We start from the raw sequence: 72,089 nt of genomic DNA on the forward strand, positions 1-72,089 counted from the left end.
ACTAAAGGGTGAGTCGTACCCTTTTGTTATGACTCAAGGGTTCCCACTCATACCCATAAAAGTAAGGTTGACCTTTAAGAATCCTAGGGCACGATTACTAAAGGAATCATATAAGGGAGTCGTACCCCAGGACGAGTTCACTTTTCATCTCTTAACTATGGGCTTTGTGGTTATTTCCCTTTCCTAAAACATTATGTCACTTCACTATATAAGCAAATGTGGCCTCCCAAGCTATAATTTACAAGAATCAAACACTCTAAAACATTCTAAAAGCTTGTTGAAGCAAGAGTGGAGGCTAGGGTTTAGAGCTTGCTACTCTAGTGGCAAGAAGGAGTCAAGATTGTTGATGTATCATGTAGTTTGAGACATGTATCTTTTCCCCTCTTTATATATTTCTAAACCCATAAATTTCACACTTGGATTAGTAAGTGTACATGGCAGTTTACAAATTAAATGAAAAGGGTTTTGTTGTCTAATGATATGTAATATTAAATCTTTCTTAGACTTATGTTTATATGTGATATTGATGATGATTTTCATGTATGGGTGCTTTTTGTATGTGGTTTAACATGAGGGTCTTGAGTAACCCTAATCTTGATAATACTTACCATATAAATAGCCTTGTTGAAGGTATGCACCCAACGTTTTTATGAAAATATCTAAGTGAATTATTTAGTCATATGTTGGTGATATATTGAACTTGGGAAATAACTCCATGAATATGATTATTGGTAATTTATATGTTAAATGAATTATGAACCATGTGTTGTGAAATTGATAACCTTGTTAATTGATAGCTATTGAGAGGTTAAAGTCCCTAGATATAAAGATAAACTTAAATTGTGTGTTGAACCCAAATGTTATGGGAATACGATATTGTTATTGAAATATGAATAGTTGTAAGGGTATTGATGATTGTAAATTGAGTTATATATTGAATTAAATAAAGTCATTGAACTACTGAAATAGTTGATCAATGAAGGCTCCCATAAGGACCATGTGGTCATGTATAGTGTTGAATTGGATGAAATGATTAAAGTCCTAAAATGTTGTATTGAATGTATGTTGATGAATGGAAAAAGGGTTAAAGCACTAAATGCCAACTAATGATAGTTGTGATGGCTTGAGGTCAAAGTCCCTTGCCTTATATGGTGTCTTGATGTTGAAGTCCCTTGCCTTATGAATTGCTTAAGGTTGAAGTCCCTTACCTAATGATATTGCATAAGATTAAAGCCTTTGCTTAAAGAGATTTGTTAAGGTTAGAGAACCTCACTGAATGGAATGACTTATGGATAGAGTCCAAGTATAGCATCAGGTTAGAGTCACTTTCCTAATGTGTAAGCATGAGGTAAAATTCCTATGTCAATTTGAATGTGTGGACATGTGGTTAAGTTCTTATATTTAATCAAATGTATGTATGGCTAGAGACCCTTGTTTTGTGATTGCGTATGTGGTTAAAGTCCTTAGCTAATAAATGAGCAAGCATGGTTGAAAACCCTTGTCTAACTGCATGTGAATGTGGTTAAAGTCCTATGCTTAATGTGATTTTTTGAACCTATAAGTGTGGAGGGTCAGAGTATGCTACTTCATCTCTAATGAATGAATGGTTGAGAATAATGATGAGCCTTGATATCTTGATTAGGATGTGATACGTCTATATGAATTTATATGTTAGTGAATGAGATAAAATTTGATATATTGTCTTGATGTTAATTGATGATGATATTTTATCACTTATCTTGTGTTACATGCTAGCATTCCAATAGCTAACCGAATCTAGATGCTATGTCGTTATGCGACATATGGGCTGGAGCATCTTCTTCTCTTCCTGCGCAGTGATTAGGCGATTGAAGCGGTTTGTGCATTGACTTGAAGTGGTTAGCTTCCTTATTCTGAAAGATCTCCATTTCTTGGTCTCTTATGTTTATACTTAGTCTTTTTTAGATATGGTTTGGCTATCGTTATGGGCTTGTTCTAACATATACATTTATTGACTTCATTTTGTATAGAGGTGTTGTGAATAATGTGAACACAGGTGTGAGTTAGATGTTATGAATTTAATGTAGATTTATGATATTATTTTTGCAATCTTGACTTGTAAGTTGTAGTTTGCTTACCTACTATTTTTTGATGAGATATTTAGGATGGGTTATCGGGGTGACCTCTGATTTATCTAAGCTTGGGGTACCTAAATAATATGGCTCAGGGTTCGGGTCATGTTAGTGATTTCATAAATGTTTCCCTATGAATTTGCCTAGTATGCCTCCAACATGTTATATACTTTGTTATCGATGTTGAGTTGGGCTCCAAGCCCATCCCTAATTTTTTTATGGACCCAGTATAGTTGAATGAATTTAAGGATTAGTTGTAGAAGTTTTTGGATATGGGATTTATTTTACCTTGGAGTAAGACTGTAATATTTGTAAGAAAAAAGGGTGCATCTACGTATATGGGTATTGATTATTAGTAGTTGAACAAGGTGACAATATACAATAAGTATCCTTTTCTAGTATTGATGAATTGTTCAATAAAATTCAGGGTGCTTCGGTATTTTCTAAGATTGATTTGAGGTTTGGGTATCAACAATTGAGGATTAGAGCATCGAATATTCCAAAGACAGTTTTTGGGTCACTATGAGGTTCTTGGTCATTATCTTCAGGTTGACAAATGCCCCAGCCACATTTATTGAGTAAATTAAATTGGTATTTCAATCGTATCTTGACATTTTTGTCATTGTATTTATCGATGATTGGTTGGTTTATTCCAAGATTGAGGCCGACCATCAGGAGAATTTACGAATTATGAGGCTAGCTTTCAAAAGCAGAAGGATTTATAGACCTTGGCTCCTATTTTTTACTTTGTACAAGAAAGGCATGGGTTTTACAATCTTCTATGATGCTACATATTTTGTGTTAAGTGTCTTATTGATGAAAGATAGTAAGGTGATTTCATAAGATTCCCATCAATTAAAGCCCCATGAGAAGGATTATCCTACCTATGATTTGGAGTTGTGCGTAATTATTTATTCCTTAAAGTTGTGGAGAAACTATTTGTATATAGTCCATTGTGAGATCTTCTTGGATTACGTAGACTTAAATATTTGTTCACATAACCAGATATTAATATGAGGTAACTCAGTTGGCTTATGTGTTTTAAGGACTATAACCTTACTATTCTTTATAATCTGTGCAAGGCAAATGTGGTTACGGATGCCTTAAGCAAGAAGTCAACAAATATGGGTAGCTTGGTGCATCTTTTGACAAGGAGAGGCCTTTTTTGTTAGTGGTCCTATTTTTCGCTCACCAGATGGTTAGGCTTGATATTTTAATACATGGGCATATTTTGGCATTTATGGAGGCTAGGTCTTTCGTGATTGAGCAGATCCGATCTCATTATTTTGATGATGTTGGGTTAAGAGTGATTTGAGATAAGGTGTTGAGTGGTAAAGCTAAGGAAGTCTCACTCAATGCAGATGTTATTTTGAGGATTGCTGGCTGAGCCTTTCTATCAAAATTGGGTATTTAGGTGAGACTGATTTTGGAAGAGGCTTATTGTTATTGATATTCCATATAGTCGAGATTGACTAAGATATATCAGTATCTAAGAAAAAACTATAGGTGGGGTGGTATGATAATGATAAAGGATATAGTGGATTTAGTAGCTCATTGCCTATGTTGGCAGCAGGTGAAGGTCAAACATTTGAGGCCTAGTGGTTTGCTTCCCATTCCTAAGTGGGAATAAGAATGGATCACTACAGACTTTGTGACTGGCCTGCCTTATACTTTCTCGTGGTTATGATATTCTTTTGTTCATTATGGATCGATTGACCAAATCATCTTAATTCATTCCTATTTAGGTTTCTTTAAGTGTTAAGAGGTTGGCCCGTATCCATATCCGTGAGATAGTTTAACTTTATCTTATGCCAATGTCTATCATCTCAAATAGGGATTCAGTTTTCATATCTAACTTTTGGAAGGTTTTTTAGTCGAGGTTGTGTACGTAGGTTGACCTTACTAGAACATTTCACCCTCCAACCAATTCTTAGTCTAAGTAAACTATTTAGATTTCAGAGGATATGCTCCACGCTAGTGTTATGGACACTGGAGGTCAGTGGGAGAAGCACTTAGATTTGATAGATTTTGCATATAATAATAGCTACAATTCAAGTATTGAGATGGCTCCCTTCAAGGTTTTGTATGGCATATGTTGTCATACTCTAGTCCTTTGACAGAGTTTGGGTCATTCATGATTGATTTTCAATGGCTCAACTTAGGCAGAAGTTCTATGCATATTATAGACTTTTTACCTTGAGATTTAGGGTTGCTGACTAAGTCTTCCTTCATGTTTCACCTATGAAGGGAATGATAAAGCTTGGAAAGAGGGGCAAGCTTAGATCTATAGATATTGGATCATTTGACACTCTTTTAACTATTAGGGATATACCTTATAAGTTAGCATTGCTCGCAGATTTATCAGTTGTTAATCTAATTTATCATGTTTCCATGCTTTGGCATTACATTTTGAATGAGACTCATGTCATTCGTTTGGATTTAGTGCATTGAGATGAGAGGTTGTCTTTTATGGAGGAGCCCATCTCCATTCTAGCCAGGGATAGTAGACATTTGTAATTTAGATATATTCTGGTAGTTAAGGTTTACTGGAGGCATCGACATATAAATGAGGTCACTTGGGAGGTCAAGTTCGATACATATAGTAGTTATCCCCAGATTTTCATTGATTCAGGTATTTACCTTACCAATAGTTTTAGGACAAACTAATGTTTTAGTGGTGGATGATTTAATAAAATTATTTTTTTTGAATGATTCATTTCTATATGAGTTGGCCATTTTACCCCTTATCGTGCATGATTTGTGATGTTTCTGGGGTCTTGGGATGATTGGTATAATTCTTAATGCATTATGGTGTGATTTGTGTAAGCTTGTAGTTTTTGGGACATTAGTCAATAATCATTGTTCTGTGAGTCAAATGGAAAAATAGACTGCATCAGCAGATTCGAAATGTCAATTTTAGACTGGTAATATGACAAATGTTATTTTATCCTATTTTGACCCCTGATTTAAAAAATTGTGAAATTAGGTCTCGAGGGTCAATTTTGTGAAAATAACTTTTTTTCAAAAACTCTGATATCGCCATTGTGTCTAGAGCATTAAGTTGGTAGGGTCGCTTAGTTTATTTGCATTCACGAGATTTTGGATGAGTATCAAAGGGTCTATAAAGACTTGGAAATTTTCCAAGTTAGTTACTACAACCGCTAAAGCGCCATTTTGGCTGCTTTAGCAGCTTGCACTAAAGCTCCCCTTGTCCACTTCAGCTACACAATCCTAGTCGGGAAGGGGCACTTCAGACCCTTGTCTACTTTAGCGAATTGTGTTACACACCAAGTACCACTAAAGTGGTACTTGACCACTTTAATGGTCATTTATCTGATTTAGTAGTCAGTGTTGGTATGACATATAAATTTAATTTTCTTGATTGTTCCATTAGTTTTGTTAAGTTGACATTTAGCTTTTAAACTTTTTGGTCAATTTTTTCCATTTTCAAGCTCGGATAAACTCAAAACCCCTATTTAAATTATTTTTCTTTGATTCTTGTCATCTAAAGATTGTTAAAACTTGATTTCAAAGGAAGACTTTAGGGATTTACTCCCTCAAGGCCTAGATTAGTGTTTCTTCAATTTAAACGCAATTTCAATCCATTTGCACATAGATATTTTTCTATGGCTTCCTTTAATCTTGGGTAATGTATTTATGAACTAAAATTATGGTTCTATCATTTTTTGAATAAAAAATTTGTGGTCCATTTTTATCCTGACTCGAAAGTGGGAAATATGTGTATCGTTGGCTTCGTTTTGATTCATAGATTCTATGTTTGTATGTTTTAGTTGATTTCAAGGTCACTCGTGAGGGGAAGGCTTTTACATTGGAGGTTTTTTTAATCCGGTTTTCTTCGTTCGAGATAGGTTATGGATTAAATTTATTTAGATTGGGTAGGGTAATGATTATATAAAACTATGTTATGGTTCAAGTTAGAATCATAAAATGGTGTTATTTAGGTTGTGTGCCTACATGGGGGCCTATGATGTTGTTATTGGTGGTTTGAAATATTATTTGCTACGTATGATCGTGTGGGTTCAAATATAATTTGGTTGGCTTGGTATTTATTTATTTTGTTGTATTCTTCTTAGAGTAATTGCCTAAGTTGGGAATTATATGGTATAAAGGACATACTATTGTATATCGTACTCTACTGGTGGATGGACTATTTTGGATCAGAAATGGTTGATTTATTGAGTGGATTTTTGTATCACATACTTGTGTATTCATTGGATTTTTTAAATCCTCATTCTGGTTTAGTTACAACTATTACATCCTCATATCATATATACAGTCATGAAGAATTGGTACCACTGATGAAGTTCTATTTTTACTTACAAAAATGTGACATCTTTAAAAACCCTCTATCAAACATGATGTGCTGGAGAGGAGTTGTGAATATTACATTGGTATTGTTGTTGGTTATTAGTTTTAATAAGGGTTGTAAGCCCCCCATGGGTTGTACCTCAGGAGCAGAGTTCGATATCTTCAAACGGAGGTTGTGTGATAGCCTTGGATATATCACATCATCATCAACATTATGCCTATACTCATTGCATTTTATATATTAAGCATATTTTGTGTTGTATTTTCGTGCTTCATTTGATGTCTATCTATTTTGTGCTTCTTTCTAGTACTTGTACTTGGTGCATGTGTTATATTTTAGAACTATTATTAGAGACAGTGTGGGATACTATTTGGGACATTTTCTGATTGTACGTAACGTTCCCATAGTATGTATTTATATACTTTATTATGTACTTTTCTCATTCAATCTATGATACATATTAAGTAAAAGTGGACTACAGTCATCCCTACTACTCGCTATAGGTGTAGATCCAGCTAAAAGTACTCATGCAGTAGATGATTTTCAGGTGGCGCTTGGAGTATTTTTGAGGTAGTGGTTGCTCTATGGTTCCGGAGACGATATCCTACCCTATCTTATCTATTTTATGTCTTATTATGTCTCATAGATGAGGTTATATTGTCTTTCATAACTATCAATTGTATATTTTTACTTCAAGATATATTTAGTTGGTTCTTATACTGTGAAACTAGATTTTGTGGTGATTTATGGTATTATTGTTATGTATTTTTCTACTGTTATTTTATATGTGTGGTTTGTTTTTATTCTAGAAATCCTGCCTTAGGATTTGACATTGATTTTCTCATTCCATATCAATTTAGGTGATCGACTTACTTGTCAAGGATTGTCGTGACAAATGTCATCATGACCATTAGTTTTGGATCGTGACAACTGGTATTAGAGTATAGAGTTCAAGTATCTTAGAGAGTCTATGTAGCAATGTTAGTATGATTTTATTTATCGTTATGAGGGCCCAACTTCTATAAATGAGGGACTTAGACATTCAAGTAAAGATTCTAATTCTTTCTTAAGATCACGCAATAAAGTTGTCCCTTACAACTTGTGAAAATCCATGCTTTGCTAAAAGTCCCTCCAACTATGCCTCATCATCGAGGTGGTAGAAGTAGTAAAGGTCAAACTCCTAATAAGGTGGGTGCCTCAAATAGAGCCACCAAAAAATTAAGAGACTGCATAAGGGCTTAAGAGGGGCCCATTAAGGTGCTTACATTCTTTGATTAAAAATATTGAACCCCTGTTCTTATAAATCATGGTTTTATGACAAAATAAGCTAAGTGTCCAAATCATTCTCCAAGCCTAATTTTAAATAGCATCTTATTAGGAAAGAGAGTATGTGTTTGGGTAGGATCATTCTTCCTCAAATGATGAGTTCATACAGGTTTTACACGAGACTGATAACAACACAACAGAATCAAACGAATAAAACCCGGATAAAAACAAAGGGGAATGGAATTCATACCTCAAGCCTTTTCATCCATCATATGGAATAGAAATGCATACTTAGCCTTTATATCCTCTTCCGCCTCCCTAGTGGCTTCTTCTACTTTATGGTTCCTCCAAAGGACCTTTACCAAAGATACATCTTTAGTATGCAATCTATAAACTTTTCTATCCATGATCTCCGCTGGTACCTTTTCGTAAGAAAGGGAATTCGAGACACCAACATTTTCTATGGGCACCACCAAGGAAGGATCACACATGTATTTCCTCAACATAGGCATGTGAAACATAGGCTGAATAGAACCCAAAATAATAGTAAATTATAACTCATATGTAACACTTCCTATTCTCTTAAAAGTCAAATAAGGACCGACGTAACGGGGACTGAGCTTCCCCTTCTTTCCAAAATGCATCACTCACTTAATGGGATAAACCTTCAAGAACACCCCATCACCCATATCGAATACCAACTATCTTTTCCTTACAACCGCATAGGACTTTTGGCGACTTTGGGTAGTCTTACCAATATCCCAAATTACCTTAACTTTCTCCATAGCTTGATGGACTATATTAGGACCGAACAACCTCTCCTTACCAACTCCGTATAACCCAATAAGGGATCTAGACCTCGTACCATACAAAACCTCAAACGGTGTCATACCAATGCTAAAGTGAAAGCTATTATTATATGCAAACACAAAATGAGGTAAGTGGTAAACCCAATTACCAGTAAAGTCAACTACACTAGGACGAAACATATCCTCTTATGTTTGAATAGGCCTTTCCACTTATCCATTCATTTGCGGGTGGAAAGATGTACTAAAGGTCACTTTAGTCCAAAAGCCTTGCTAAAACAACCGAAAAAATTAAGATAAGAACAAAGTACATTGATCCAAAATAATGTAAACAGGAGTACCGTGCAACTTCACGACCTCCTGCATATAAAACCTTGCATAATCTTAAGTAGAATAATTAGTTCTCACTGAGCAGACTTAGTCATCCTATCCATGATGACCCCAATAGAATCAAACTAGTTCTGAGACCATAGAATACCAGTAAAAGAACCAAATTTATCACTTCTTATTTTGCATACAGGGAACTCAATTTCTTGAGACAACCCACCAGGCATTAAGTGTTCCACTTTTACTTGTTGACACACCATGCACTTACCCATAAAATTGTCTACGTCTCTCTTCATATTATTCCATTAATAAATTTTATAAGGTCATATTACATCTTAGTCGAATCAAGATAAACTAAATAACACGACATATGAGCTTTGGCCAAAATTCTACCTCGCAGCTTATCCATATCGGGAACACAACATCGGTTGTTACCTCAAAGTACCATCACCACCAATCTATAAGGCTATCACTTTTTTCCTACCCACATCATCCTTGATTTTTATTAATATAGGGTCCAACACATGTTTCTCCTTCACCTCAGTGCCAAGAGATGAGTTTTCCATCTCTTGCACAAACTAACTACTATTATCAGAATCTAAGAGACAAACTTCAAGATTAACCAAATGGTGAATATCTTTCAACAGATCTCGCTTTACCTCTTCAACATGAGACAATTTCCCCATAGATAAACAACTAAAAGCATCAACAACCATGTTAGATTTACCTAGGTGATAGTGGAGACTCATGTCGTAGTTGTTTAGCTACTCAAGCCATCTTCTCTATCTTAGATTCAACTCTTTCATGGTGAAAAGATACTGCAGGCTTTTATGATCAAAAAATATTTCAACATGGACCCCATATAGATAATGCCGACAAATCCTCAATACGAACACCACAAATAATAATTCCAAATCATGAGTTGGATAATTCTCTAAATCTTTAGACTACCTAGACGCATATGCTACCACTTTACCTAGATTCATCAAAACACATCCAAGGGATGTCTTTATTATTTAGAAAGATCCACCAAGGCTTCCCTACCACCAACAGTTACCACATAACCTCTATAGACCCTTCTAGTAGCCACCGAGTCACCCATTTGGATATAAATAGAAAAAATGTTTGAAATACACACGAGATTGAAACTAAAGTTAAAAACAACAAATACGGTCACATAAGAAGGAGTAGACCATGGTTCAAGTAAATAGTACACATCACAAGAGAGAAGTTTTAACATATAACAACATCTGAGGATGCTTGAGACTCCTGATGAGTAATAAGAGCGTATAGTTAGTTTTGACTTGTGTTGGAGCAAGAACTAGCACCCTTCGGTGTAGGAGTTGATGAAGTAACAATAGAAACCTTTTTGGCCCCAAAAGTAACTTTGGAAGGACAATCCTGATGTAAATAGCCAATTTGACTACAACCAAAACACTATTCTTCCCCTCATCATAGAAGCCATGATACAACTAACCACAAAATTTTCAAGGAAGATATGATGGAGCTGACTAGGCTCTACTAGCCTGAGATAGGGCACCTTGTGCCCTATAACCATCACCACTCCTAAAATAACAATCTTCAAATGGATTCGAATAGGGGTACTAGCCGTCAAATATGAACCTGAGTTGCCCCAACTCTTCTTAGACCATTTCCTACCATCTCTACTACTTTTTTGTTGTTCTGCACCCAATATAAATATCCAAATTTCTTACACTACCTCTCCCCCATATATACTTAGCTTTTTTGCCTCCACAACCTGTAGTATATATACTACCAGATAAGATATGTCTATATCTTTGTTTAACAAGGCATTATTACCCTCCAAAATTAACTCAAGAGACAAACTAGAAGAAAATTTCCATATTATAGTCCTCATATTGGACACTACCTCAGAAGCATACCACAATAGCTGATGAAATTTCAAGGCATACTCATTTACTATTATCCTGCCTTACTTCAAATTCATAAATACCTTATCTTTTACTTTTCTCAACTCCCGAGGAGAGAAGCAATCTAAAAAGAAAATAGAGAAATCATCCCACAGAGCAAACTCAGTATCATCACCCCTTAGCTACTCCCACTCCTCATACCAATGGTACGCTAATAACTTAATTGATAAATAATAAATTCCACACCCTCTACTTCATTATCATGCATAATATTAAAGATATTTTCCATCTCCCTCGTAAAACTTTGAGGATCCTCCACTGCCTTTGTACCAGTGAAATTCAAAAGACTCAATCTCATAAATTGGCCGACACTAGTGGCCTCAGATGAACTACAAGCAATACTAGTAGAACCCTTCTGACGTAAATAAAATATCACAAGCTGATTCAACAAATGCATGGATTTCAAAAACTCAACATTAGTAATATCTCCATGAGGTGGTTGAGTATGAGTGTCACCGACTATAGAAGAATTAGTTGAGATAGGTGGAACTCCATGGGGATAATTAGAAGCAGTGATCCTAGACCGGGTCATTATCCTATATGTTGGAAGAGATCCGTCAACATTATCCTTAAGAGGTACATATGAGTTTCTATGAGCTTCAGATTGTTTGGAAGGCATGATCTGAAAGGAGAATAAATGGGAGTTAGAGGATTCCAAGACCATAGACTCTATAGCACAAAAGTAACATAGAAACAAAAGGGAAATATTCCTAAATTCCACATAATTTGTCCTTTACTAGTGTGACATACTGCATACCCCTAAAAGAGACTCTACTTGATACAACTTTGTGTACAAACCATGACACCAAAACCTAGGCTTTGACATCAAATTTGTCATGACAAAAATGAGGGACTGGCTGTGACGGGCATCCCAAGTCTACTGAGAACTAGAGATCACCACATGCAACTAAGAAAATATAGCAGTACATGAATACTAATTTAAGATAAAATGTAATAAAAATCCAAGAAGGGTCTATATCGGATCAACTTCAAAAAACCATCCACAATACTCAAGTCCACAGTATCCATAAAGCCTCTACAAAATCCAAGTACCAATAAAGTGTTTGGACAGGCCCCTAACCAGAGCCAAAACAAATATAAAATAAAGTTTATGACATAATAAACCAAAAATGAAATGAAGTCTCTCAAAGGATGGAAGCTCACCATTTCAAATTAACTCACAAACCTTACACGAACCCAAAATCATTGTGTAGGAGGACTAAAAGTACTACCAGTTTTTGTATCACTTGGGTACATGTAATCCAAAGATTGATAAAGGAACAAATAATTTCATGGATGATAGTTAAAAATTAGTCAAATTCCACGCTTATCATCAAATGCAAATACATATATATATCATATGCAAAGAAAAGAAACAAGGCTTAGAATGAAGATCTAAAATCTTAAATTGAACTATGTAGCTTAACTGTTATATAATAATACCCACGAGCTATATGGGACCCAACTTTCACCCCTTGGTTGGGCCCTAGTGTCTGTAGGTGCACAAATTAGTAAAAGATCATATATATACGCATGTAAGATTCGAAATTCCTAACATATACTAATGTCACTTAATCATCCAATCATGTAATGTGATATGGGGAACTCAAACCATCCAATCATATTATTATAATAATATTGTGGACTCAAACCACCTGGTCTTAGCAAGGGGACTTAAACCCTCAAGCCATATCTACCCTAGCACTAATTAATGTAGTTTCCAGTTAGGGTTCCCCTGGGACCTCCACCTTTCGTGTTAGCTACCCAACCCTTTTTTACACCCAATTAAGAATTTAACATAAATTCCAATTAATTGAACAAATTATGCACTAGGGTATCTCATCGGTATCGTTATGCAGACATCACTTGCAAGTTCATTATTATGCCATATCAGCTCTTGGCCATGTTGGACTCTAACCCATTAAATATATTTACATTCACATTAGGAATCCAAATAGCCCACTTTCAATAAGATAAAAGCATGGTGCATTGACCTTTTATACTCTAATGCCCCATATTTTGGGCTATAATATAGACCATGATTTTGATGCATTGATAATATCGAAGCCATAAATCCTATACCAATATGGCATGTTCATTATTTGGGTAGTATGTGAATTTATTCAATCTTGAATTTAGACCATAGAGGTCCTTCAACTCAAGGATGTGTTGAAACAAGTTCGATCGATTAAGTTTTAGTGGATATTGTAATTTGTGTCATATTCCATTGACCATAAATCTCTTTATATGTTGAATTAGAGAGCCTAATATGTTTCAAATGATAGGTCTTCGAGTTAGCTATCCAACGATAAAAATTTTGCAAAAATCTAGCACCCGAGCAAGAAGTTATGACCTTTTAAAGTAGTAGGCGGCGCCTATGTAAACATAGGCGTTAACATAGGCGGTGCCTATGTAAACATAGACGATAGCATAGGCGTCGCCTATGTAAACATAGGCGATAGCATAGCCAGCACCTATGTAAAGGTTTTAAGTGACTTAAACACTCTATTTTTTGGGTAAAATTGTCTTTTCCACCCTTATTTAGCCATTAACACAAAATTCAATTCCTAAAGACCCCAAAATACAAATTAATTCATCTAAATTGTTCAAGAACTCTCTCTAGGGTTTCAAAATAAAAATCCAAGTAGTTCAAGATTTAACCATGAGTTTTCAAAACAATTTAAAGATTGGGAATCTCTAAAATGTAGGCTTTAAGAAGAACCTATCATATTTGCATATAGAGGTATGTTGGGTTATCTCAAAAATCTCATGGGCTTAAAAATTCATGTTTTAAAAATCGGGGTTCTGAAATTATGAATATAAACATGTTTCAAGAATCTTTATGATATTGATTTGGTCTTTAGGCCTAATTCCAAAGTGATTTGATATATGATATATATATATGCATATATTTCAAAAAGATGTTAAATTGAGAGCATGAATGATATGGAATCCCTCTCTTGATGTGAATTTATTTTAAATGTTCATATGATGTAAATTGTTTGAAAACATCTTGAAAAGCATGACATGAAATTTTTTGAGAATTGATATAATTTTGACTTGAAAATAAGAGGGCTATTTGTGTTGAAATATATTGAATAAAATCATTGAATGAGAAGAATGATGTGATATTGATGGCTTGCAAGTCGGGTATGAGAATACCCTACAAAATATGATATGTGATTGAATCAGATGAAATTTGAATGCATTGATTTTTTATGAGATAGGTGGATGCTTGAAGAAGGCATTTGATTGTAAGTGCTCATCACTGAAAATCGTGTTTTTCGACATAGGAATTTGGTACCCTGCTTTGTGATCTTGCGTACCTAACTTTATGTCATTCCTAAATTAGGACTATGGTTAGGAACCCTAGTTTGTGATCTTGTGCACTACCATTAGGTCGAGACACCCTACTGTGTTATCTTGTGTTCCTTCCCCTTACTTATACTCTAATCTCAGTGGCAACCAAGGTTTAACAGTTAGTGTAAATGTGATATGTAGGATATTCCACCTAGCTCAGCTGCATTGCATTGTAGTTGAAAATAATTACATTACGTCCATGTATTTTCAAGTGATTTGATATGAAATTTCTTGATAATGGCTCTCAACAATATTTTATAAAAAATATTATGTTTTGTTTTGTTATCTCTGCATACCTGTACTTTTGTATTGACCCCCTTCCCTCCCAGGTTCGAAGACACTGTCTAGAGGTCCAGAAATTTAGTAGATTTCCCTGGACAGATTCGCAGAGTCACTTGGTGAGCCTTCTATATTTTGGATGGCCTGATATCTGGCAGTTTCATTTATCATGTATTAGTTTTGGGTCTACTGGTGACCTTGTCCCATTTTTCATATAAATATTTGTTTTAATTATGTAGTAGAGATTTCGTAGATGTTATAGAGATGTTATGTTGAGATTGTGGGACATTATTCCCCATTATTACTTTCGCATGATTACTTACAATGTTTCCATTATATTGTGTATATTCCGTATTTCTTTTATCATATGAATTGTGAGCATGATTACCTGACAGATAGGGGTGTTTCGGGCCTCATGGTTCAGAATACTCATCATGGCCAGGGCCCAGTGTGGGTCGTGACAGACTTGGTATCAAGCACGATTCCTGGTCCTAGGGTGTCTGGAAAATTGAGTTAGGTAGAGTCATGTTTATGGGTGTGTAGCATGCCGTACTTATAAGTAGGAGGCTACTAGGCGTTTAGGAATGTCTGTTTTTCTTCATGTTCTAGTTCATCCAATAGAGTCAGAATATTTCTTTTTCATACTCAAATTTGTGCTATGGTGTCGCCCATATGAAAGTAACAGTCATCCCAATTCTTTCCTTACTCGGATATTTTTAAATATATCTCATCATTGGTCCGATTCAAGTACAAAAGTTTAAATTCTAAATGGTATGGTTTGTTCTAATCGAATCATTTAAGATTTTTGCAAGAACTTGAGATGCGTTCGTTAGTGCTTTAGAGTAAGGATGATTTACCTCTTTATAGTGATAAACTAATTTTGTAGCTAGCAGCAGGTGTGGACGGTATGGTAGTCCATGGATGAAGTGTTTGACTCTAATTTTATTTCTACAGAGTAAGATGTGTATCCTTAGTTCATTGAATATTGTGAATTAAATCATTATCTCATGAAATATTATCATCAAACTGTTGCTGAAACATACTCTAGTGAAGCCGTATGGGGCTCTTTTGATTCAATAGCATAGTTGACTTGTCATTCATCCTATTTTCTTGTTCAAAATACAATATCAAAGTCTAGTGAAGCCGTGTGAGGCCTATTTCGATTCACTAGAAACTTGTTGTCCAACTTATTGCTCTTGTGTAGGTTTAATGTATGTATAGCTGAATCTGGTTACATGAGATTGGTCTGATAAAGAGATGATTCATCCTTGTGTGTTAGTTTATTAATAGAAGATAGAGAATGAGTTATTAGGCAAGGTGAATTGTCCTTGCTTAAAGTATGAAAATAGCCAAATTGGCTAGTAGGTTATAAGTATAGACTCATGATTGTTGTGGACTTTGAAGGTAGTGTAAATGTACACTTGGGTAAGTAATTGTGATGTGAGAAAGCAGTATAAGTAGATACAATTGTACGGGGTTATAATATAAGGATAAAGTTGACTATGTCTATTATGAGGCTTTAACCCTCTTGACCCTCTTTTCATTGGTATTTGTAAAATAATGCTACTTGTGAGAAGGTGTGTAGTAAATTTTTGAGTTATTTGGGTAGAATGTCCCAATTTGATGGATTAGTATGTTTATATTATGTTGCATTCTTCATTGGTGGTAGATGATTGATACTAAACTATAGGCTTGAATTTAAATGGTGTGGTGGTAAATAGTGGCAAGAGTTTGATGATGCATGTTTTGTGGGATTAAATTAGTAGACTTGAGGTGCTAAAATAGTACACGCTAATGCATTATGATAAGGAAAATTGTTAGGTCATGATCGATTATTATGGTTATGAATTTCTAGTGCACTAGTGTTTCGTGATGTTTATTTATAGTTTTCAAGTGAAAATTTTGTGTAAGGTTGGGTTGTAAATCATGCATAGCACTAGATATTAAGTTTGAATAGTTGATGTCCATGAAGGTGGATGTGATGATTTCTTGGTTAATGATACTAGTTAATGGTAATGGGAGTGATCTAATATGCTTGAACGGTGTATGAAATGGCTTAAGTTTTAGTTGATTTGTAATTAAGTATAATGTTGTAGGTATGGTAGGTAAATATGCCCAAGGCGATATAGATTTATGGCATTTCTCTAAGACTATTACATGTTGCGTGTGACTAGTGGTACCGTTGAGTTGTTAGTTGGAAAAAGACTAGTTAGATTGTATATTGTGTTCTAGATAGCCAAGTTAAGGAGCCTTGATTGATAGTGTTGATCCTTTTGATATGATCTTGATTCTCATAGTAGAGGGATATAAATTTGGAGTTGCAATAGTGGTAGCCTGTGTCGAAAGTGTTATGGATTATCAAAGGCTTGCTGATATCCATGTTAAGTTGTAGAATCTAAGTTTGAGTTTTAAAGGTTGAACCGATAGAAATAAGTGTGAAAATTAATGTATCCCAGAAGGTAGTCATTTGGGTTAAGTTCTATGATATGCATGCATTGTCATTTTCTTCAAATCCTAGGGTGCAGAAAGTGTAGTTCAGTTAGAATCTGGTAAGGGACCTCCAAAACTCTAGATGATGACTTGAAGCTAAGGGGGAGATGATAGAATGAATGACCAAGTAAGGCTCTCAGATTCTAGTAGTGATGTAGTATGATTTAGAACATCGAAAAGTGAGGGTAGATCTCAACCCATTCCTGCCTCAATATTTTTTTGGTTATCCAGATGCTTACTCATGCCTTACGATTCAGTTCTGTGATCATAGTTAATGATTTCGGTATATGATAGAGAGTCACGTACTCTTCCAGTTCCAAGATAATGAGTTTTAGTTCATTCAATTAGTCGGAATCACGTTCCTTATGTTATGAACTCTAGTTGAGGTCATGCAACTCATGATGCATGTACTCACTCTTTATAGTTTGCTCAGTCCTGTATAAAGATCTTTTCATGCTTGAAAGTCTTATGTTTTAACCTTTTAGTGACCCTTCCTATGAAATAATAGTGGTAATGATGTAAATGTTCTTGTTGATAGAAGATTATAGTATGCTTGATTAGATAAAGCCATAAGTATGAAGTGAGATTTGGGACCAAGTCTTTAATACAGTGATGATTAGTGGAAAAGTTGGTGTGTACATGTTTTTAGGATAGCGCGTGGGAGTTATATTGATAATAGTTTAGAAACTATGTGAAATATGTATTTATCGGTGATTGACTTAGAGTTAACATGTGGTTATAAATTAGGCTTGAATGACATTTTAGGATTGTAGTGAAAGGTCGCAATATGCATTCGTGACTTCTTATTAAGAGTTCAAAGTAGTCATTGAAGTGGTAAGGCATGTTATACTTAGGATGTGATCTTTAAAGGAGATATAGAAGATTGCATCATATGGTTTAGAATAATAGCGTGGTCTGGCATGTTGTATTTTTTGTGATTTAGAGTTAGGCTTGATCACGGCGAAGGGATTAAGTTATTTCCGACATTAGTAGAAAGATTTGTCAATGGTCATATGAGAATTTTAAGCTGAGTTGAATGAATATGATATTTATAGGGAATAGTATAGTTAAGGGATATTCAGGAAGTGCGCAAAGCCTGAAAGTAAGAAGTTGTATTGCCAAAGGTCTGAATATTCTATCCTAATTTAGGAGTTATATGTCTATATTCCAGACTGCAGAGTAGTGTCAATGTTGTGATTTCCTCAGTTGGATGTCTTGTGTAATCCATACCCAAGATTCATGGCTCCCTATTACCGCTAGAATTTCTTTAGAGAATTGTGCTGAAGAGATACTCCAGTTAAGTATGAGGGTGTAGTATAATTCAGTCTGTACAGCCAATAAGTCAGTTTAGCAGTCAGATTTGCATGACTTTTTTCCTCGTCTTTGCACTTATTCATGCTACTCAAAATCTCAGACATGCTACTATTCCAAGATAGAGTATCCCATTAATTACGAGTATAGCCCAGTTCATGCATCATGCATTAAATTTAGATTCCAGATGTTCAGTTATGATTCAATTCATAGGTGCCCTGTGCATCATCTCAGTTTTCCGAGTATCTTAGTGAATTGAGTATTCATAGAGGGACATAGGGTCCCAATGGGGAGATACCCCATTCTGCTGGATGCACAGATTCTTATTACAAGCTCTGCACTAGTTATCATTGCATATTCAGTCATGCATTCATACGCCAGTTTAGTCAGATATACATGTATTAGAAATGTATGTCTACTAAAAAAAGTTCAGCTTATAAGTGTATTCAGTTCTGCATTCATGAGAACAACTCAGTAACAAATCCATGCATCAGGTATGCATATTCATTATGAGAATTCAGCTTATGAGTAGCTTCAGTCGTGTATTCCATGCATTAGATATGCATGTTTGGTATAAGAATTCAGAACATCAGTAGTTCTAGCCATATGGTCATGTTTCAGATCAGTGTGTTCTTTAATAGAGGACATGTCATGTCCACGTTATTCAATAACTCTAAGCTTCAATATGTTCCTACCCATCATTCGAGGATGAATGATCCCAAGGGGGAGATAATGTAATGCCCCTCATTTTGGGCTACAATATAGACCATGATTTCGATGCATTGATAATCCCAAAGCCATAAATCCTATGCCAATATGGCATGTTAACTATTGCATAGTATGTGAATCCATTCAAGCTTGAAATTAGACCATAGAGGTCCTTCAACTCAAGGACGAGTTGAAACTATTTCGATCAATTAATTTTAGTGGACGTTGTAATTTGTGTCAGCTTCCATCGACCATAACTTTTTGTATATGTCGAATTAAAGAGCCTACTGTGCTTAAAATTATAGTTCTTCTAGGTGGCTCTCCAACGATATGAATTTCGCTAAAACCCGGCACACGAGCAAGAAGTTATGGCCTTTCAAAGTAGTAGGCGGCGCCTAGGTAAACATAGGCGATAGCATAGGTGGAGCCTATGTAAACATAGGTGATAGCATAGGCAGAGCCTATGTAAAGGTTTCAAGTGACTTAAACACTCTATTTTTGGGGCAAAATTACCTTTTTCCCACCCTTATTTAGCCATAAACACGAAATTCAGTTCCCAAAGACCCCAAAATACACCTTCACTTATAAAAATTGTTCAAGAACTCTATCTAGGGTTTCAAAATAAAAACCCAAGTAGTTCAAGATTCAACCATGGGTTTTCAAAACAAATTAAAGATTTGGAATCTCCACAACATAGGCTTCAAGAAGAACCTATCATATTCGTATATAGAGGTACGTAGGGTTATCTTAAAAATCTCATGGGCTTAAAAATTCATGTTTTAAAAATGGAGGTTTTGAAATTATGAACATAAACATGTTTCAAGCATCTTTATGATATTGATTTGGTGTTTAGGCCTAATTCCAAAGTGATTTGATATATGATATATGTATATGCATATATTCCAAAAAGATGTTAACTTGAGAGCATGAATGATATGGTATCCCTCTCTTGATGTGAATTTGTTTTAAATGTTCATATGATGTAAATTGTTTGGAAACATCTTGAAAAGCATGACATGAAATGTTTTGAGAATCGATATGATTTTGACTTGACGATGAGAGGGTTATTTGTGTTGAAACATGTTGAATACAATAGTTGAATGAGAAGAATGATATGATATTGATGGCTTGCAAGTCAGGTATGATGATACCCTGCAGAATACGATATGTGATTAAATCAAATAAACATTAAATGCATTGATTTTTCATGAGATAGGTGGATGCCCGAAGAAGGCGTTTGAGTGTAAGGGCTCATCACTAGAAACTATGTTTGCCGACATGGGAATTTTGTATCCTGCTCTGTGATCTTGCGTACCAGACTTTATGTCATTCCCAAATTAGGACTATTGTTAGGAGACCTGCTTTGTGATCTTGTGCACTACCATCGGGTTGAGACACCCTGCTTTGTGATCTTGTGTGTCTTCCCTTTACTTATACTCTAATCTAGGTGGAAACCAAGGTTTGACAGTTGGTGTAAATATGATATATAGGGTATTCCACCTAGGTCAGCTGCATTACATTGTTGTTGAAAACAATTACATTACACCCATGTGTTTTAAAGTGATTTGATATGAAATTGCTTTATAATGGCTCTCAACTATATTTTATAAAAATATTATGTTTTTCTTTGATATCTCTACGTACCAGTACTTTTGTATTGACCCCCTTCCCTCCCAAGTTTGGAGGCACAGTCTAGGGGTCCAGAAAATCAGTAGATTTCCTCGGATAGATTCGCAGAGTCGCTTTGTGAGCCTTCTATATTTTGGAAGGCTTGATATTTGGTAGTTTCATTTATCATTTATTAGTTTTGGGTCTACTGGAGGCCTTGTCCCAGTTTTTAGATAGATATTTGTTTTATTAATGTAGTAGAGATTTTGCAAACGTTATAGAGATGTTGTGTTGAGATTGTGGGACATTATTTCCCATTATTACTTTCGTATGATTCTTGACCATGTTTTCGTTATATTGTGTATCTTCCGCATTTATTTTATCATATGAATTGTGTGCATGATTACCAGATAGATAGGGGTGTTTCGGGCCTCATGGTTTGGAATACTCGTCATGGCCAGGGCCCGGTTCGGGCCGTGACATATACCAATGCATTAATTCAAGTGAACAAGCCAAACTTTATGAAAAAATCATATTCATTGTAAATTTCGCAAACAGGTTTAGGGCACATTGTTTTCAATCCATATATTAAGGAAAAATCATCAAATCAGGCTTTACACATGACCCCTCAATTTATTGACCCTTTCTATGCACCTTATAATGTTGAAAATCAATAATAAAACATGAATATTACATAATAAACCATGGAAAAATAAATTCATGACATTAAGAAAATTATTAGTATAAGTAAAAATTATATTCCTTATACACATAAAGATTTGTGAGCAATTAAGAATTTAGAACCCTAATGATGAATGTAAGTTGAAATATTTATGCTTCCTTGGAGTTTGGAGTTTGATAGTGAAATAATAGATTTTGTGTCATGAGAACTTATGGGAATAAGATTATAAAATGTTTAAAGGTTGTCTATTAGTTAAAGGACCTCATTACCCTTAATCCTAATAAAAAAGAGAACCAAACAACCAAAAATTTGCATAGGTTCGTGGCATCGACCTCATTACAGAGGCTATCCTCCAGTCGTAGACCCTATTATCAATAGATAGCCTCCATGACATAGATTTTTCATGGATACTAGACTCCACGACACGAGGAAATCTTTGAGGCTTACTATCTCCATGACACAAAACTACCTCAAACCCACCTAAAAATTTCAAAACTCTTTTAGGTTACCCTTTTGACATCTCCAGACATAATTTGACTCAAAAATTTATATTCCAAGCATTGGAAGTCCAAAAATAAGATACCGAAAATTTCAAGAGTTTTATTGTATATATGTATCAATACCATAATCTATCGATTATACATTTAGTAGTAGATTTAAATATTTATATATATATGTATATAATTGCATAGCTAAAACTATGGCTAAAAGAATGTAAATCCGTAAATCCATTTCTCGGGGTTGTTTGGGACTAAATCATAATAGGAATGTATAAATGGTTGAAATCTATCTCAACAAGAGTTAATGGTAGTTCTAAAGTTGTGGACCAAAATTTACCTTGCCCAAATCTTTAAATCACTATTCTCAATCTTTATACACATAAGTTATCCATTATAATGGTATGATTCTCATAATAAAGTAATCCATTTTTAGGTAAAAAGTAGTCTTTAAACTCTTTTTAGGAAAAACAATTATAAAATAACACTTTAGTTGGAATCGTACCGTTTACCATATTTAGTGATCATGAATGTACTGAATCTAATGCAAGCTATTGCCAGTATTCTGACAAGGAAATCATAAGAATTAATATGTTGATATACTATGATTATTTTCATTAAAAGGATGGAATACATCTCGGAACCAAACCATTCGATATCATAAACACTGCATTGGGCTAAATAATGTTTCCAGAATAACTACAGTATCATAATCATGGCCTAACGCCCCAATGTATATTCGACATAGTCATAAGTTATATTCCCAGTCACACCTATAATCTGTATAAAGAATCAAATCTATAAGCTATAACATTAGGCATATTAATATCCATACCAATAAGTTATCTCATATCTATACGCCAAATCATATCTATGAGGTGTACCGTATCTATGGGACATATATTATAATTAGGGAAGAACCATCATAATTTAATGAGTCACAATGTAATCTAATATTAAAGGATCAGTAGACTCAGGTATGTCTAACAAGTGTAAATAATTCCGCAAGAGCTACCATAAGTCTTTGCCCAACGTAGGCTAGAGGAACAAACTTCTAATCCTCAAAATCCATATTTAGGCAATTTCCACCTACGACTAGGCTAAGGCATCCACATGAACTCTTAGATGGTAAGTAATTCATTATTAGACCTATGATAGAAAATTACTCTTAAATAAGGGCAGCTAAAGAAATTTTTCCTATATAGTAACAAATTAGGCAATTATCTTCCAAACATGAGCCACGACATCAAATTTACCTAAGAAAAGAGTAACTAAGATAATTATTCCTAATTTATGATTTCAAGGTGACCTAAATGGTCCAAATAAGGTCAATTTTACTATCTATGATTCCAATACCTAAATCTCATTTCATATCTAGAAAAACATGCCATGAACTAGCTCTATCTATATGTAAGGTAATAGGATTATAAAAGTATAACAAGTATTTCACCTTATGGGTCAATTCACCCCTTTAATCTTCAACATTAATATACTAGGCTAAGTTATGGTGTCCTACCCATAATCAATCTTAGCATTCTAATTTATATGCAATATATAAAACACATTATCTTGTGAAGAGGAGTAGATAGAAGCCTACCTCAAAGCTGAACTGTAAATCCTTAAATCAACCACAAATGTCCATATTCACTCTACGATCCTAGACATCCACCACGCTATCAAAATCATAATTAATGCTTCATTAAGAGCCAAAAAATACCCATATTTATATATAATAGGTAAGGTTAAATTATGGGTCAAGAACAGGCTTGCGTGGCTCGTAAATGAAATCCAAAATTAATCCTATCATGAGGTCCCTTGAAGGAAAGGAATTTATGCTCAATTGTTAAGCAAAAAGGAAGTACAACTTTTACCTCAAATCATCCCTTAATGTTTAGGAATTTAAATCCCCAATTTTGAAGAATTTCCCATAAATTTGGGTGAGAATCAATGGGAAATAACCAAAAAGGATTAGGCTAGCTAACCTTAACTTATTTGGATGATTTGCAATCCTTTACCTTCTTTGAGCCCTTAAAATTTGTCTGGAAATGGATGAAAAAGTGTTGAAAAATTAAGCTGAAGAAAGGGATTAAATAGAGGGTGTGAAGTCGCAATCGCTACTACAAAATCATGATCGTAACCAGGTGTAACATCTCAGATTTTGGTCTTTGGAAAATTCATTTATTTTGAGCTCACTGACTGACCTATGCCTTACATTACAGGTTGGGAGGTAACCATATAGGTCATAGGACCCCAAATAATTTGGTGACCAGTGAAGTTGCCCAAGATGTCTGTTCTGAGTACGACTAGACTCAATAAGTCATCATCACTCTAAATAAGTTGTATAGTTCTTCTCATAGCGAAATAAGTAAAGGTGATAGATGATTCTTCCTAGACCACGACTAAGGCCCTGGATGTAATAATAACACCTCATGAGTCGTAGTGTCTGACTTATAGAATAAACAGTGAGGGGACCTTGATCTACTGCTCAAACTACGAGTAATGGAGAACTCATATATAGACAACACGAGTCTTAGGGTGACCTGTGATGACTGGCGACCTTTTCTGCACTTTTAAGTATGGGATTTATTGTCGTTTGGCTTCTTCCCCAATTAGGACCCATGTCCATAAAACACCCACGGTGGGTTATTTCCATCAATTTAATAATCAAATTTGTTCTCTCAATGTCTTTAAAATCCATAAGTCAAGAACACTGGGTTTCAAATAAGTTGCTAATTAGAGCTTCCAAGGATTGATTTCTCTCCCTAATTCTTGATATCTCAGGCATGTTACTGATAATTCTCAACTTACATATCAATTTAAGTGTGCAAAGGGATCGTCATTAATATATTTACACAATGTTTGATTCCGGGTCAAATCCACAAGGAACAATGCGAGTGGCTATCAAATTAGTTCAAATCAATGTATACACACTAAATTCAAACTTAAAGTGCAAGAATATAAAAATAAAGCGTTGAATGGCATCTCAACTAGTATCTTTTATTAGGGTTTTCAAGTAATAGTTAAGGGCTATGAATAATTAGATTCTAAAAAATTAGGCACAAATCTTGGGGTTAAGTCTTACTAAGGGAAGCTAACATGAGGGTGTTAACAATTAACTTCACTTTTAGTTGATCAAACATGGGAAGGTTTGGTTAAGGGGTTTTTGTACTAGCCTTTCAACAAAGCACCAAACTATCATCCATTGATTCTTTTAAATACCAAATGGTGTGTTTAATAATTGGTAAACAAACCTCAATTTAGGCATCTCTATTTCTAGGATGATGCCTAAGTCATAGCCATTCCACAATTTATCCTTATTTTATAGATAATAAAAATGGATCAACTAAAATCTAAGTAATTGTTCACAAATGCTCATATCTCCTTCAACCCCTCTTTCAGGGATGGTTGAAGGATCTAGGTTACTCACATCCCTTTGTCAAGGATGATGTAGGGGTTAGGAAATTTAAGTTTGTCACCAATAAATATCATGTTATCATCAAGCATTTGCAATACCCATCAACATAAACTACTACTTAAAGTTAATAATAACAACACACACACACTCTAACCTTATTCATAAATAACCCTAAGCGGAAAAACTAGATACTGATAAGATAGATAAGTAAAGATTTACCAAGAATATCCATTGATTTGATTCATAGGAGGCTAAGTGAAAGTTATTTCAAACCTTTAGACTCAACCAAATCTTTAATGGGAGTTTTCTGGATCCTCACTTAGAAGTTACTCCAATGTATTCTTCACCCAAATTTAATGCAATATTCTCTTCTCCAAGTATGGAGGATAAGGACTATAATAATATTCAATATTTGGTAATTGTATATCTTTATCCAAAGAGATAGGGTTTGAGTCTATATAAGGATATTTGGGATCAGCTACGTGTATTTATGTTCCTTTCCTTGGGCTGCATTTTCTACTAGGCTGCGATTGAACCAGCTTTTCTGTGATTGCTCGTACTTCGACCATGGTTAATACCATGAGATAGAGGTATCTTGACTATCTTGACTAACCGTAATTGTGGTCCTCAAAATGCGATCCTTGTAAATGGGGCTATGTCTACTCTAGGTTTTTAGCTGCACTTCTTTACTTTTTTTTTATCCTTTTTAGCTCCACCCCCATCCTTTTATCACACCAATAATGTGCATGCAAAATACGGATATTATTGAATTTAATCACAATTATGTATCATTTATTCCTTCATAACATGGTAATCTGCATGAATGATGAGTGTAAATGAGTGGTAAATTCACCACTTATCAAAACCACCAATATAAAACTTTGTTTATCCTCAAGAAATGCTACTTCTTTCCATGAGACAATGGACATTTATGCCCAACTTATATGACCCAATTATTACATTAAACTTAAGCTTAGTCATTACTGCAACTAGCTCTTTGCACATATGCCAAGATCATTTCACGAGAGTCCCCCAACATAACACACAATTTTCAAGGATGCAAAAGAGTTGAAAGAGAAATCATGTAACAATCACTAATACTCAAGAAATGACTCCTCTTTTTTACCTCAACAAAACCATACTGCTTTTTTATTTTTTTCTCAAAAAATGACAAAATCACCTACCTCAACTTATTTAAATGCCTTCTCACAAGATTGAAAAATCAACACTCTAGGCTATCAAATATGTAACAAGTAATTTAAGTATGAAAATCTCTCTCTCTTTCTGTCAATAACTCTCAATTTTAACAACTACCATACAATAGGCTTGCCCCTGTTTTTAATCACCACTATAATAAATGCACTCGGTCGGGGATCTCAAAGGCCTTTTTGAGCTTGTAATGTGGGTTTAGGGTAGGGTAGGATATTATTTGGGAACAAAGTGATTATACCCTCCTTGAAAAACTATATTATACTTTTTTATCCAACTTTTCACCATGAGCTACTTCTTTTGTTTCCACTCTTTAAACATGTGTCTACTTTTATTACATTGATTTACCCATCTTTTGGAAAGCATCTTCTTTTTACCTCTTTTCCTTGTACATTTCATGCTTTTCTTTCATTTATTGGGTCCCCTATTTTTCCTATTCATTTTTTCTCAATATTTATCTCTTAGGAACTAACATTCTTGTGGCCAAAAGTTTCCTCTTTCAATCTTCGCCACCCCTAATTTAGGCTTTTATTCTCTAGTTGCATTTTTAAGTTCAAAGAGGGTATGGTTTAAAAGAGGGATAAAAGTTGAAAGGCTCACAACTTGTAATTGTTTGCCGAAGAAAGGTCCAATGGATTAAAATGGGTGACTAGGGATAACATTTATGCACGGGTAGTCTTTTTAGGCCAAAGTGGGCTTCGAAAGTCACAAAGATAGACTAAGATCACTTTTCCAACAAAATGCAATCAAAATTAGCTTTGAGAGTCTAATAGGGAAGGTTATAGATGGTACAAGTATAGATGATATTTAAACCAATAAACACACCACACATGGCATGCAAATTCAACAAGGAGGCTCAATTAACCCTCTCACTAGATTAAAAAAATGGAGTATCTACCAATATGTACAAGTCAGAAATCTTGGAGTTACAAAAAGAGACAAAGTCTTGTTACAAGTTTTCTTAAGTCCATGTCCTTGATTTGTGAGAAATTTGTTTTAATGAAGAGGGGTTATTTTTTTTACATTTGTACCATGCATATTCTACTAGCTTATGGAAACAACCAAAGCCTTAGTCTCACATTTTGGCTTACTATATGTAAACCAACTATACGGATACTCAAATTTTTCCAATGGAATATGTCCAATCAAAAATTCACAATGCCACAGGTACACAACCTTCCCTTACATTTCTGAATTTGATTTCGCGAATACTGAAAATTCCCTTCCATCTAAACTCAAAACCAAAATCACAATTCTTTTCCCTTACGAATGTCATCACTCAACATATTATAGGGAAATGTTTTCTAAGCATCAACATATTTAGCATATACTAAAGTAAAATAGAAATCTAAAAATCAAAACTACATGACTAATACATGAAGTGTGGGAACTAGCAGAGTGCCCAAATATAGTATCCCAAAAAATAAAACATCATAAAAATTTCAAAAAAATGCATAAATATATCAAAGCAATACATATCCAGACCAGCAACACTGCCAACTGAAAATCTAGCTATGTCCCTACTACATAATCAACAAAATAAGAGTAAAGGGGTGCTTCCTGAATCATCCTCAGGAGGTGCTCTCTCCAGCAGAAATTGCATCATCTCTACCATCATAAGTAGTAGATAACTTAGTAGGGGCCTCATCATCACTCTCAAATCTAGGAAAAGGTAGTCAGTTCTTGGGTTTAAATAGCTTGAATATTTCCTTCACCCCTTTCCACATTTTTGTGTAGAATTTATCTCTCTTCTTCTCTCTATTCACCATCTTTTCATTCAATGCCATAAGATCCCTATGGGATTCTTCCAATGTTGAGTATTCTATCTAGAGCCTAGCCATTATGGCTCTCAGTATCTCATGCTCTTTCTTATACTTCACATAATATGCAAGTGATACATACAAGTGGTGCCTGGTGGAGGCTTCCCCGAACCCTGAGGCAAACCTAATACAAGCTTACTAATGGCCCTAACATCTATACCAATTTATTCTAGAGGCCCGATAGTGGATAGTCTACAAGATTTTGGCTCCTCCTCTACTGAATTGTCCAAGTCAACCTTCTTCTTCTTATTGTTCCCAGGTGCACCCTAACCCCTAATTTTGAGTGAAGTTATGTGGGGGATTGGTTTAACTTAGGTGTCTATTTGATAGTCTTCTATCTCTTCCTTTCTATATAACTTACTAATAAAAGAAGGAAAGGGAAGAAGTGTATCACCCTGAATCATAAAATTCCTCAACTGTTCATGCATAATATAGCTCACATAAAAGAAATACAAGACATAAGACATAATACCATGGAAGCTCGCAAATCAGTGACAGAATTCATGTGATTCGAATATGAAACTTTGCTTCAGATGATATGTCACCAGATTCATACCTCTATTGTGAAGTCGTTCATAGAGATCCCTTTTTTGGTGGTAGCCTAGGAGACCTCTCTTTTAGGTCACAATATGCTAGCCATCCATGTTCCTAGCTCATATCCTTTTATTGGAAGTTATCCATATCGGCATCTTAAAGTAGATAAACTTAATTCACTTGTTCTATACCAAAATGCACTTCCTTTCCCCTAATCATCATTATAGGGTTTGCTAGATAAACTATGCAGAGATTTGCATAAAACTCTTGCACCCAGTATTCATTAGCATCATAGGGGTACAGGGTAAAGCATATCCATGCGAAAGAAGTAAGCCTGTCAAAGAATCCTGGGGATATCTCTGGCACCTTGTCCACGTAGATGCCTCTTTCTAAAAGTAGTTTAGTCTATGAGAGGTCATTGTAATACTGACTATGACATTCAAGAGCTAAGAAATGGATGTGGTCATAGTCTCCCATGTTGAGTACCTATTGGCAACATAATTTAGAGCATTATTAGCATTCTCATACCAAAACCATGCTAGTTTTAACAAAATGAGCTCATATGACAATGTTGTAAGATATTTTGGGATAAAAGATGGTTGTATAGAAATTTTAAACTAATCTAACAATTGGTCTCGATTATGGCGATCGTGGACCAGATTATGATCGCAGACCCGTAATCGTGATTTACTTCTATAATCGTGATCGTGGTAACTAGGACCATTTTTTAATATACTTGCAATTCACTAAAACACTAGATTTTAAACCCAAAATAAGTCCAACCAGTCCTGCAAGCCTCATACTCGAGGAACTTAAACTAAAAATGTATGATTATACTCTCAAACTCAAAGAAGTTAACATGGAATTCATTAAGGCATTAAATCAACTACATGGTTTACACATTTATTTCAATAGTTTAAGGCCTAAATTTAGGTACACAAGACTTCCCCAATGATGTGTAAACTAACTACAATAGCCAACCACAATCATAATCATAATCATGCATAGATTTAACATCAAAAATACTATTACAGGCCTAATCCTAAACTATAAGTTCAAAGACTTAAACAACATTAAAATAAAGGAGTTGAGACAACATGCCATATTAGTTTATGTATAAATATTGGAATGAACACTTGGAATCTCACACATAGTGAAAAATCAGAGAGAATTTGAAAGATATTAGAAAAGGGGTGCGTGTCAGGAAAATGGCAGTCCGATGGTCATTTAATTTAATTTGACCACGATCGTAGTCCTAGTTTCGGAATTATAGACCCTTGACGACCACAATCGTGGTGACTTATGCCATGATCATGATAAATGAGAAAAAATTTTAGGTCTCCTACACTCTTCTATTTAGTTCAAACCATTATAATTTCACACTTTTCTTTTTTCAATTTCAATCAACACTCCTCATAGTACCAAAATTTCATGGATTATGCAAAAGCAAAAATAAAATCTACTCTATCATGTATAAATTAAAAGAAGAAGTTCACTATTCATAGAATGATGGGTTATTTCCCATATTTTATGGAAAGATGCCACTTAGACTACCATTTATGTTTACACATAGAAGATTTAAATCTCTGCCTAAACTTTCTCTCTCTATGATTTGAGTGGCAGAAGAATAAATGATTCAAATCTTCCAAGGCAAAATGTGATTGAAAAATAGCATGGTGATGTGGTTTCTATCTCACCACTATTAAGACTTAAACCTTATACCCAATTTACATTAAATTTTCATCTTAGATCCTTGGGTAATGACGGGAAAATCAAGAGGCCACTAGTTATCCATTAAAAATTAAGCTCCTTAGCCTTTGATTGTGGGGTTTCCATATGCTCTTTTGTAGTGTCCAAGTCCAAAATGTAGGGATGGTACTCCTTTTCCCTATAATACATCATTAGCCCAGGTAGATGTATTCTCATCATATTTTCTAAGCACAATATGGAGAAGTGGTTTGAAAAAGGTTTATCCCTTCATTCTGGAAATGCATCCTTATTAGCATCTTCACCCTAAAATGGACTAAAGTCTTCATTAGAGATTTTCTTGGCTTCTTATTTTGACTCTAGCACCATTTCATCATTTTTGGCAACTTCTACAATATATTGTTCAATTGGTTGGGAAGTCACAGAGGATTATTCACTACCAAGCTCATCATTGTAAACATAGCTTGGTTTCTCTTCTTGATTCACTTTCTCTTGGGAAGTAGGCAAGGCAATGGTGTTTTCTTCCTTTCCCATCTCTTCTATCTTGGTGATCTCATCTATAGATGCCCTCATGGATTGATGTATGTCTTGCACATTCCTCACCGTTGTAGTTACTCGGTCCAAAATAGTTTAAAGTATTGCTTCAAAACTATTGGACTTAGGTTGTTGTTCTTCCGTTATTGGATCATGATACCTGTAAAACTCATATGAAAACTAGCAATTAGGTAAGCATAACATGGGGAGGGGAATTTGGACAATCACTTCAATATCCATCTCTACCACCACATAAAGAACAACAATCATCCTAAAAGGATTGAGATGGTGGTTCCATATCTCTCTAAGGACCATATCTATAATCTCTTGAAAAGTGTGGTCTGTCACAATATGGACATAGATTATCAAGATAGGACTTCCAACTATCAAATCATAGTAGTCCTTAGATGCCATAGAGAGTAGTAAATAAAAACAAAAATCTACCTAACAAACGAAACAAAAAAATAACAAATAAATATTTACAAGGTTGAACCAAAGAAAGAAATCTAAAGTTCCAAACTAACTCAATACGCTAAATTGTTCTCTGACAATGATGCTATTTTTGATAAATCTCAACTTACACGTCAATTTAAGTGCAGGGTGGTCTCCATTAATATATTCACCCAAGTTTTGAGTCGGGGTCAAATCCAAGAGGAACAATATAAGTGACTATCAAATTTGTTCAAAGCAATGGATACTTACTAAATTCAAACCTACAGTATAAATAGATAAAAATAGGGGGGGTTGAATGGCATCTCAACTATTATCTCTTTTAGGGGTTTTCAAGTATTAATTCAAGTCTATGAATAATTAAATTATAAATAATTAGGCACATATCTTGGGGTTGTGTCTTACTAAAGAAAGCTAACATGAGGGTGTTAACAATCAACTTAACTTTTGTTAGATCAAATATGGGTAGGTTCGGTTAAGGGGTTATGGTACTAGTCTTTTAACAAAGCACCAAACTCTAACCCATTGATTCTTATGAATGCCAAATGGGTGTGTATAAAAATTGGTAACCAAACCTCAATTTATGCAACCCTATTTCTAGAACGATGCCTAAATCATAGCCATTTCATTATTTATCCTTATTTCTAAGATTACAAAAGGGAACAATTACAATCTAAGTAATGTTTCACAAATTCTCATGTTACCTTCAACCCCTCTTTTAGGGATGGTTGAAGGATCTAGGTTACCCATATACCTTTGTAAAGAATGATGTAGGTTTCATCAAATTTGAGGATTTCACCAATAAATTCCATGATGTCATCAAGTATTTGCAAAACCCATTACTATGAACTACTAGTTGAAGTTAATAGTAACAACCCACACACACTCTAACACTATTAATACATTACCACAAGAGGAACAAATAGCTACTCATAAGATAAATAAGTAATGATATACCCAAAATATCCATTGATTTGATTCATAGGAGGCTAAGTGAAAGTGACATCAAACTTTGGAATCAAATAAATCTCCAATGGGTGTTTGCTAGATCCTCAATTAGAAGCTCTTCCAATCTATTCTTCACCAAAAATTAATCCAATATTATCTTCTACAAGTATAAAGGATAAGTACTAGAATAATACATAATATTTGGGAATTGTAAACCTCTATCCAAAGAGATAGGATTTGAGCCTATATAAGGATATTTGGCACCAACTGTGTACATTTACGTTCCTGCCTTGGGCTACATTTTTATCTAGGCCACGATCATACCATCTTCACCATGATTATGCCTACCACAAATATAGTTAATACTATAAGGTAGCAGTATCTTAACTATTTCAACTAACAGTGATTGCGGCCCTTAAACTGCAAGAGTGGTAACTAAGGCTATGTCTTCATCAGGTCTTTATCTAAACTTCTTTGTCTCCTTTAGGTACTTTTATGTCCAACCATTATTTTTACATCTCAAATATAATATGATAGCAAAATATGGATATTAGTGCATTTAATCATAATTATGTCGCATTTATTCCTCCATAACATGGTAATATGCATGATTAATGAGGTAAATAAGTGGTAAAATCACCACACATTAGTTACTCATCTCCAAAGTTTATTTTATTAAAAACATGTATTTTATTTGTTGTTAATGTTATTTAATTATGATTTATGTATGTGAGTTTGGGGGTTTTGGGATAAATGATACGTGAATTGAACTACCATGATTTTATAAGTATTGTTTGTGCTTTATCAAGGGTTTTAAAGTGATTGGTTTCATGGGTATACGAATTTAAAAAAGGGTCAAAGTATTCCCCCTAAATTGATGTTTTGTTGTTGGAAAATTGGTTTGGAAATTGATTTCCCTTAACAAACTTGTTGAATTGGATGTTGAAAGATGGTTTGTCACATTATTTGACTTACATAACTATACTAGTGCATTGCATAAATCATTAAAAAGATCAAAAGAGTTTTAAATGCCATGTTGTCCATATTTTTGCTCCAAAAACTTGCTTTAATGAATAAAAGGAGTCAAGGACATCCCCCTAATTGATTTGATATATTAAAAAGGGTTTGAGGCATTCCCAAACATGATACGATAAACTAAAAGGAGTCAATTCATTCCACAAACATAATTTGTTAATATAAATCGGTCGAGGCATTCCCCAAACTTTATTTATTAAATAAAGAGGGTTAGCATTACCCAAAGTAATGGAGCTAGTATGGCATAATAATAAACTTGTAAGTATGATGGTACGAAGATACCTGTGGTATGCCTAACGTATAATTCCTTGGTTTAATTAATATTTTATGTTAAACTTTTTTTAATTAAGCTTTATGGGGTTATGTAGCTGAACCATGAAGGTGTGAGTCTGGGAGGAGTGATACTACAAATTCACATTTACCTATGTAAGTATTGGTCTTGATGACTGTGTGTATGTTTACATAATTTATATATTATTGTATCTAAGATTGTTGTGGGGTTATGGCATTCCCTGGTCTTCCTTAATACCTCTGATTTATATGGCTAACATACACTAGGACCCTTTCAGCAGGGGGAGCTGAACCCACATAGCCTGTGGGAGATTGTTTATAGAAGTTGAGCTACATAGTCTAGGATAATATTTTACCATGATACTAAACCTTGTTCCCTATCCCTACATGTTATTTATATATTTATATGATGATGTGTATATGGTTTTTAGTTGGATATGACTTGGCATTATTTTACCCATTATCCCTGAGTTATATGCTAGCATTCACTTTGCTAACTATATCTGAATGTAATATCCCTTTGCTATTTAGAGAAAGGAGACACTTATATGTTTTTTACACAATAATAATTGATTCTTGGACCGTTCGTGAGTCAACTTAAAGAGGTGAGCCTCCTTCTTCCAAAAGGCAATGAGTTCTTAGTTTATTTTGTGTCATAGACTATTTCATATGGTTTATTTTGTCTATCATTGGGGTCATATCCTAAGTTATATTTGTTTTGGTCTATTCACAGGCTTTTTAGATTATTATGAATTGTGATTTGGTATTATAGATTCTTAGCACTTCCCCATTATTTATTATTCTATCTTGTTATATGGTCGAAATTCATCCTCTTCAAGGTGTGTTGTGTTCTATTTGACTAAGTAAGGGAGTGTTCTCTGATCCTTTGTGGACTTGAGATTCCCATCATTGTTAATCCCTAGTTTGGGTCATTTCAAAGTCTATATCAGAGCCTAGGTTCATGGTCAATTAGGTGTCCACAAAGCCATACCAAATATAGTCTCTTTTATGGGTATGTATCCCACAATACTTGTAAGGGAGAGACTAGGAGGAATTTAGGAATGTTTCCCTTTATTAAGATCTATTTTGGGGTTATAGAGTCTAAGGCCTTGAATCTCCTCTAACTCTATTTGTTTGAATTTTAGATCAAGCATTCCCAAAGATCTGATGCTCATGGAAACTCTATTGTCTTGTTCGAGGACAATAAGGATAGAACTCGTTCTACCTATGGAGTACAGACCTGGTCTAGTATCCTAGATCTTTATTGTACTACCCATAATGGAGTTTCACCAATCCCTACCAATCCTACCCAAGATTTATAGGTTGAGGATGATCATGCCCCATCACCCCAAAGAGATATTTCTTATGCTTAGTCTCATCAATTTATTGATCTGCTAACTTAGTTGGTGACTCATAGTCTTATTAGCCTTGTCATTATTATTCTGTTGTTCCATCATTTAAGTTCACTAGAGTTGGCCAGTTGATAAGTTTGAATCTCCGACCTTTATACAATCAAGGTGAAGGAGGATCCTCAAGGTTTTATGGATGAGATAAAAAACTCCGGGTGATGCATGCTATTGATTCTAAAGGTATGGAATTTACAGCATATCAACTGAAAGATATAGTATATCAATGATATGAGAAATAGGATCATTAAGGGGTGATGATGTAGAGTTGGCATTATGGTTTGAGTTTTCTATTGCCTTACTGGATCGTTTAATCCCTAAGGAGTTGATGGACGATAAATATGAGGAGTTCATGAATCTAAAATAAGGTATGATAATTGCAAAAAATTATGCCTTAAAGTTTCATCAGCTTTCCAGCTATGGGCAAAGTTGGTACCGTATATAAGGGTTAAAATAAGAAAGTTTGCTTTCGGATTATCTCGATATTAAATGTTGGAGTGCAAGGTAGCCTTGCTGAATAATGACATAGATATATCTAGGCTTGTGGTGTATATAAGATAGGTTGAGGAGTAAAAAAGAAAGTAGATAGAAGTGGGGGATAAAAAGTAAGTGGTCTGAGTATTTTGAGTAGGGTAGAGACTAGCAGAATAGTGTTACAAATGGTAGCCAGTGGTCTAATAAGAAATGGGAAAATTTTGGTTCTTACTCTACGACGAGTGCTCTATATCCTATTCCACCAAGTGAACACCTCTTTTATTGCAATAATAGTCTTAAGGCATAAGGTGCCTAATCTATGGCTAGTGGGGTCCAGTCAGCTCTATCATATCCTCCTTACAGTTGTTATGGAAAGTTGCACCATGGATTTTATGTTAAGGAGAGAAATAAGTATTTTAGATGTGGCTATCCTGGCCATATTTAGAGGAACTGTCCTTCAGGTAATGTTGATACTTGGATAATAAAGTCCTTGTTATTAGTTCTGCGACTTCAATAATAATGGGTACTGCTTCTGGGTCCAACACTTGTCAGAATCTTCTCTATCTCTTGCCACCTATTAGGAATCTGAGGCAACCCGTGGTGTTGTCACTTCTATGCTAACATTATTCTCTTGGGACATGTACTGCTTACTTGATCCGGGTGTACTCTTTCTTATTTGACCCCTTATGTGGCTAATCATTCTGCCTTTGGTCTTATGTTTATTCCTGGTCTCTTTTCTATATCTATTCGGTGGCTAACTCTATTATGGCTATAAAAGTCAATATGGGATGTGTGGTATCTATTTTTTGTAGGAATACATTGGTGGATCTACCAATGTTATCTTGAGGATTGATTGGCTACATTCGTGCTATCCGTCTCTTGATTATTGGACCCGAAGGGTCAATTTCCAATTCCTAAATGAACTCATAATGAGTGGGAAGGGAAGTTCCTAAGGAAAGGTTCATTTCCTATCTAAGAGCCGATATATTAATTTTCATGGGATGTCTATACCATCTAGTTTTGTAAAAGATTTAAATTCTTAGGGCCTTTCTTTTCATTCAATCCCTGTAGTCAATAAGTTTCCCAAGTTGTTTCCCAATGATCTTCTTGGTATTCATACTAATAGGGAGATAGATATGGGATTGACCTTTTACCAAATACCAATCCTATATCTATCCCTCTTTACAAAATAGCTATAGTTGAGTAGAAAGATATTTTTAATTAGTGTGTTACTCACCTTAGTTTTTCTCTGTAGCATGCTCTTGTAATCTTCATGTGTAAAAAGGATGGGTCCCTAAATATGTATATACTACCTCCAGTTGAGCAAGGTGACATAAAAAATAAGTACCCTCTTCCTAGGAATGATGACCTCTTTAACCAGCTTCAGGGTGATAAGTAATTTTTTAAGATTGATTTTTTGTCTGGTTATAATCAGTTAATTATTTGGGTAGTGGACATCCCTAAGACTACTTTCAGTACCCTATATGACATTATGAGTTCTTGGTCATGTATTTGGGATTGACTAATGGCCTGGTGGCATTAATGGATCTTATGAAATTGGTATTCCATCAGTTTCTGCACTTATTCATCATTTTATTTATTGATGACATATTGACATATTATATGTGTGAGGAGGATCATGACAATCACCTTCGTATAGTGTGGTAAAATTTTAAGGACCAATATTTTTATGCTAAGTTTTTGTTGTGTGAGATTTGATTGAGGGTTGTGATCTTTCTTTGGCACATTGTCTCTAGTAGGAGGATCATAGTGGATCCACAAAAGGTTGAGGTTCTTAAGAAGTGGCCTAGACCTACGATTCTAATCAATATTTAGAGCTTCTTGGGTTAGCCATTTATTATAGGAGGTTTGTGGAGAGCTTCTCATATATTGTTTCGCTATTGACTAAATTGACTAAGAAAAAGGTGATGTTTTTGTGGTCAAATGCTTGTAAGGGTATCTTTGATAATGTGAAGGATAAGTTCACTTTTACTCCTGTTTTGACCTTGCCTTAGGGTGCTGATGGTTTCACTTGTAGCCATACATCCCGAGTATGGTTATTCTTATCATTTCCCTCCTTCCCCACTAAGTACCCATGTCCATAAAACACCTAAATATGGTTATTTCCATCACTTGAATAATCAAATACATGTTCTCAAACTCTATCAAATCCCTAACTCTAAAACACTAAGGTTTCCAAGGAATTGGCAATTAGAGCTTTCAAGGGTTTATTTCTTTCTGTATTTCTTGATATCTCAGGCATCTTACTTTTCCCAAAAGTTTATTTTATTGATAGCTTGTATCTAAATTGTTATTTATGTAATTTTGGTTTATGAATATGGGTTTGAGGATTTTAGGATGAATGATACTTGAATTGAACTCCCATGATTTTATTTCCATTGCTTGTGCTTTATCAATAGTTTTGAACTTATTAGGTTCATGGGTATTGGAATTGGAAAGAGGGTTGAGGTATTTCTTGAAATTAATGTATCCTTATTAGAAAATTGGTTTTAAAATTGTGCTTCTCAACCTGCTTGTGTAATTGGCTTTTTAAAGATGGTTAGTCACATGATTTGACTTACATGCCTATACTAATGCATTGCATAAATGGTTAAACTTATGAAATGAGTTTTAAAGGCCTTGTTGGCCATGTTTTTTCTCTTAAACCTATTTTAATGAACAAATAGGGTTGAGTCATTCCCCCGAATTGATTTGATATACTAAAAAGTTGTCGAAGCGTTCCCCAAACTTGATTTGCTAAACTAAAAAGTGTTGAGATATTTACCAAACTTGAGTTGATAAACTAAAAGGGTTCCAGGCATTCCCCAAACTTGCTTTAATGATAAAAGGGAGTCAAAGGATTCTTCCATGTAATAAAATTCATATGGCATAATGATAAGCTTGCAAGCATAATGGAATAACGATATCTATGGTGTGCCTAACGTATAATTACTTGGTTATTTGAAACTTTTTTTAATTGGGCTTAATGGGGGTTATATAGCTAAGCCGTAAAGGTGTGAGTCCCAGAGGACTAATACTGGAAACTCACATTTGCCAACATGAGGATTGGTGTTGATTACCGTGTGCATGGTTTACACTATTGATATATTTCATATCCAGGATTGCTGTAGGGTTGGGGAATTCCCTAGTCTTTCTTGGTAACTTCAAGTCATGTGGCTAAATATACTTTGGCCATTTCAGTAGAGGAACTAAACCCATTTATGTCGTGCGTGCCTATTTAAGATGGTTGAGCTACATAGTCAATTCTAATGTTGTACTATTATGCTAATTCTTGTTCCATATATCGTTATTTTATTTATATACCTATATGATAATGTGTATTGGTTTTGAGTTGGATTGGACTTGGCATTATTTTAACATTTAACCCTAAGCAACATGCTAGTGTTCACCCCGCTAACTGTCTCAGATATTGTATCCCTATGCGATGCAAGGAATGGAGACACTTTTGTTTTTCTGCATAGTGATAGATAATTCTTAGAACATTCGCGAGTCATCTTGAAGTATTGAGCCTCCTACTTCAGGAAGGCCGTTACTTCTTTTTCATTTTATGTCATAGAATGTTTTTTATGTTTTCTTTTTGGTATCATTGGGGGAATGTCCCGACTTTGATTGGTTTTAGTCTTTTTAGAGGCTTTGTATATTACTGTGGATTGGGATTTGGTATTATGGATTCTTAGCACATCGTTAGTATTGATTATTCTAAGTTGTTATATATTAGGAATTCATCCGCTGCTACGTGTGTTTTGTTCTATTTGACTTGTTAAAGGGTTGGGTTTTTGGTCCTTGGTGGACTTGAGAAACCCATCATAGTTAGGCTTGGTTCGGGTAGTGACACTTTCAAAAGGTAAAACTTATTAGGCGATCGAGATTTACCCTTCGTGATCGCGATCTCAAAAAAAGTCACATACTTATTTGATGATTGAATTTTACCCTTTGTAATTCCAAACTGTATAAATCTCATATGAAAATCACAATTTACCTTTTGCGATCGCTATAATGCAAGACCTGATGCACTTAATTTTCTTCTATATCCAGAATGGGCTTCAATCAACTGTTTGGGTCTTATTCGCAACCTTGTGCATGAAAATAATCTATACTACCATAGAAATTCGACATTATAGACTCAATAGAACCATTAAATATTCATCCTAGGTCGTTTGGACTAAACATGGGGTCTATACCTATTGTTCGACTTTTCACATAATTTTCTCAATAGCCAAAAATGAGTCAGAAACCTCAAGACCTGAACCAAGTGTCCTTTTTGCCTAAAATAAATGTTCAAGAGTTGATGGCGCTGTCAAAATTCTCATCCAAGGTCATCAATTAGGATTTTTGGTCTAAGATCACATCTTATACAATGAAATCTCCAAAATAAGCAAATTAGCATAAAATCTAAATGAACTATTCCATCACCAAATGCACATTTCCAGCAAGTCATAAATGACCTGTAGCTGCTGTGGGAAGGCTTGATTGCTTAAAATTCACACAAATTAAGAAATGACCTTGATATTTATTACACAACCTCTCTTTAAAAGAAGTACAGAATCTAGAAGTAAACACAGAACTCCAGTCTGAAATGATAGATATAGGCACTTGATGCAAATGATCTATCTGATGAACATTGATACAAACTAACTTCTCAACACTGTAAGGGGATCTGAATAGGAATAAAATATGTTAATTTGTCAAAATGATCATGTAATGACCCTTCAGGTCATGTTTCATATTTTTACTTTTAGGGATTTATTATAGATGTGGTAAGTGATTTATTACTTGGTGGGAATGATAGTTTGGTTATCGAGTAGTTTGTTTGTTTTCTAAAGCCAATTTCCTATTCAGAAGTCTTTGTTAGTTCCAAATGGACACTGGGAAAAACATTAGTAAAATTGTCTTGATTAGATCTACAATAAAGATTTTAGGATAGATAGAACTTTGCTTTACGTACCACATAACTCGAGCTCATTCCGACAAATTGGTCAGAAAGCTAAAAATTTTGAAATTTACGTCGGGGACCTATATTTGCTTGAAACAACCTCAGATGAAAACTATGACTTCTTAATTTTGTATGGAATATCAAATGTAGTATGGTTACATAGTTCAGTTTGATATATAAAATTTTAAATGAGTTCAGAGGCCATACCGGAAACTTGGAAATTCAAATTTTCATATTTCAGCTGAGGTCTAGTCCCATGGCAATAGAACCCCTAGTCATGCGATTACACCTTAGTCAGCAGAAGGGGTATTGTGATTGCACCAAGATATTCTATGATCGAAACATCTAGTTGTGACACCAGATAGTGCGATTGTGGTATGCATGGTGCAATTGCAACATCTGATTACTTAGAATGGGTATAAAAATGCCCCTCAGGCCACATTTTGGAAATTTCTCTCTCTCTCTCTTGAAATCAAAATCCCTAATGAGTACGATAACTCAAAACTGAGACTTGTGGGTGACTTTGAAACATGATTTACATCAATCATCATGAATATCTTCAGATTAAATTAAGATTTCATTTCTTTCTTGGTGAAATTCTTAGTTCCTGACCCAAAATCCTAAATAGCTTTAGGGGTTGATTTTAGCCTCAAAGTATCTTGGTTTTCATTAATTTCTTAAGGGTTATGATTCCTTTATCATGTATGAATGTTAGGTTGACCTAAAAAATAAGATTTTTGTAAGTGGTACCCACTTGAGATTTTCAATTTTTTGAAATCGAAGAACAATGTTTCAATATGGGTATTTTTATTCTTATTTTGATGAGTAGATTACTTTTTTGATAGCGTGATGCCATTATGGGATTGTGAAATAAAGATGACAGTTTGGAAAATTATCTAAGGATTAGCAGTTCGGCTTCAAGGTTGTCATTTTTCCAGTCTTCTTAGTAAGATGATATGTGTTATATATTGCATGTGAATGTGAATATTCATTTTGATTATTGGTAGAACAACTTAGTATTGAATATTGAAGTTTGAGATTAGACAAGGGTTTTGACCCATAAGTCGAAATGGTTTATCCCTTTTAGAATGTTATTCCCTCCTTCCTAGATTAAACTTATTCATAGAATAACTATGATATGATGCTAGTTGTGGGATGTGGTTTTATTGTGAGAATCATAGTTAGTATATTTAACCTTATTTTGGATATTGTGGTGATCTTGGAACCTTAATTTAGGAGGAATTTACTGGAATGCCCATGTTTTTAGACAAAGTTCCTATCTTAGGATTGGTTATGGCTTACTTGGCATCTAGGAGTTAAAATAGATACCTTATCCTAGTTTGGGGGTATAAATTTCTTAAATATGGAAATTGAGGGTTAGAAATAGGTTCTTTCAGCCTAAATTAAGCTAAAACTTATGTTAGCCCTTGTGGACTTTTTTGTGGATGTTAGGTATAGTTGAGACTATTAAGCCTGTAGAATAAGTTTAATTTATGTCTTTGTAAATTATTACGAGTTTCCCTAGATTATGACTTAATGGATTGTAGCTATGCTATGCTATTCAAGACTTGACTTATGGTATGGTCTATTGATATATTTGATAATAGTCATGGGCGTTGTCATGATATTTGGCCTATAGAGATATATTCCTCTTAGATGGGTTATTAGGCCTTTAGAGATAATATTCCACTTAGATGTGATATTTGGCATATACAGATAATATTCATCTTAGATGTGATATTTTGTTTATAAAGATGGTATTTCCTCAGAGTTATGATATCCATAGATATGAGATGCCTTATAAATGTGATATGCCTCATGGTTATGAATTAGGCCTTATAGATATATTATACTTCCGAGATACAAGATGCTTATGTAAATATTATGCCTCCTAGATGGGCAATTTTATTAATATATTATGCCTCCTAGATGTGAGAAGCTTATTAATATATTAAGCATCTTAGACGAAAGATGCCTCCTATATGTGAGACGATTATAGATATGCTTTATGGCTTACTGATAGGTTATGCCTCATGAATACGCTATGGCTTACAACTATGAGATGATTTATGGACAAGATTATTGATATAGGTTTAGGATATGTATATGGGCCGAAGGCTGTATTTATTATCTTATAATTATTTTGGACACATTATTGGGCCCAAGGACATGTTATGATATGAGTTGACCATCTAAAAGTGGTTATCCTTTTAAATCATGAGGTTTTAGTTTATTGATATGTTAATGCTTGTGGTTCCATTATTTGAATATTGGTGATGGCATGCATAGATTCAGTACATTCATGATTATTGCATCGATGATTGATATGATTCTGATTAGATTATAACATTGTTACTGTTGTCATTAATTAAGTGTTAAAGCCCATTTTCTACCTTAAAATAGACTTTTTCATAATAATAAATTCCAATTTAATAAATAACTTAGATGTAAAAGAGATTAATAATGATGTTTTAAAGACTTGATCGAGATAAATTCTAGTTTATGATTTTATATTACTTGTTACTCTTTATACACTCTGACCTTTTCTAAATTCTTATAATGATTTAGTCTAGAAGTTCACTCCAGGAAACAAACTTACAGATTTACACTCTTTTAGCCACGACTTGAGTTTGTGCTCCCATCATATCCAGATACACATATTTCTATATGGGTTGGAGAAAGGTGTTGGATTAATGATATAACTTTTATGGTAAAACTCGATGCCATATTTTAGTACCGATGTTATATATTGATATATACATATATAAGTGATAATGAATATAATGATGCTGATTATATACCCGACAATGTCCGATGATAACTATGATGATATTCTTAGATACCCGACAATGCCAGAGGATACTGCGATGAGAATGTTAATGCCCGACAAGGCTGGAAGATATTTTAATAATGATATTGATACTCGAAAATACAAAAGGATAATTATATTGATGTGTATATGTGTACATATTCCAATTCGAGTTTGGCTAGCCTATTGTATGGCAATTATATGTATATACCCTCCAAGGCTAGAGGATGATTATGATGATAATTATTACGATGATGATTGTTAAGATGATAATATTATGATACTTGGATCAGTTATGGTATTATGGATTCTGTTGCATTTATTCTTATATGTGAATTGCCTATCACCATAATATGTCTATATCTATCAACTCATATAGGTGGGAAAGGAGGGGGCTACATAGGTTTGGGTGAAGACTATGCCTTATTATGCTATATGTTGATTGAACCTTCTGATACTGGGGCGGTGGGGGTATGTGATAGGCTCTATTAGGTATTTGGTTGTCAAGACTAACCGGTTACTCGTGTTATTATTGACACTATTATTCTCATTGTTAGTAACATTGGTATGATCATTATTATGTCTATCTTATAATCGATTAATCTTGGATTTTGTTTTGAGACTTGCGGTATGATTCTGACCTCTTCTATCTTATGATTATATTACTTCTGTATGACCAACTTTTTACTTAATATATGGATTAGAACCCTGTGTATTATAGCACTAGCTCCTGTTTTGATTATAAGGTCATATATAACTAATCTGATGATTTAAGTTGTGTATATATATTTATGCATATCATTCTATATGTAGCTACGTTGTTACTGTAGATCCCTTTCTTTCATTAATTCAAATTGTATATTCATTTCTTTGTTGTGTATACTTATATATATATATGTATAAATATATCTTCCTTCCACTTTTACTTGGTATATTAGTCAGTGATATACGGTATAGCATTTAGATTCCTAAGCATGACTAGAATTGAGATAGTACATTCTTATTACACTTTATCCATATTATGTTAGTCTCTTGGGCATGAATAGGATAGTTTATCCTTATTATCTCATTGGTTGTCTTATATGGTTCTTGGAAATTTAGGTGTAGTTTTCATTCTATTTATATATTGTATATGTCTACTTTATCTTTGGAGCTCAGTCAAAAGTTTCCTACTGAGTACCACATGTTTGGTAATCATACTAAACTTTTGTAACCTATAGATCATAATATGGGTTATCACTAATGATATGTGCATCATGCAGTATAGCCATAGTTCAGAGACTTAATGTGAGCTCCTGGCATTTGAAGTATTACTTATCTCTCTCTTATGTATTAGACTAGTCTCTATGTTGTATTTAGAGTATTTTAAAATTATGTATTCATTTGTAGATGACTTTGAAATCTCATTATGTCAAAGATCTTGTACTGATACCACCAGGTTTGGGACTATATTATGTATTTGATATGTTATTACATCTTTTCCATATTCTTTTCTTTATCTCTTTGGGTAGTTTATTACTAGCCATTTTTAACTATGTGTTTGGCTAGTCTACTGGTTGGTCATAATAGGTGCCATCATAATCTAAGAAATTGGTTTGTCTTAAATTTATATCAGTGTCTAGGCTTTACTGGTGTATTAATACAAGAGCTAAGTGTTTAGTAGAGTCCTACAAATCGATATAGAGACGTTTGTAACCTATCATCGAGAGGCTATAGGGATAATTATAGGAAATTCATTTTGTTTCTCCTTAGCATGTTTATGTATTGCTATGAACCTTAAGTATATTGTTTGACTCTATTCTATCCTAAATGGATAATGTGAGAGAGTAAATATATGCAAATAAAATATTGAAATATGTATCAAAGCTTCATCACTATGTCAATCCAAATAGTTATAGATTGATAATAAAGACTTTAAGCATCAACCAAAGGATTTAGGGCCAGTTTAAGCTCCAGTAAAGCTGATGACTACTTCATCCCTTTGAGGTTCAGCATTTGGGGTCCCAAATATGTTATAGATCCCTCACAGCTATGGATAACATCCGAATCATTGATCATATAAAGTTAGAGTTAGGTCTATTGGTGTTCATCAGGGTTATTTATTAGTTATTTAGTACATCATTGGATTTCTCGAGTGCGAAAAGAATTTTCCCATGCTATATGTCTTTTGGTTAAGCTTAGTGCATATATCAATTAGAGGATTGGCATTGTTGCTCTGTTTGGTATTGGAACACCTAATAACAGCTGGGTCTTCCTTCTCTCAAGTTGTTAGTCATTGGAGAGCCATAAGAAGAGTATGTATTAAGACATATAGAGGTGGAGGCAAGACGTCATGCCCTTGTTAGTATGTTATTAGTATTTTACCTAGGAATAAGGATACTTTTGGAAGAGTTCAGCTTCACATAAAGCATTTCTACTCTATAAAGGTAGTATTTTAGACTATGAGTAGTTCTCAAATTAGTAATGATGATCAAGGCAGGCACAATTCTCACTGAACCATGCAAAGATTTTGGTATAGGTCTTTAGGCCATGGTGGTCATTTTGAATTTTCAGCAGTGTCTCAAAGTATTCTAGGATCTTATTTTTGTTGTGTTATAATGGGACACTAGCTTAGAGAGTTCTCCAAACATGAGTTAGTTGAGTAAACAGAGCTAGTATGTATTCCCCGCTAACCTAGAGTTCTTGTGATAGGTTATGATTGCAAAAATGATGATCATTGGCAAAAGACAGTGCTCTCAATGTTAGTTGGTCAGTCATTTGGGAGCAGTTATGTTCTCTCCATGTTGGTTCTTTAGGAGGTTGCTACGATTGCTAAGATATCAACTACTAATGTAAAAAGTGTCCCCAACATGGGATTACTAGTCATTCAGCTTATGCAGATAAGCCTCGTGATGATTGTCGCTCTTTTATTTATAGATAGTGCGCTTGATACCTTAGTTGATGATTTAGTCGATCGATCCAAGTTTAGTCTCATTTAGATTTGCTCTCCCTTAGATTCATCAGGCATGTGGTTGCAAACTTCACTATGATTGGTGCAGTTTTATTTCCCCATATTTTTCTTTTCGTTTTGTGTATTGGAGTCTTTGTAACCATTGATGATTACATGCCTTGATGAGGTCATATTGGTTATTGTGTACATTGTTATTGAATTCATGATTATATGACTACCTCCGTGGCATATTTCTTTTAGTAGTGGATGGGGTAGATTTGTATTGATAATTTCTACCTATAGCTGTAGCTTTTTGGTTTGAGTCCCATTTATCTTGGCACATTGGCCTTATTATGGCCCTTGTGATGTTCATTTTGGTACCGCCTATTCTTTATATTATGTTGATATTGTTGTTACTATTGCTATCACTACTTGAGGTAGTTGTTATTATTTGGTATTATTACTTAATACAATTGATCCTCACTGGGTAGTTGTATACACTAGTGTTAGATAGTTAGAATTCCATTTCCCTTTATTTTTTATTTGGTGGATTGAGTAGGTATAGCCTGATTTGATGATTTCTTTCCCATAGAGTGGTGAGGTTGATTATTTTCCCTCTTAGTTAGCTGTGTTAGATTGGTTTGGGAATGTATTATGGCACCAAAGGTAAGTGATCTTTCGTGTTTTTGTCTGGTTCTAGGTTTGGCAATGTAGTTATATTACTCATTCTTGAGTTTTAGACTCTAAGACTTACCTCCAGAGCATGAAGGCTAATACTTTGGCTATACCTTTATGTATATCCTATTTGTGTGCTTGACTAGTTTAGGGTTCATTCTATGTTTATGGATATTTAATTTCTTGATAGTGGGTTTGATTTTGAGATTGAGATGTCCTGAAGTCATCTTATAGATTTGAATAATTCATCTCTGTGTGACGGTTTGCCCATATTATTGCTATGGACATTAGACGTGCCATTCTTATCATAATATGATTCTTGTCTTTCGTGAAGTTAGGGAGATAGAGGTAGGTGGACTTTCTTGTGATCTCTTCTTAAGTTGGTAAATTTGAAACTCTATATGTTTAGTTGTTTTATTCTTTGGTGGTGGTCTTGACATTGTCCTTTGTTTTGAGTTTGGATTTTTATTCTTCAGTGATATGATTCATGGATGGATCGAGTGATGATTTTCCTACTTGGGTGGATTCCGCAAATCCTCATTTAAGAGTTTGTTTGGTCTAATAAGGTTTGGTGTAGTTTTTCACCTCGATGATATGATCGTATGGTTATTCTTTTCCTAGGTGGAGTGTTGGATTGGTTAATTTCTAACTCGAGTCATATTTCTCCAAATTTCTAGAGTTTTGTTCCATTACTAGTATGGTTTGTGATCTTTATAAGTTCTTGTGTATGCTTTTGATAGTTCATGCCCTCCAACAGACATAGAGTGGATTTGTTATGTTTTCAACCAGTGATTTTTCCTCTATTATAATTTTGTTCTTCATTATGTTTCAATTTTGGCTTTGCATGATCTGGTTCAGATATGTCTGATTCAGATAGTATGGGGGATGTTAGTATTTTACATTGGTTTTGATTTGTTGGCTCACTTCAGATTTGACGCTTTGGAATAGAGATTTGGAAGTTATGATAAATTTGGAGTATTAATGCCAACATGTCTTTAGGTTTGGTTTATGCAATTGAGACTGAGCAGTTTAGCCTTGATGTTGTGATTTCAACTTAGAGTTGTAAAGCTTTAGTACAGCCTTCGATTTTGATTTGTTTTAGTTCGAATTTCATTGATAGATTGGTTGTTCCTACTCCGTGGTTGCTTATTTGATCTTCTTAACTTTGGTTCGATTAAAGTTGATAAGTGTTCAGACGATAGACTAAGAACCCGACACTGGTTCTTTAATCTTTTACCTCGAGTCTTTAGTCTTCTTTGAGAATTTTGGATAATATACTCAGTGAGAGTAGTATGATTGCATTAGTTTTTGCTTGAGATTATTCTCTTTTGATGGGACATCCTAGAGTGGATCAATTAGTGATGAGTTGTTATTCCTTGATCTTCTGGATTCAATTTTGACTAAGAATCAGACAAGTTGTAGTATTGGCATATATTGCATTCCTTAATTATCCATTTGTGTGCCGATATAGCTCCTTATAGACTTATTCTCATGTTTGTCATATCGATTATTAGCTTTAATCCTTTGGTTTCTCTGTGATGAGATTGTGCAGACAACACTCAAGTGATTTTCCTTCTGGTTTAAAGTAGATAACAAGAATGGAATGGGCGAAAATGGTTATATTTAGATTTGGAGTCGGTGGTATGACTCATGTCTTGGGTTGGTTTTGGCTTGGATGAGCCTTTAATTTATTTGTGCGGGTATCAAGATGGTATCAGTATGTTATGTTTCAGATTTGTATGCATCAGCGTCTTTTGATTTAGTTGGAGGCGATTTAGTTGTTGAAATTGAGTTTTGGTTAGTTGGAAGTGCGACGAGAGAGGTAGTTGAAAAAAAGATACCTTTTGAAAAATCTCTCAAAATTGTTCTCTCATCGTGGAGGTTATCTGGGAGGTTATGCTTGGAGAATTCGGCCCCGTACCTCATCTATTCAAGCATTCGAGATTTTTCTACTCAATGACTTTCGAGGTCGAAAGTCCTTTTAGCAGTAGATATTGTAATGACCCTAGAAGTCATTTTTCATATTTTCTATTATTTTAGCCTGTATGGATTTCCCATAACTTCTCATTTATAACTTGCTAGGATTGGCAGTTCGATTATCCGGCCGTTCGTTCGGTTTTTAGATACAATTCCCTATTTAGTAGTCTTCACTAGTTCCATATGGCCACCTGGCAAAAACTTCAGTAAAATAATCTAAAATATAAATTTTGACTATGCCAGCAACTCCAAAATATTGATTATAGGCAATATAGACATTCGGTTTGGGTCTCGAAGTACCCAAGTTCAATTCGACCTATTGGTTGGAAAGTTGAAAATTTTGAACTTTATGTGTAGGGACCTACATATAGTCGAAATGACCTTGAATAGGAAATTTTACTTTCTCATTGCATCCGAAACATCAAATTTAGTGTGGTGACATCGTTTATTTTCATATATCATATTTCAAATTAGCCCCGATGCCTTAGCAAAAATTTGGATATTCTAAGTTTAAGCTTTCAGCTGAGGTCTGGATCCATGGAAATCGCACTCTCAGGCTCGTGATCGACCTACATGTGCAGGGGGTGTTGCAATTGTACAAAGGTCTGTTGCAATCACAATATCTGGTTCTGACACCAGATAGTGTGATTGTGGTTTTCATGTTGCGATTGCAACATTTGATTACCTTGTATGGGTATAAAAAGGCCCCTTAGGTTCTATTTAGGCAATTTCTCACCCTCACTCTTGAAAGCAAAAGCCCTAATAAGTATAATAACTCAAAATTGTGTCTTGTGGGGTTACTTTGGAGCTTGAGTAAAATCAATTATCACAAATATCACCAAATTTAATGTAGGATTTCATCCCTTTCTTGATGAAATTCTTAGTTCTTGACCCGAAACCCCAAAGAGCATAAGAGTTTGATTTTAGCCCCAAATTAACTTGGTTTTTACCCTTTTATTTAGTGTTCTGATTCCTTGATCATGTATGAACTTTGGGTTGACCTCTGAAATTTGATTTTTGTTTTCGCTGTCATTTTTTGACACGAAGAACAATAGTGCAATATGGGTATCATTATCATATTGTTCTGTATATTATGATTTTGATAGCGTAATGGAATTTTTTGATTGTGAAATAATGGCGTACATTTAGTGAATGGTTTAAGGATTCATAGTTCGTCTTCGAGGTAGGCTTGTGTTTAATCTTCTCCATAAGATAATATGCGTTAAATATTGTGTGTGAATGTGAATGTTAAGTTGTATAATAGGTAGAATGACTTTGTATTAAATATTGAAGTTTGGGGATTAGACTTGTGTTTTGACCTATAAATTGAAATGCTTTATCCGTTTTAGAATCCCATTGCCTCCTTCCCAGATTGAATTAATTTATAGAATAAATATGATATAATACAAGTTGTGAGATATGGTTTTAGTGTGGGAAGCATTGTTAATATATTTAAATTTGCTTGGGCTACTGTGGCGATCTTAAAACATTAATTTAGGTGGAGTTGACTTAAATTCCCATGTTTCTAGACAAATTTCCTATCTTAGGATTACTTATGCCTTACTTCAAGAATTTTGCATCCTTGGATATTGCATTTTATGTTTAGGGGTATCAGGAGAATAGCTTTGTCCATGTTTGACGAAATACTTATGGTAGTAACTAAGCTTAAGTCATTTTGATCATTAGGTCATTAAATTTGGGACTAAGTATGCATTGTCTCGTGGCAAGAGGTAGCGTTTCTTAAGGAAAAGCAAAGCTTTAAGTTGGGGCTATTGATGAGTGGTGCATTTCCCACTTATTTGCACTCAACATTCATGCACATTACCATGATATAAATGTATAAATTCGACATATATGTGATTTTCACTAAAGTCCACATTTTGCTGGCATATAGGTTGTGAGAAGGAAAGATGTGGAGTTCAGCTAAAATGATCAAAAGGAAAAATGAAGTGCAGCTGGAAGACCTAGAGCAGAAACAAGCATCAGTTACCGCAATCGTGGTCTGAGGGCTACGATCATGGCCAGTCAATAAAAGTCAATATACCGTGAATGGGAGTTCTAACTACGGTCGTGATAGCCGTGATCATGAACAAGTGTCAGCGATTGTGTTAAAGCGAGATTATACCCAGGGGCAGATTTGTCAATGCTCATAGCTAATTCCCAAATTCCCTTAGGATGATCAAACCCTATCCTATAGAAGAGATCCTACTTTTGTTGAATTTTTCCACCATCTAGTTTCAAACTTTAGAAAAGACTACTATTGTACTAATTTTTGGTGAAGAATATACTACAGTAGCCTTCAAGTGGAGGATTGGAAATTTCCATGGAAGATTTGTTGAATCCAAAAGCATGCAATTTTCATTAACTTGATCTTTCAATAAATCCAATTAATGGAAATTTTTAGGTGTATCTTGCTTATTAATCTTATGTGTATCTAGTTGTAATGCACCGGGTCTGCTCCCCAGATGCCACACGGTGCTCATGACTCCGAAGGATCACAAGCTAACCCATGACTGGCACATGCTGTGAGCATTAAATAATGATACTGAAATAATGCAGAAAATATGCTGAAATGCCATAAGGTTCATAATCTATAAAGAAATACTAAATACTGATAAACAAATACTAAAAACTGAACATTTGTCTGACTAATTTAGCCTAAAAGCCTCTAATTGTTTGAACATGGAGTTGTTGGGACAAGTCCCTAACTAACTCCGACTACTGAATATACTAAACTACAGAAATATTGAAATGTTACCTTTTTCCTCGAACTATGAGAACTCACCACTAAATCTGTTGCTGTTAAGCGGGGCTGCTAAGTAAAGTCAGGAGCCCGTGCATATGAACCTATGATATAAGACATCATAAAGCCAAAAAAAAGTATCTGTTAGTACTTTGAATGTACTAGTATGCTAAATAAGGTAGGCTGATATGCAAGGGTTCATATGCATGAACAATAACTAACTTAGTAACATGAGTATAATTAAATGAGATTTCATATATATCTAAAACTGTAGTAAATACTTATTATGCAATGTTGCATGTAAAGCTACTTTACTATAACTGAGATTGTTGAAGACTGAATTACTGATAACTGAGTTACTGATAATTGGGTGACTATTTCTGATAGTCCTGATTTTGTATAAATAAATTGAGTTCTTACTGAGCTGGGTGACTTTTCTTGACACTCCTGATTTTGAAAAAACTGATATGAGGTTTTATACTGAGTCTAAAACTATAAATATAACTATAGGAGTGTTTATCTAACCGACATACCTCGATGATAAACTGAGTTGGGGTCTAACCTGTGACCCTAATTGGAAGGATGTTAGCACCTTGCCAAGGGATACTAACAATGACTGTGAGTTAACCCTATTTGGAAGGAAGACATGTCATCAACCCTCTCTGGCAAGAAAACTCATACGAGATGTGTCAACCTTTATCAGGAAGGAATATATCTCAACCTACGTTGGCTACGTAGTTTTGTAACACAGGGATTACTACTAAGGGTCAAACCCTTCTTTAACCATAATGCCCCTATCCCTGGGTTCGGTTGGTGATGATTCCTACTCCCAACTGAATATACACTGAATTGATTTCTAAACTGTACTAGGCTTGATTGAACTATTGTTAATAGTGCTAACTGACTGAACTGGACTAATTTCACTGAGTTTTATTAACTGACTAAATACACTGTTTGTGATACTGAGCTGAACTAGATGGATACTGAGTTTCACTTGGTTCTATAACTGACTGAGTACTACTGTTCATAACATTCCTGAGACTATTCTATAGCTACTATAGCTCTAGGTAAATAGCTAGATTTTTGGGGTATTCAATACCCCCAGGACTAAAAAGTATGGAAAGTAAAGCATGGCATGATCTCGAAAGGCATAACAATAAATGCTTGTTAACAATAACTTCATCTAGGCATCTTGTCAAACACATGAGGTACATGAACTTGAACATAAATTGGACATCATGATGACATATCATGATTTCACTATTTAATTCACATAGGCATTCAATCAATCACTTGGGGAGCAAGATTATTTCACATGATGATAGTCAATACATGAACATCATGGAAATAATAATCAATTGTAATTTCAAGGTTTTAACATGCAAATCATATAATTCACCACACATTGTAATTTAATTTCATAAAACTTATATTAAATCATGGATTAAAAATCAAATATTATCATGAATATTAATACAATCAAATTCAACATAAAATTCATAAAAGCAATCAAAGAAAAAACCCCTTGAATGAACACCTAACATACCTTGGTAATCAAATTCATGAAAATTGATGATGTGTTCTTGAATTTTGAACTTGAAATTCAATGTCCTCTGGTTCTTGGGAGGATTTGTGAATAATGAGTGAATTTTTCCTTTTGAAAGGCTTAATATCATGTTTTGGGGCTGAGTAAAAGTGGGAAAATAACCCAAATACCACTCTGGACGTGGACTTTTAATAACTTAAAATGTGCCCAGCGATGCGTTGGGAGACACACCGCATCAATGGTCAATGCCCTTGCCAATGCAATGTTTCGATATCACATTTTCTTACTGAAATTTGTACTTAAAGCTGGTGAAAAGTTTTGGTTGGTGCAATGGGCGATGTAACGCGTCGAGATCTCTTGGATTCACTAGTTTGGACTCCCAAACTTGCCTTAAACGACATCCAAAAAATTTGAAACTTACTCAAAGTTACCTATTGACACACCTGATCATGATTCAATCCAAGGATCAACATTCTAAGGACATAAGGGTTATAAAATATGATCACCAACTTAAGAAGGATAAAAATAGTTCTAAGTATAAACACTTAGCTGAAATCTCTAAGTCTAGAACCTTTTTTCATGCTCTAAAGGACTGAGCTATGCTAAGATTCTGCGGGGTCTTACAATATCTTCCCCTTGGGAACATTCATCCTCGAATGAGACTGACTAAGCTGAGAATACTGATATACTAAGTCTATATGCTTAATATGCACAATTGAAGCACGATTACATAACTGAAACTGCTAATATATTGAGTTTTCATATTAAACATGCATGAATGAAGCGTGAATGAATTATGAAGGCACGACATATGACTGAGCTGTTTCAGGATAGTATGCATGATATAAGGATATTATGCAACTAGAACTGATACAGAGGTTGTAAAGGTAATCTGACGATGGAACTGTGTAATTTCAAGGAAAATTGTCACCTTGAGATAAGTCTGAGTTTACGGAGAAGAGGTTAGGATACATGGTCCACATATCTGCTTCTACTTCCCAAGTAGCTCCCTTAATGGACTGGTTCAGCCAAAGAACTTTGTCTAGAGGAATTTCTTTGTTCCTCAGTCCGCAAACCTGATGATCAAGAATTTCGACTTAAACTTCTATATAAAAGAGACTATTTTGAATATCTATACCCTCTACAGGGATTACAATTACTGGGTAGCCAATATATTTCTTAAGCAAGGATATGGGAAATAATTAGTGCACTGAAGCTTAGTCTAAAGGCAACTCAACCTCGTAAGCTACCTTTCTTAAATGACTAAGAATTTGGTAAAGACTGACATATCAAGGACTGAACTTCCCCTTCTTTCCAAACCTTTTCACTCCCTTCATTGAAGAGATTTTTAGATGTATATAATCACTAATCTCAAAATCGAGATCCTTTCTTCGTGCATTTGGATACGATTCCTATCGGCTCTTAGCTGTTTAAAGCCTTTCCTTGATCAATCGAACTTTTTCTAAGGTATCAAATACTAAGTCAGGCCCTACCACTATGGCCTGACCTAATTTAAACTATCAAATAGGAGATCTACATCTTGTTCCATAGAGATCCTCAAACGGAGCCATCTGAATGTTGCAATGATAGTTGTTGTTATGTGTAAACTCAATCAAAGGCAATTGGTCATCCCAAATATCCTTAAAGTAAATTACACACTCTCTTAACATTTCTTCTAAAGTTTGAATGGTCCTTTCTGTTTGACCATCTATCTGAGGATGAAAGGCCGTACTGAGGTGAACTTGGGTACAAAGACCCTTTTGAAAGGCTATCCAGAAGTGAATGGTAAACTGCGTACCTCTATCTAAAATGATAGATAATGGAACTCCGTACAATCTGACCAACTCTCTAACATAGATCTTGGCATAATCCTCAGTTAAATAAGAAGTGTGAACTAGTAAAAAATGAGCTTATTTGGTCATCCTATCCATAATGACCCAAATCAAATCATGTTGATGACGAGTACAGGGCAAACTCATCACAAAATCCATGTTCACATCCTACCATTTTGAAGTGGGAATACTAAACTCCTACATAGATTCACTAGGGTTCTGATACTCGATCTTAACTTGCTGACATGTCAAGAACTTAGCTACAAACTCTATAATGTCTATCTTCATACCACTCTACTAATAGACTTCTCGCAAGTCACGATACATCTTAATGGCTTATGGGTGAATCGAGTTGAATGCACCATGTACTTCTGCAAGAATCCACTATCTCATGCCATCCACATATGGCACACATAGTCTACCCTGGCAGTGTAACACACCATCTCCACCTTGGGAGAAAACCTTTAATTTCAGATCTCTGACTAACTCTTTAAGCTTAAATAGACTGGAATCCCTACCTTGCTTTTCTTTTGCTTTGGAAACCAGAGATGATTCTAAACTATTCTGAACCCATATGCTACCCTCTACTGAATTAACTAAGCAGACACCTAGTTGGGAAAGCTGATGAACTTCCTGAACTAACTTTTTCTTACCATCTTCCACGTGAGCAACACTACTAATAGAAATCATATAGAGAGCATCATCCACTACATTATCCTTGCCCGGATGATATAGAATACTCATGTCATAGTCTTTTAACTACTCTAACCACCTTCTCTAATGTAGGTTTAGGTCTTTCTGAGAAAACACATACTGTAGCCTTTTATGGTCTGTGAAGATATCGATATGCACCTAATACAAATAATGCCTCCAAATTTGTAAGGCAAACACTAGTGTTGCTAACTTAAGATCATGAATGGGATAGTTCTTCTCATGGGGCTTAAGCGGTCTAAATGCATAGTCTATGATCTTACCTCTCTATATCAAAACACATCCCAAACTAACTCAAGAAGCATCATAACATACCACAAACCCATCTGAACTATCTGGTAAAGTCAAAACAGGGGCTGTAGTTAGTAGATTTTTCAAATCTTGAAAACTCTTCTCATAAGAATTCGACCACTGGAACTTAACTTTCTCCTGAATCAATCTAGATATGGGGATGCAATAGATGAAAATCTCTCAACAAACCATCGAAAATAGCTAACAAAACCCAAAAACTCCTCATATATGATACAGAGAGAGGTCTGGGCTAGTTTCTCGTAGCTTCAATATTTTGAGGGTTAACTCTAATGCCATCACTAAAAATGATATAACCAAGATCAGCTACTAACCTTAGCCAAAAGTTGCATTAAAAAAATTTGGCGAATAACTGATGGGCTTTGAGGGTCTATATCACTATTTTGAGATGGTCTGCCTGATCATGTTCACTGTGGGAGTGGAAAAAATGTCGCCAATGAAGACTACGACAAACACATCTAAGTACTGCTTGAACAAGCGGTTCATCAAGTTCATGAAAGCTGCTGGGACATTGGTAAGACCAAATGACATGACTAGGAATTTAAAGTGACCATATTAAGTTTTGAATATTATTTTTGGAATATCACATTCTATGACTCTGAGTTGATGATAGCCTGATATAAGGTCAATCTTTGAAGTCAATTCCCACTCAGGAGAGACTCTAAGAAGATCTTTGAAAAACACATCAGAATTCTCGTAACTAGAATTCTTAACTCAAACAAAATGGTAGATAAACCATTTAGATATATTTTTTCTCGTCCTTAGGTAAGAAACAAGCTTACCATAAGTGCTGAAGTACTACTCCTCTATTCTAGGACATGTTCATTCGAGAACTAAAAATTGACAATTTTGTTTCTGTAGTCAACTGAAGCATAGCATGAGTGGATCCAATCTATGCCAAGAATGACATTAAAATCCATCATCACTAAATCTATTAAGTTTCCTAATGTAACTTTCTAAGATACCATAATCGGACAAATCCTGTATACCTATCAGTCTATGATAGATTTACCCACTAGGTTGAGACTGAGAAGGGATCTGCTAGTATTTCAAGACTGACTTTGAAATCAATTGCTATATAAGTAGTTATAAAGGAAAAGAAAGCTCCTAGAACAGGAAAAGAATGAACATGTAAATAAAAAACTTGTAACGTACCCGTGACCATATCAAGAGAAATTTTCTAATTTTGTCGAGACAAAAGTGCATAGAGCCTATTTGGGCATTGCCCACTGGTGGCACTGGAAGCGGCACCCTACTGATTTGAGCGACCGAACTAAACTTGGGGATTATTATGTTAACTCTGCAAACCCACTTAAGGACACTCTCTGAATCTATGGCCTGGCTTGCCACATCCGAAATATACATCACTGCCAGCTTTGTAGACACCATAGTGGTTCCTTCCACACTTTTGGGAAAGAGGATTTGTTTGGGTACTGCTAACACTACCCTTGAGTTTAGGTCCTATTGCCCTATCCTAATTATCTTTAGTAAATTTTGGCACTGGCGCACTGGCTGATGACAGAGAAGGAACTAAAGATTTTAGGCGAAACTGAGAATGATTGCCAACCTCTGACTTAGGCTGAGTGAAATTAAAGCTACTTATTTTAGTTATCTTGTTCTTTCTCTTCTACTCCTTATTATTAGCTTTCTCTATTTGCTAAACATAAACCATGAGCCTAGATATATCCATCTTCTTAATCAGTATTTTGGTCCTACACTCCTTGACCATACTATTAGACACACCTGATATAAACTTACACATCTTAGATCTGTTATCTGCTATCACATAAGGGACATATCTAGCTAACTGAGTAAACCTAAGGGAATAATCTTTATCTATCATGTTGCCTTATTTCAGATTAATAAACTTCAAAACCTTAGCTTTCCTCAACTTTAGTGGGAATAACCTATCAGGGAAAGTTGTAGGAAACTCCTCCCATTCTATGGTCCCTGCATCAACGCCCCTATCCGCCTTCTGCTTATTAAACCATGAATGAGCCATATCCTATAATTAGAATGCAGTTAACTCAACACTATCACTAGAAGTCACCCCATGATATTTACTATTTTCTGCACTATGTCAAGGAATTCATGTGGGTCCTCCTCAGACCTAGAACCTATAAATGATGGAGGATTCATTCTGGTGAATTCCCAAATTCTAGCTCTGGTAGTACTGGCCACTGGAATGGCCTGAAAGAGATCTGAGTATTTATTCTAGGCTACCATAGAATGAGCCAAGGGGATCTTCCTAAATAGGCGGAGGTGCTTGTTGATTTCTAGTTCTTCTTTTGTTAGTTCTTTTAGGAGGCATACTCTATAAACAAAAGAGGAGAACTGGATTAGACTGAAAGTTTAACTTGAGCACATGCTCATCTACACAACATAAATACTAAAAGAAGGGAAACTTTTCCTAAAATAGCATATAGCCTTATGTCCATAAGTGTGGCGCGCTATACACCTATTCACAAGACTTTACTAGATGGGACTTTAAGACTCCCTAGGAATTTGTTTAACCTCAGGCTATTTTACCAAATTTGTGACACTCAGGTCAGCACCCCAAACGCCATACGGTGCTCATGACCCCGAAGGACCACAATTTAACCCATGATTGGCACCTACTGTGAACACCAAATAATAATACCAAAATAATGTAGAACATAGGCAAAAATTGCATAGGGTTCATAATCTATAAACAAATACTTAATACTAATAAATAAATACTAAAAACCAGACATCTATCTAAAATAATCTAGCCTGAAAGACTCTAACTGTCTGAACATGAAGTTGATGGGACAAGTCCCTAACTAACTCTGACTACTGAATAAATTGAACTACTAAAATACTGGTATCATAACTTTGTCTTCAAACTATAAGGACTTACTACTAAATCTGTTGTTGATAGGCTAGGTTGCTAAGTACGGTTAGAAGCCCGTGCGTCTGAACCTATGTTATAAGACATCATAGCGCAAAAGAAAGAATATGCATCAATACTTAATGAAATGATAACTCTGTCCTCAAACTATAAGGACCCACCAATAAATCTATTGCTGATAGGCTGGGCTGCTAAGTACGATCAGGAGCTCGTCCATCTGAACCTATGTTATAAAACATGATAGTATAAAAGAAAGAGTTTGCATCAGTACTTTGAATGTACTGGTATGCTAAGTGAGGTAGGCTAATATGCAAGGGCTCATATACAAGAATAATAACTGACTGAGTAACATGAGTATAACTGAATGAGAGTACATATATATCTGAAACTACTTTTAGTACTGATTATGAAATATTGCATGTAAATCTACTTTACTGTAACTGAGATTGCTAATGATTGAATTACTTATAACTGAGTTACAAATAACTAGATGACTCTTTTTAAAAGCCCTAATTCTGTAGAACTAAACTTTGTTCTATACTGATATGGGTGACTGTGTTTGATAATCCTGATTTTGAAAATTGGTATAAGGTTTTATACTGAGTCTGAAACTGAAATGTGACGGTGGAAGTGTTCATCTAACTGACATACCCCAATTATAAACTCGGTTAGGGTCCAACGTGTGACCCTAGTTAGAAATGTGTTAGCACCTTGCCAAGGGTTACTAACAATGACTGTGAGTTAATGCTATCTGGAAGAAAGATATTTTACCAACCCTCACTGGTAGGAAAACTCATACAAGATGTATCAACTCTTATCAAGAAGGAAGATATCTAAACCTATGCTGGCTATATAGATCTGTAACATAGGGATTGCCACTAAGGGTCAAACCCGTCACTAACAGGAATTCCCCCATCCTTGGCTGATACTGATTCCTACTCCCAACTGACTAAACACTGAACTAATTTTTAGACTGTACTAGGCTAGACTGAACTGTTACTTATCGTACTAATTGAATGAATTGAACTGAGTTCACTTAGTTCTGTTAACTGGCTGAATAAACTATTCGTGATACTGAGCTGAACTAGACTGATAATGAGTTTCACTAGGTTTTATAACTGAGTGAGTACTAGTGTCTATTACATTACTGAGACTACTCTGTGACTACTGTAGCTCTAGGTAAACATCTAGATTTTTTGGATATTTAATACCCTAGGACTTAAAAGAATGGTATGATCTTGAAAAGTATAACAATAAATGCTTGTTAACAATATATTCACCTAGGCATCTTGTCAAACACTTGATGTACATGAAATTTAACATTAATGGGACCATATGGTGACATATCATGATTTCACTATTCAATTCACATAGTAATTCTATCAAATATTTGGGGAGCATGGTTATTTCACATGAGGATAGTCAACATATGAAAATCATAGATATAATAATCAATTTTAATTTCAAGGGTTTAACATACAAATGATATAATTTAACACACATGCTGATTTAATTTCATGAAACTTGTAGTAAATCATGGATTAAAACCCCAATAACATCATGAACATGAATACAAACAATTCAATATGAAATTCATGAAAGCAATCAACTTGTAGATTTAAAAGAGGTTCTTGAACCCCAAGGGTAGAAGGAAACCCTTTGATGAAAACTTAACATACCTTGATAATCAAATTTGTGAAGATTGATGGTGTGTTATTGAACCTTGAACTTGAAATTTAATTTCCAGTGTTTCTTCTTGAGAGGATTTCTAAATTATGAGTGAATTTTGACTTTAAAAAGGCTTAATCTCGTGTTTGAGGCTGAGTAAAAGTGGGAAAATAACTTAAATACCTCTCTGGACGTGCAATTTTAATTACTGAAAATATGCACAGCGACACACTGGGCGCAACACGTATCAATGGTTGACACGATAGCCAAGATGATGTGTCAATATTGCATTGGCTCACTAGAATTTGAACTGAAGGCTAGTGAAAAGTTCTAGTACACATGATAGGTGATGTGACACGATGCATAGATCGCATCGATCAACTATTTTGGAATCCCAAACATGCCATAAATGACATCTAATAAATCCAAAACTCACCCTAAGTGACCTATTGACATACCTGATCATGATTCAATCTAAGGATCAACATTCTAAAGTCATAAGGGTTGTAAAATAAGATCACTAACTTAAGAAGGCTTAAAGTTGTTCTAAGTATAAACACTTAGCTAAAATCTCTTAGTTTGAACCTCTTTTCTTTCTTTAAAGTACTAAGTTAACTAGGATTCTGCGGGGTCTTACACTAGTTATTCCTATTGGGATTATGTTAGAATAGGGTGCAATTATGTATGGATTGTTATTCATTTGTCTATTTGCTAGGTTTTTTAATGTTAGGTTCTACTATTTCTTGATTAAATTGGTTGTGATTTGTTAGTGAAAGCCCAAAATACCCAAATGGGTTTATGGGAAAAAATTTCCAAGCTCTTGAAATCTCAATCCATCCTTGATAGAAGGGTTTGGGTGAATATTTTGAACCCATATCATCCTTGAAAGAGGTATGTGGGAACCAAAACAATAATAGACAATTTATGGGCATAGTTTGCTAATTTTCAATATCTTATACATAGGGGTAATTATGAGGTTGTCTATACCTTGGGTATCATCCTAGAAATAGTGAAACCAAATTGAGGTGTCAGGTGGCCTCAATTGACTCACTCTTTAGGTACTCAAAGAGGTCAATGAGTGACATCTTTGAGGCTTTGTTGACAACTCTGAAGGACTTTTGACCAAGCCTACAACATCACTAACGAATAGAATTTTCACCGAATCTTCATGATCCCATGCATGATTTACCCCAAGCAAATCATAATCCCAAGATCTATTTCTAATTATTTACATTCTAATCATTCATTGCCCCAATTTAGTCCATTAGTGGTCTAAAAATTAATCATATCCATAAAACATTTGAAACCTCCCCCCATAAATACTTGTAACTTAGGTTTGAGTTTTGTAAGTAACTTTAATTTCAAACTTGTTTAATTTCCACACATATTGTTCCTCATGGATTTGACCCTGACTTTTGTTATGTTATTATATTGACAACGACCACTTTGAACTTAATTTGACATGTAAATTGAGTGCTATCAATACCTCTTATTTAAGGTTATTTTAGTAAATATGCCTTATAATACCCCAAACTCAGAATATCTATTAGTGATAACATTATACATAAATTTAATGTGGACACATGCTTTCATCTTAAGAGTGTTATCTGAATAAGTCTTTGAGAATTGGTTTGAGAGCACATATTAACTTGGATTAAATGGATGATATATAACGACAAGGGTGCATTCATTTGAATCTATAGACTCAATGCACTAATAGGATCCTCTAAAGCTCTTGTACGGTCTCTTAACTTTCTGTTGGCTCTATTTGAGAGAACAATATCAATAAGATCTGATTTTTTTTATTTCCACCACCTACAAGATGGGGAATAATTGGAGAAACTTGGAGCAACATATGAATCTGCATTAATTTCTTATGAGATATCTCTACTGCACGATCTAGAATATGAATGAATAGGAAACTTTTCATTAGTATCTGTATTCCTTTATTTATAGAAGTACAACACTCACAACTATTAGCAATATCCTACCGCTACAACTTCAGAGTTTTCCTAGGGCACTTGAACTATGTTCTCTAATACTAAATTTATAATGACCTAAACCTATCCTTGAACATAATAAACACTTGAAACCATGAATGGCCCAACAGAACCAGTTTACCTAGTATGCACTAAATAAAGCTAAACTTTTAATAAAATACAAAATTTGGAAACATAGACTAACTTTTGCACAAATAATAAAATAAAAATAATATGAACTTGCAATAACCTATACATTATGGGTGTTTAAAATTTGTAACAGCTAACATGACGTGACTCTATCTATGAAGCCTCTACTATATCTGTAATGATATAATTTTTTGTGTTTTATGTGAATTATTTATTTCTATATGATTTGACCATTCTAACCCCCACCCCCCATCATTGCTTTGCGTTATTTTGGCATGCGGAGGTGATTGGCATAATTACTAATGTATTTCGGTGTGATTTGTTCAAGGTAGTGGTTTATAGTTGTTATAAAGGTTTTATAGTTTACTTTAGTCCATAATTATTGATCTATGCGTTGTATGGAAATATAGACTATGCAAGAAAATATGAAATATCAATTTTAAGTTGGTACACGGTTGGTATACTTTTATGATTTTTATATCTAATTTCTACCCTCGGGTTGGAAAATGATTAAATTGGGTTTTGGGGGTCTACTTTTGGAAAAGGATGTTTTTTGAAAAATTTAACATCGTGATTGAATTTGGAGCAGTGAATTTGATAGGGTAGCATAGTCCCTTTACATTCTCGATATTTCAGATGAATCTTAAGGGGTCCTTGAAGACTTGAGTCTATAGCTGGGCACACTCAACTGGTGCACTATCTAAATAACACTTTGGTTGCTTAAGTTACTTAGACTGATAGCCAAAGTGTCTCCTAAGAGACATAGGCTTGCCTAAGTGACTATTCCTGAAGTTATAGCCTAGTCACTTAAAAGACAAGGTGGGTGTTGCTTAACGACACCTGGTTGATATTTACTTAAGTAACTCGGTGATTGCTTAAGCAACCTCAGTGTGGGTTTAATCCCCTATTTTCGTGAATTTTCACCATTTTGGTGATTTGGTTCTTGGGGTTTTGACTTCTTGGGTAATTTTTTCTATTTCTTAGCTTGGGTAAGCTCCAAATCTCTATTTTTATTATATGACTTTGATTCTTATCATTTAAATCTCATTAGAACTTGTATTTGAAAGTGAAATTTGGATATTTTGACTCAAAGGCCCTAAATTTATATTTTCTTTATAAAAACCCAAACTTTAACTCATTTTTACTTGGATTTTGTTCTATATGTTCCTTTAATTATGCAAAATATATTTTTGAACAAAATTTTTGGGTTTACCCTTATTTTTCCAAAACCCATTTAGGGGGTCCATTTTGACACCAACCCAGAAATTGACAATATTGGTATCATTGTCTTTCTTTTGACTTGTAGATTCTATATTTTTATAGGAAATTTTGGGTCCATTCATGAGATAAAATCTTGGTTTTAAAGGATTATTCTTACTGGTCTTCTTATTGAGGTAGGGTATGATTTAACTTCCTTTAGACTAGGCTACGTAGTTAATATTGGTATAAAATCATATTATGGGTGTGAGAATTAATCATGGAAATTGCTTTATAATTTTGTTGTGCCTATGTGGCGGCCTATGTTGTTTTTTTTGGTAGTTTTTGAGAGATTATTTGTCATGTATGACCGTGTGATGTCTTATATGATATTATTGGCATTGAGTATTTATATATGATTGTATATTTTCTGATGAAAAAACCTATATTGGAATTTATGTAGTATCAATAACATATAGTTGTGTATTATATTTTATTGGCATATGGTTAACAGTGATTCATGGAAGGTTAGCATAATGAGTGCAATTTTTTGGCTCAAATGGTTGATATATTAGTTGTATTTTGAAAGTTTTATTCTATTTTATTGTGAGCATTACTTCTTTTTATTATATACTTTAATGAAACATTGGTACGACTGTGTAAATAATAAAATCACTAGCTTTTTCTTGTAGAATATCACTTCTTTAAAATCCAATTGCCTATGTATGTGTCGAAAAAGTGCTATAGATATTGGTATTGGTATTGAATGTTAGATTCTATATGGGTTGAGAACCCCATGGTTGCTACCTGGAAGCACAACTCGACAGATGTATACAAAGTTTGTGTAACAATCTCTAGCATCGCACCATCATCACATCATCATCATCATCATCATCTTCAGAGTATTTCATACATTTTGTGCTTATTCTATGTTTTATTATTGTCCTTGATGTGATATCTTTCTATTTGTACTTATTTCCTATACTTGCATTTAGCATATACGTATGTTTATGCTGCTTTGTCACATTTGTGTAAGGTATATATATATATTTTAGAGTTGTTAATGGAGACGGTGTGGGCTACTATTTAGGATATGTTTTGACTATTGGTAAAGTGCCAATAGAGTGTATTCTATATTCTTTAATTTCTACTTTGTTCAGCTGATCTATAATACCTACTTAGTACAAGTGGGCTTACTCACCCCTATTATGCCTTTTTGGTGTAGATCTAGGTACAAGTATACTGCATGATAGCTAATTCAGGCAATATCTAGAGTATATTGAGGTATAAGATGCTTATTGCTTCTTGAGATTATCTACTGCCTCTTCCTATCTAACACATGTCTTATTTTGTTTTTTAGATATATTTGATCCTTGTTGGACTATCATTTTTTCTTTGGCATTCGACATGTATTTAGTAGTTCCTACACTGTGACACTAGGTTTTGGAATATTGTATAGTATTTTTCTATGTACTTCTACTATTATCATTTAGTGATGCCTTGGATTTTGGAATTGATTTCTTATTGCATATTAGTTTGGGTGATTGGATGACTTGTCAAGGCTTGCCATGACAAGTGCCATCATGAACCTTTTGTTTTAAGGACATGATAAATTGGTATCAGGGCTAGATTTCATTGGCATCATCTGTGTAAGAGCAATGTGTTTTTGTAGAGTCTCATAGAGTGGTACATAGACATCCATATCTACCTTTGATAGGTTATGAGATATCTTTAGGACACTTCTCATATTTCATTCTATATTGTGAGGATCTTTCATATTTTATGTTCTAAATAATATTTCACTCTTTTTTGCAAAGATAATGATGACTAGATCTCATGAGGCTAGAGATGTAGAGCTATTATCAGAGTAGAGAGATCACTTTCGAGGTAAGTTATGAGTCATAGATGGGCTCAAGGATATGGACGATCATAAGGATCTTCCCCATCTAGAGGTAGTACTAAAGCAATTTTCCTTGATTCATTGACTACACATATTATAGATATAGGGACTACCATAATCCCACAGAGTTTTTCTACCCCAGTCCTAGAGAGATTGTTGATTTACTTGTTGATCTAGTTGAAGGGTGTTCTTTTGAGTGCACCTCATATTTCGCCATCTCTATGTATTTAACCTCTATATGTTCTACATTTTAATATAGTTTTCCTTATGTTTTGTGCATGGATCCTCTAATGGTACTGATATATGTTTGTGTTACTCCATAGACTCCAAGTATTGTCCTTCATTTATTTTTAGCATCTGAGTATGGTATTCTGAGATAAAGGGTTCAGCCTTTTTCTACATTACCTCCTTATGTGGGATCTCAACTAGCCAAATTCACTATGCCTTGTACTAATGTAATTTTAGTAATGTCCTTTCAGGATCAAAAAAGGTTTGAAATATTCACTCATTTTTGTCGTTCTAGGTTCAGTTGTGATGTAGGTAAGGATACCTATGAGTTCTTGATTGATTGTCATGAGAAGTTGTATAACCTCAATTTTTTTAAGCTAAATGGGTTGCTTATACTACCTACTAGTGTAGTAATGCCAGGGATAAGTAGAGATCACTTGTTATTTGCAGACCTTTTGGCTCTCCAGAGATGACTTGGTATCAATTTACTAAGGTCTTTTTAGAAAAATTTGTGTCGTACATTCTAAGGGATCATATGAGAGATCATTTTAATCACCTGGAGTTGAGATCTATGACTATTTCTGAGTATGATGTACGCTTTCATGCATTATCTTGATATTCTTATGCCGGTATAACCACTAAGTTTGAGAAGATTTAAAATTTTGTAAATGTTTGCACGTGTCTCTTAAGCTAGCTATGAACTAGATACTAGTGTATGGAGCATCATTTTAGAGTATAGTAGATTATGCTAAGATGACTGAGTCTATTCTGCAGGTGTCTAAGAGAGGCGCCAATAGAGTGTGCCATCAGGTTGAGTTCAGAGGTTATATTATTTGAGGTATAGGTTTTAGAGGTTTCCATAGGTATCATGGTAGACTAGTACAAGCAACCTTATAGCCTTAAGGTAGTGTGTCATCTACTTTAAAAACTTAAGATGGTCATTCTAGCTTAGTCATACCTCCTCCAATTGAGTTGGGCCATAATCTAATGAGGTTGGACATTTAGCCAAGGAATGGCCCTACTATTTTTTAAGGCTACTCCTATATTGGTTATGAGAGATAGAATTTCTAATATAAGTGCACATACTAGAGGAGTGGTACCCATGATGGTGGTCACGGGGCTACTTGGTTAGGTTGTGATCATGGACAATGCAATGTTATATACCTGCCAGAGTAAAGGTAGAGGCTTCTTATTTTGTTATAATAGGTATCGTCCTTATTTGTTTCAAATATGTAACAGTATTATTTTACCTAGGATCAACTTTCTCTTATGTGTCTGAATATTTTGCTTTGGGTTTTTATTCTGCTAGTGAGCCTCTTGACATGTTTATCAGTGTATCCACGCTGTAGGAGACTCTTTAAAGATGGATCAGGTGATTCGATCTTGTGTCTTGACTTTTACTAGGCATGATACTTGGGTAGATTTGATTGTTCTAAATATAATGGATTTTGATGTCATATTGGGTATGGATTGGTTAGCTCTTTATCATGTGTCCTAGATTATTTTGCTAAGATTGTGACCTTAGCTTTGCTAGCTATGTCAAAGATAGCTTGGAAAGTGTGCTTTATTTGGGCCCAAAGAGAGTTATATCTTTTCTTCAGTCTTATCATTTGGTAGAGAGGAGTTTTTTTTATCTTATTTGGCTTATATTTGTGATACTACTGTTGCGACACTGCCTTCTTTAGATTTTGTACATATTGTCTGAGAGTTCATGATTGTTTTCCCTATGGATTTTCCTGGTATGCCTCCAAATAATTATATTGACTTTGTTGTTGATGTTGAAATCTACAAATACCTATTTCTATTCCTCCCTATAGGATGGCCCCAATAGAGTTAAAGAAATTAAAGGATCAGTTACCGGAGTTGTTGGATAAGGGATTTATCTAACCTAGTAAATAACTTTTGGATGTGCCTACCTTGTTTGTGAAAAACATATGGGTCTATCCATATGTGCATTGATTATCGACAGTTAAATAAGGTGATATTTAAGAATAAGCATCTACTTTCTCATATTTATGATTTGTTCGATCAGGTTTATGGTACTTTTGTGTTTTTAAGATTAATTTAAGGTTTGAGTATCACCACTTGTGTATTAGAGCTTTGGATATTTATAAGATAGCTCTTTAGACTCAATAAAAACATTTTAAATTTTTGGTCATGTCTTTTATGTTGACCAACGACCTATCTGTATTCATGGAGTTAATGAATTAGGTATTTTCACCATATCCTGACTCTTTTGTCATTGTATTTATAGATGATATCTTGGTTAATTTTAAGAGTGAGGCTGACCATGAGGCACATTTACGGATAGTGATTCAAAGAATGAGGGATGATATGTTGTAAGATAGGTTCTCTACCTATGAGTTTTTGTTGGATTCTATATCTTTCTTGGGCCATGTGATGACAAATAATGGTATTATGGTTGATCTAGCCAAGATTACAACAGTTTATGATAAGGATAAGCGTACTTCTAGTACTAAGATTTGGAGGTTTAGTTTTTTATGAGGTTATTATCGGCACTTTCATGACGGTTTTTCATCTGTTGCAGCTCTATTGAACAAGTTAACTTAAAAGAAGATTTACTTTCAGTGATCTGTTGTTTGTTAGGTGAGAATTTAAATGATCAAGGATTTGTTGAATGGAACTCCTATATTGACTTTTCCATAAGAGGATGTAGGTTTCATCATCTTTTTTTAAGTATCTGGTATTGGGTTAGGTGCTGCGTTGATGCTGAAGGGTAAGCTGATTGTATATCTTCTCATAAGTTAACGACCTATGAGAGGAATTACCCTACCCATGAATTGGAGTTATGTGTGGTTATTATTCATTGAAGATGTTAAGGCACTACTTATATGGAGTCCGATGTGAGATTTTCTTAAATCGTCATAGTCTTTAATATTTTTTCATGAAGTGATATCTTAATATGAGGTACGTTGTTGGCTTGAGTTGCTTAAGTATTATGACTTAACTATTCTCTATCATCCGAGCAAGGTTAATATAGTTATCGATGCCTTGAGTAGAATTTGACTAGCATGGGTAGATTGGCACATCTTTTTAGCCAAGAGAGGGATTTGGCCATGGAGGTTAAGTCTTTGGCTAACTAGATAGTTAGGCTTGATGTCTCAACCCTTGGGTGTGTCTTGGGATTTGTTGAGGCTTCATCTTCCTTGATATAGTAGATTCAGGCTCATTATATTTATGGCGTTGCATTAAGGGTGATTCTAGACAAGGTGTCGAGTGGAGAGTCTAAGAAGGACTTATTTGATATAGACTGTGCTTTAAGGATTAGGGGCAGTGTTTGTATGCAGAGAGAGGGTGATCAAATTAGATTGATTTTGAAGGCTTAATATTCCAATTATTCTATCCATCTAAGAGTGACTAAGATGTATTATGATATGAGACAGCATTACTGGTGGGGTGGTATGAGGAAGGATGTAACAAATTTTGTATCTTGTTGCCTATGTTGCAAATATGTGAAGGTCGAGCATTTGAGACCGAGTGGTTTTATTAAGAGGCCACCCATTCTCGAGTGGAAATAGGAATAGATCACTATTAACTTTTTTATTTGGTTTCCTCATACTTCATGTGGTTCTTATAGTTTTTTGGTTATCATAGATCGATTGAACAAGTCTACTTATTTTATTTTGGTTAAGGCTTCTTTTAGTGCTAAGAGGTTGGTTGTATCTATATTAGTGATAGAGTTTACCTTCATGGTGTGCCAGTGTCTATTATCTCAGATTAAGGTTCAATGCTTACGTCTCACTTTTGGAAGACATGTTAGTAACAGTTCGATACCCAAGTTGATCATAGTAAAATATTTCACCGCCAGGCCGAATATTAGTCAGAGCGGACTATTTAAGTTTTTGAAGATATGCTCTATGCTTGTGTGATTGACTTTATTTGTTAAAGGGAGCAACATCTAGCATTGGCAGAGATTTCTTATAATAATACGTACCATTCCAGTATTGAGATAGCTCCTTTTGAGGTTTAGTAAGGTAGGCATTGTTGATTATTAGTTTGTTAGTTTGATATTTTTGAGATTAGATATCAAGGTACGGACTTCATTCATGAGTCTTTGGATAGAGTTTTGGTCATTCAGGATAGACTTCGTATGGCTCAGAGTTGGCAGAAGTGCTATGCAAATTGTAAACTTTTTACCTTGAGATTTAGTGTTGGTGATCGATTCTTCCTTCTTGTGTCTCCCATAAAGTTAGAGGGGAAAACTTAGTTCTATGTTTATTACACCTTTTGATATTCTTTGAACAGTTTGGGATATGTTTTATTAGTTAGCATTGCCCTAGATTTATCAATTCTTCATCCAGTTTTTTATGTTTTCATGCATCAGTGTTACATTCGGGATGAGTCACATGCCATTTGTTGGGATTCAATCTAGTTAGATGAGCGATTATCTTTTGTAGATGAGCCTACTCCATTTTATCTAGGGATGTAAGAATCTTGTATTCTAGAGTTATTCCAGTAGTTAAGGCTTAGTGGAGACACCGACCTATATATGAGTCTATATGGGAGGTTGAGTCTGATATACATGGTAGTTATCCTTAGCTTTTCACTAATTCAGGTGTTTCTCTTGCCTTCAGTTCAAAGAAGAACTAGATTCTTAGAAGTGGATCATGTAATGACCTAATTTTTGGTGATTTATCTTAATTATTCATTTTAGTGTAATTTGACCATGTTACAACTCCTCGTGGTTGTTTTATTTTATTTTTGGGGTGGCGAGGTTATTGTCACGATTCCTAGTATATTTCGTTATGATTTGTGCGAGATTGTGGTTTCGGTGGTTATAAATGTTTTATAGTTGACTTTGGCTGAAATTTATTGATCTATTCATCAGATGGCAAAACGAACTATGCTAGTAGATTCGAAACATTAATCTTAGGTTGGTAACATGATTTGTTTGGTTTAATGACTTTTATATCTCATTTCAAGCATTAGATCAAAAAGTAGTGAAATTGGGTTTTGGGGGTCAACATTGTGAAAGATGTTTTTACAAAAATTTGATATCGCCATTAAGTCTGGACCATTAAATTTGATTGGATAGAATAGTCTATTTCCATTCTTGGAATTTCAAATTAATCTTGAGGGATCCTCAAAGACTTGGAATTCTCCAAGTTTCCAGTTGGTGCACTGCCTAAGTTATATATTGGTCGCTTAAGAGACTTGGCTTGACATCCATAGTGTCGCCTAAGAGATATCAGGCTTGCCTAAGCGACCGTTTCTAAAACAACAACCTGGTCTCTCATACGACATGGCGGGTGTTGCCTAAGAGACACTTGCTTTCTTAAGTGAGAAACCTGATGATCGCTTAAGCGACATCTGGGTGGTCTTAATCCCCCATTTTTGAGACTTGGATCTTGGTTGTCCTAGTTTTTAGGAAATTTCTTTGATTTTTAAGCAAGGGTAAACTCCAATTCCCTATTTCAATTATATTTCTTCAATTCTTGTCATTTAAATCTCCTTAAAACTTGAATTTGAAAGTGGAATTTGGGGATTTTGGCCTGAAGGGCCTAAATTGGTATTTTTTAAAAATAAACCCCAACTTTAATTCATTTTCACTTGTATTTTCTTCTATAAGTTCCTTTAATCATCAGAACTATATTTTTTGATAAAATTTCCAGTTTCATAATTTTTTTTTAAAACCCATTTTGGGGTCTGTTTTGACCCCAAGTAAAAATGGGCAACATGGACTTGTTTGGGTTTTTTTTGACATGTATATTTTATATGCTTATGTGATAGATGATTTTGGGTTTGTTCGTAAGGTCAAAGCTCGGTGCTAAAATTTTGTTTGTACCAGTCTTGGCATTAAGGTAGGTTATAGCTTAACTTTCTTCATACTGGGTTGGGTAATTAATATTGGTATAGTTAAGTTATTAAGTCATACCATGAAGGTTTAGGATAGGGTTTTTAAGTTGAGGCTTAGGAGGTTCAAGATTATCTCAGAGAATCAATTCGATTTTATGTTAGGTCGCTCAACTACTGAGGCCATACACCTCTTGAGGATATTAGTGGAGCAGTTTATGGAGATGAATAAGGACTTGTACATGA

This window comes from Capsicum annuum, chromosome 10, assembly GCF_002878395.1.
Source record: "Capsicum annuum cultivar UCD-10X-F1 chromosome 10, UCD10Xv1.1, whole genome shotgun sequence".
In the NCBI taxonomy this organism is placed as follows: domain Eukaryota; kingdom Viridiplantae; phylum Streptophyta; class Magnoliopsida; order Solanales; family Solanaceae; genus Capsicum; species Capsicum annuum.